This window comes from Ranitomeya imitator, chromosome 3 (assembly GCF_032444005.1).
Source record: "Ranitomeya imitator isolate aRanImi1 chromosome 3, aRanImi1.pri, whole genome shotgun sequence".
Classification (NCBI taxonomy): Eukaryota; Metazoa; Chordata; class Amphibia; order Anura; family Dendrobatidae; genus Ranitomeya; species Ranitomeya imitator.
In genome coordinates, this window is record NC_091284.1 from 223,484,792 (window position 1) to 223,556,880 (window position 72,089).

The 72,089-nt window shown below is 42.6% G+C and overlaps 1 protein-coding gene and 1 long non-coding RNA gene across 3 annotated transcripts; one reads left to right on the top strand and one right to left on the bottom strand.

The window, feature by feature from the left end:
* Window positions 1-4,768: 4,768 nt before the first annotated feature.
* Window positions 4,769-21,038, top strand: LOC138669589 (uncharacterized). 2 transcript variants are annotated; one of them, XR_011319198.1, is made up of 4 exons: window positions 4,769-4,894; window positions 10,297-10,472; window positions 11,231-11,283; window positions 20,803-21,038. It is a non-coding gene; the product is annotated as an uncharacterized lncRNA (long non-coding RNA). The 2 variants fall into 2 exon arrangements; XR_011319199.1 differs by lacking the exon at window positions 20,803-21,038 and adding an exon at window positions 15,019-15,619.
* Window positions 10,466-60,262, bottom strand: REN (renin). Its single transcript, XM_069756179.1, has 8 exons — window positions 60,152-60,262; window positions 55,730-55,853; window positions 43,998-44,116; window positions 41,021-41,217; window positions 32,843-32,965; window positions 29,736-29,880; window positions 18,053-18,151; window positions 10,466-14,667 (listed from the first exon to the last, which is right to left on the bottom strand). Exons 1-8 carry the CDS (start codon window positions 60,251-60,253, stop codon window positions 14,506-14,508), a joined length of 1,071 nt encoding a protein of 356 aa, XP_069612280.1. The 5' UTR covers window positions 60,254-60,262; the 3' UTR covers window positions 10,466-14,505.
* Between the last annotated feature and the right edge of the window lie 11,827 nt (window positions 60,263-72,089).

Here is a 72,089-nt window from a genome sequence, read left to right on the forward strand (position 1 = left end):
GTGAAGTAAGGTTGTCCCTGTATATAGACTCAGGAATGTTATGAATGTCCCTCTTTACTGATCGGACAAACAGATCAATTTCTGGATAGGTTGTGATCTGTGGGAATTTTGTGGACTTAGGAAGAAGGTGGCTGGGAAATTTACCTTTTGATGGATTCTCCGATTCCTCCGCAAGATCCTCCAGCATTCCAATAACCTGTGAGTCAGTGAACGTGGTCGATGTGGCATTGGGAGCAGTGATGTCCCAGGTGCAGAAAGGCAAAGAAAGAGTAATTGCCTATGCCAGCAGGAAGCTTTGTTCCACTGAAAGGAACCCTGAAAACTACAGTTCCTTCAAGCTGGAGTTCCTCGCCAGTCTGGGCAGTAACAGAGCGATTCAAGCACTACCTGGCTTCAGCAAAGTTCACTGTTTTCACAAACAATCCACTGACTCACCTGGAGACGGCAAAACTAGGTACATTGGAACAGCGATGGATGGCCCGGTTGTCCATCTACGAGCTTACCATCAAGTACCATGCAGGACACAAGAACGCAAATGCCGATGCGCTGTCCAGGATGTCCAATTTACCAGAACCACATGGTTACCCTGAAAAGGTACTCACCGACCAAAGCCCAGCCTTTGAAGCAGAAGTGTTCCGAGAGTTCTGCAATCTGTACGGATGCAAGAAAAGCAGAACAACGCTGTATCATCCACAGACAAATGGTATGTGTGAGAAGATAAAGCAGGTGGCAATCGACCTGTTGAAAACCTTGCCTTTGGAAGAGAGAAACTTAAGGCCAGAGAAGTTGCCAGACTTGATAGATCTGTATAATCATATCCCGGTGAATTCCACCAACTGCACTCCAGCCTACCTAATGAGAGGAAGACCTTGTCAAATTACCTGTTGACTTTGATATGGGAGTCCTAACACCAGAGACAACATCACCAGATGCAGCTTGGGATACTGAGCGACAGCAGAAATACCGTCAAGTACAAGAATGTGTGGAAAGAAGTCCTGTCCCAGGCAAGACAGAGGCAGGAGAGAAACTATAACCAGCATGCCCCTGTAATTCCCTTGTCACCAGGTGAACAAGTTCTAAAGCGGTAAAGAAGAATGCACAGACCTGATGATCAGTGGGAAGCAGAACCATACACCATCTTACAGTCAAACTTTGATAACACCAAGGTGTGTCTCATAAGCAAAGATGGAGGAGAAACGTCGACTGCGGTATCAAGAGATAATCTTAAGGTATGCCCTGACCAACTGAAAGGCAGAGAGAAAGACCCAGGTACTTCTGAACCCATGGAGGAAGAGGAAAAGAAAATCCATACCGTTCTTGGAGACTTTCCCCAGTCATGGACTTAAGTAAATCAAGGCATATTGGTGCCTGTTTTGACCTTTCCTGTTGTGAATTCCGCTCTTGGGCTCCCTCCGGTGGTTGTAAGTGGCACTTTTGTGAGTTCTGCTCTTGGGCTCCCTCTTGTGGTTTCTAGTGGTATGGCTGCTCCTTGGAGTTAGCTGTCATCAGCTGCCTCCACTTATCTTCTCTTCTGCTCGGCTATTTAGGTCTGGCTCTGTCTTCAGCCAGTGCCACTTGTAAATGGTTTCTGGTTGGATTCACATCTCTTTGGAGTTCCCTGTTATCCTGACCAGTTCAGCTAAGCTAAGTTTTTGCTTGCTCTTTTCTGTCCATAGATTGTGGACTTATCCATTCTGTGCTTTCTATGTTTGTCCAGCTTATCAGTGTGAATTTATTCTGTCTTGCTGGAAGCTCTGGGAGGCAGATTTGCCCTCCACACCTTTAGTCAGGTGTGGAGATTTTTTGTAAACTCTGCGTGGATTTTTGTAGTGTTTTATACTGACCGCACAGTATTCCATCCTGTCCTATCTATTTAGCTAGTCTGGCCTCCAGTGCTCATCCTGGTTTCATTCTGTGTATGTCTTTTCCCTCTCCACTCACAGTCATTATTTGTGGGGGGCTAATCTATCCTTTGGGGATTTTCTCTGAGGCAAGATAGTTTTCCTGCTTCTTTCTTTAGGGGTAGTTAGCTCTTAGGCTGTGACGAGATGCCTAGGGAGAGTTAGGAGCATTCCACGGCTACTTCTAGTGTTGTGTTGAGCTTAGGGACTGCGGTCAGTACAGTTACCACTTCCTTCAGAGCTCGTTCCATGTTGCTCCTAGACCACCGTATCATAACACTTTCCCCAGTTGGAAATACCTGAATGAGATGTGACTTGAAATCAATCTGAACCAGAAGACACTCTACACCAGCGGGCTCAAGCAGCAGACGTCACACCAGCAGTGGAACCGGAGAATCCACCCCCTGCTATCGGTGAATCTGTCATGCCCACAGTGAGCAGAAGTACTCTTAGGAGATCAGGTACACCTCTGCTACATAGAATCCTCAGTAGTGTAGCCATAAGAGAGCGCATAACACCAGTGATAGCAAGCCGAGTGAATCTGGTCAGATCACCCTGAGTGCCTGTGCTGCATAGATCTACCCTTAGTACCAGAGGTCAGATCCCAGCCCGTTACAGGGACTAAAAATGTAAAAATGTCAATAATTGTTGTTACCTGGTTAAAATTTTTTGGTAATGCTTACTAAAATTTTTAAATGAACAATAGGGTAATGGACGATGAATTACCCCAAAACTTCCCTGTAAATAGTTGGCACCACCTAAGGTGCATCTAATGGTTTTACTATGCCCCGGTAGTGTGAGTAGAACCCTGTTGTTACCTAAGACCGAAGAAAAAACGTTTGGCATGGCCGAAGAAGGTCTGGATGTTATGCCTTGCAGCCCGCCCAAAGCCTACGTTGGGGGTTTACAACGGATCCCCCACATCAGTACTTTTATTGATGAACAAGGATACCCTGGTGTAAGGCCAGTCGTACTTATACAAATTCTGTTTTTGCAACGTTAAAGCCAAAAGTGCCTCCCGTAAAGGGAAGAAAAAGTTTTGTACCTGTTTAACCTGTTGAAAAATGTTTAAAAAACCCTTGCACATTTTATAACCTGTATTCTTTATGTTTTTCTTTTCCCAGTCCGGGACTACTGGATTTAACGGTTGGAAATGTGGCACCCCAGGAGTTCACGTACTACAGTGGTATTGCCTTCCTCTCGGAGAGCGTGATACCATGCCTGAAAACGAGGAGGATCCCTTTGGCAGGTAATCTGTACATTAAACATGTTCTGACTCCAGGCCAGAAAGGGAGCTCTAAACCCGGTTTCAGGGGAGCTTCCCTAGATAGATATACATTCTGGTCTGGAGGAGGAGTTAAGTAGTCTGGAGCAGACAAGGAACAGTGACGGAGCACAGGAGAAGTCAGGAGCTAGAGGAGAGCTGCGATAGAGCTCCCTCTAAGCTGAAGTGCAGAAACTGGGCACCATGAGCCCGAGGCTGTGTGGAACTACATGTCCCACGGCAGAACCGGAGGGCAGGAAATTGAAAGTGACTGGCCCACATTGTACCCTGAGGTACAGCAATATCCAGAGCCCGAAGTCACCGCGGATAGAGACCCCAATGAAACAGCTCGCATCGCCTTCCATGCAGAGACTGTCCCAGGACAGAGAGTAAGAGATGACCTTGAAGGAAGCCATAGGCAGCAAGGGACTGTTATTCAGCGCATAATGGACAGCTCCCAATCTGACCTGGAAAAGGGAATTCTACTCGTTTTCAGGCTGCCTGGCCTCCACTATCACCTGTTGCTGGTACCCTGGACTGTGGCTGTCTACCATCAGTAAACCAAGTAAAGAGTGCAACTTCATGTCCTCTGATTATTTCTGGTACCACACCATCTTGCCAAATTACATCAGGAGTCCTGGGAACCCAGCTTCACCTGTGGAAAGCCATACCATCTTTGCTGCAGTACCATCACCCCCAGAGGACTCCTTTAAGCAGCATCGGTGACCCCTGACCGAGTACCACAGGTGGTGTCACGAACATTTCTTATTTTCCAAACTTTCAAACCCCTTTTAAAGACTATCCCTTTAACATGGGCACCCAGGGCCATGGACCAGGTCTCCACCGTGACACATCCCTTTAATCACCGGACCCGGTACCGAGTACCTCACGGCCCTGGCAGGCATTCCAGATTCCTTTTAAAGCTTGTTCACAAGTTGTATATTGTGGGCCCAATTCCCTGTAGAATACGCAATAACAATAAAACACCACTCCAGAATGCTTATCTAATTTTACCGCTAGAGTGACGTCACTAATATATGTACCCTGTCTCATACTACCCTGTCTCATACTTACCACCCACTGTCTTAATTTGATCCTTTTGCCATTTCATTCAGTCTTCAGCAGTTTGTGCTGTCAAGGACCTTACAATGCATTTCTGTTTTTTTTTTCAGTCAAGATGGGGTGCAGAATTTATATTAATGAGAAAAAAATGAACTTTTTTGAATTTACCAAATGGCTGCAAACAAAGAGTGAAAAATGTAAAGGGGTCTGAATACTTTCCGTACCCACTGTATATTAGTGGCACCACTCCAGAGCTGAAATGAAAGAAATCTCTGGAGTGATGCTTTAATTTCACAATCTACGCATGTAAACAGGATATTTTTGATATGTCATAATAACATGCTCCAAAAAAAAATGAAAGTTTAAGTAATAACATGTATTATAATCCAGAGCCTGTTCATTATTCATGCAAATTCTGTGCTGAAGTGTCATGGCTTAGTTCCATTAAACTTCAGTGAAGCTAATCTGCATGCAAATCTGAAAAAGAATTCCAAGTTTAAGGCAGGTTTAACACATCGTAGAAACATGGACAGTTGTCAGATTGGAATACCTCCAGGTCTCCTGACCTAACCTGTTTCATAGGTCTATATGGAGCAGTTAGCTCAGGTCGAGAAGGGTCTTCTGATGCAAGAACAATGTTTCAAGGATGTGTGAAGCTAGCATAATGGTATGTAAACAATGTCTTTAAGATATCGGTGGCCCCGTGAGGTTTTCCTAGTCAAAGCAGCTTCAGGAAAAAGCCGTCAGTTTTATTGTGTTTTTTATTCTTCCTTTTTGTACTTCCCGATGAACAGGTGTACTGTCGGGATGCATAGTTATGGATTATTTTAATGTTTACTTCTTTTTTGTTCCTGTCTGTGGTTTTAATTTTTTGCTTATTACGGTATGTATTAAACTGTTTTTTTCTACCTAAATTTAAGGTGTATCACTTTACCTTATGTTTATGTGTATATGTATCCTGCTCAGGAACATACTAAAGGTTCAAGCACACACCAAGTTGCATGGCAGCATTGTTACCTGCATTGCTGTGGTCCTGCATTCAGGAGTTGGTTCTCTCTGTTTGCCTTAGGTTCCTATAGATCCAATGCCTTTATTGCTCTCCTACAGACAGATTACATTTTTAGTACACATATTCGGTTCTGAAATTGTGCCAACATGGTTACGGGGCGGTCGGTCCTCACGCTGAACGTCAGACGCCTGCGTTACTGTTATTCTGTAGGCTAAATGTTTAATTAAATGGTGATATATTCAACAGATATGCATTCAGCCCAGCTATTTTTTTTATACTTTAATGCAAGGTGAATTGAATTATTTTTTCTGTATGTTCACACTGAGTTTTTTAACTTAAGTTTGAAGTTTAACGGCTACAAATTCCAGATCAAACAGTATTTGAAGGTTCTGTAGATGTAGACTTTGAACTAGATCCTCTTCTTTTTCCCCCAGTGTTTTTCAGCCTTTTGTCTTGAGCTTGTCAACTTTTGAGCCCATGCCCAGATTAATACAGCTCAGAAAAATGACTTTTCACTTTTTGTGTTTCTGTGACGAGGTATTCAAAATTGTGTTGGAATTGTAAAAATTGCATTGAAGGTAATACCTATTATGCACTAGGCACTCACTATGAGTTTAAATCCTACGTTTTGATATGGTTTGACCACTGTGCGTCTATTTTGCGTCGGCTGTTAAATTGTAATTCATGTACATTATTGGCCATTTACATAGTAACATAGTAACATAGTAACATAGTTAGTAAGGCCGAAAAAAGACATTTGTCCATCCAGTTCAGCCTATATTCCATCATAATAAATCCCCAGATCTACGTCCTTCTACAGAACCTAATAATTGTATGATACAATATTGTTCTGCTCCAGGAAGACATCCAGGCCTCTCTTGAACCCCTCGACTGAGTTCGCCATCACCACCTCCTCAGGCAAGAAATTCCAGATTCTCACTGCCCTAACAGTAAAGAATCCTCTTCTATGTTGGTGGAAAAACCTTCTCTCCTCCAGACGCAAAGAATGCCCCCTTGTGCCCGTCACCTTCCTTGGTATAAACAGATCCTCAGCGAGATATTTGTATTGTCCCCTTATATACTTATACATGGTTATTAGATCGCCCCTCAGTCGTCTTTTTTCTAGACTAAATAATCCTAATTTCGCTAATCTATCTGGGTATTGTAGTTCTCCCATCCCCTTTATTAATTTTGTTGCCCTCCTTTGTACTCTCTCTAGTTCCATTATATCCTTCCTGAGCACCGGTGCCCAAAACTGGACACAGTACTCCATGTGCGGTCTAACTAGGGATTTGTACAGAGGCAGTATAATGCTCTCATCATGTGTATCCAGACCTCTTTTAATGCACCCCATGATCCTGTTTGCCTTGGCAGCTGCTGCCTGGCACTGGCTGCTCCAGGTAAGTTTATCATTAACTAGGATCCCCAAGTCCTTCTCCCTGTCAGATTTACCCAGTGGTTTCCCATTCAGTGTGTAATGGTGATATTGATTCCCTCTTCCCATGTGTATAACCTTACATTTATCATTGTTAAACCTCATCTGCCACCTTTCAGCCCAAGTTTCCAACTTATCCAGATCCATCTGTAGCAGAATACTATCTTCTCTTGTATTAACTGCTTTACATAGTTTTGTATCATCTGCAAATATCGATATTTTACTGTGTAAACCTTCTACCAGATCATTAATGAATATGTTGAAGAGAACAGGTCCCAATACTGACCCCTGCGGTACCCCACTGGTCACAGCGACCCAGTTAGAGACTATACCATTTATAACCACCCTCTGCTTTCTATCACTAAGCCAGTTACTAACCCATTTACACACAATTTCCCCCAGACCAAGCATTTTCATTTTGTGTACCAACCTCTTGTGCGGCACGGTATCAAACGCTTTGGAAAAATCGAGATATACCACGTCCAATGACTCACCGTGGTCCAGCCTATAGCTTACCTCTTCATAAAAACTGATTAGATTGGTTTGACAGGAGCGATTTCTCATAAACCCATGCTGATATGGAGTTAAACAGTTATTCTCATTGAGATAATCCAGAATAACATCCCTCAGAAACCCTTCAAATATTTTACCAACAATAGAGGTTAGACTTACTGGCCTATAATTTCCAGGTTCACTTTTAGAGCCCTTTTTGAATATTGGCACCACATTTGCTATGCGCCAGTCCTGCGGAACAGACCCTGTCGCTATAGAGTCCCTAAAAATAAGAAATAATGGTTTATCTATTACATTACTTAGTTCTCTTAGTACTCGTGGGTGTATGCCATCCGGACCCGGAGATTTATCTATTTTAATCTTATTTAGCCGGTTTCGCACCTCTTCTTGGGTTAGATTGGTGACCCTTAATATAGGGTTTTCATTGTTTCTTGGGATTTCACCTAGCATTTCATTTTCCACCGTGAATACCGTGGAGAAGAAGGTGTTTAATATGTTAGCTTTTTCCTCGTCATCTACAACCATTCTTTCCTCACTATTTTTTAAGGGGCCTACATTTTCAGTTTTTATTCTTTTACTATTGATATAGTTGAAGAACAGTTTGGGATTAGTTTTACTCTCCTTAGCAATGTGCTTCTCTGTTTCCTTTTTGGCAGCTTTAATTAGTTTTTTAGATAAAGTATTTTTCTCCCTATAGTTTTTTAGAGCTTCAATGGTGCCATCCTGCTTTAGTAGTGCAAATGCTTTCTTTTTACTGTTAATTGCCTGTCTTACTTCTTTGTTTAGCCACATTGGGTTTTTCCTATTTCTAGTCCTTTTATTCCCACAAGGTATAAACCGCTTACACTGCCTATTTAGGATGTTCTTAAACATTTCCCATTTATTATCTGTATTCTCATTTCTGAGGATATTGTCCCAGTCTACCAGATTAAGGGCATCTCTAAGCTGGTCAAACTTTGCCTTCCTAAAGTTCAATGTTTTTGTGACTCCCTGACAAGTCCCCCTAGTGAAAGACAGGTGAAACTGCACAATATTGTGGTCGCTATTTCCTAAATGCCCAACCACCTGCAGATTTGTTATTCTGTCAGGTCTATTAGATAGTATTAGGTCTAAAAGTGCTGCTCCTCTGGTTGGATTCTGCACCAATTGTGAAAGATAATTTTTCTTGGTTATTAGCAGAAACCTGTTGCCTTTATGGGTTTCACAGGTTTCTGTTTCCCAGTTAATATCCGGGTAGTTAAAGTCCCCCATAACCAGGACCTCATTATGGGTTGCAGCTTCATCTATCTGCTTTAGAAGTAGACTTTCCATGGTTTCTGTTATATTTGGGGGTTTGTAACAGACCCCAATGAGAATTTTGTTACCATTTTTCCCTCCATGAATTTCGACCCATATGGACTCGACATCCTCATTCCCTTCGCTAATATCCTCCCTTAAAGTGGACTTTAGACAAGACTTTACATAGAGACAAACCCCTCCTCCTCTCCGATTTTTACGATCCTTTCTAAACAGACTGTAACCCTGTAAGTTAACTGCCCAGTCATAGCTTTCATCTAACCATGTCTCGGTTATTCCCACTATGTCAAAGTTACCTGTAGATATTTCTGCTTCTAGTTCTTCCATCTTGTTTGTCAGGCTTCTGGCGTTTGCGAGCATGCAGTTTAGAGGATTTTGTTTTGTTCCAATCTCCTCACTGTGGATTGTTTTAGAAATGTTCTTACCTCCCTTCTGAGTATGTTTTCCTGGGTCGTCTTTGTTCGAGTCTAATGTTTTTCTTCCCGTCCCCTCTTCTTCTAGTTTAACGCCCTCCTGATGAGTGTAGCGAGTCTTCTGGCGAATGCATTTATTACAGGATTCACTTACTATAACCTCACATGTACTGTATAAATACAGTCATTGCCGAAAGTGTTTGCACCCTTGAAATTGTTCTAGAAAATGAAGTATTTATCCCAGAAAATTATTGCAATTGCACAATTTTTTTATACACTTGTTTATTTCCTTGTGTGTATTGGAACAACACAAACAAAAGAGGAAAAAACGGCAAATTGAACATAATTTCACACAAAACTCCAAAAATGGACCAGACAAAATTGTTGGCACCTTTCCAAAATTGTGAGTAAACAACTTTGTTCCAAGCATGTGATACTTGTTCAAACTCACCTGTGGCAAGTAACAGGTGTGGGCAATATGAAAATCACACCTGAAATCAGATAAAAAGGTGAGAAGTTGACTCAATCTTTGCATTGTGTGTCTGTGTGTGCCTCACTAAACTTGGAGAACAGAAAGAGGAGAAGAGAACTGTCTGAGGACTTGAGAACCAACATTGTTGAAAAATATCGACAATCTCAAGGCTTCACTTTTAATGTCATGTTGAGACTTGGTCATCCATTAATTCTGGTTGCTATATGTGTTATTTCTTATCATTCATCCATGCTCTTCAGTTACTTACATTACTTTGGTCCCATTACATGCCTGTTATATCCCTATTTTACTGATTGTCATTCATTTTTGTTCTGCATTGTATCTATACACCTTACTTCTTCTTTGGCATGTTTCCATAATATTATCACCCATGATAACAAATCTTTTATCTTATATACTTTTATCTTGTGTTTCAATCTAATAAAGTTAATGTTTTTTATATATTTGCAGTCATTTTTATAGGTTCTGTGATTTCATGTTGTTTTTTCTACTGCAATTGTCTTGACCATTCTTCATATTGGCCCACTGGCTAGCTGCAAACATTTGTCGGTTATGTATAATAAATACATAAATGCAATAAAAAAGAAAACCACATTATATATAATACGTGTTGCTTTTATTTTACGCATTTAGTGCACAAAACACAAACATTTTAAGACGAGCGTCAGCATTAAGTATAAAACATTATTATTACTACTGTGATGTAAGCCCAGAATTTCTACCAAACTATAACCCGCACATACCACATCAAATAAATCCTGTATTTGTAAATTTATCCTTTTTTTTTCAGAAATCTAGCAGATAAAATAATCACTGTGCCTGAGATACATGTTAAAATATGCACAAAGAATACTTATAGTCGTGAATATGTAACTTAGGCTCTGTTTTATCTGTTTTGAATGCTCTTTAGGCAGAACAAAATAGCACAGTAATCAGCACTATTTTTTCTGGTAAAGTGAGGGATACCATGATGGAAGATGGCACTGGCAGATTTGTCACAGTTCAGTGGACAGAGGAATACAAGGTGCGAAAATGTCTAAAACTCATCATCCCAGTCCCATTCTGCAAGGCGATCATCATTAAAAGGTATAATAATGAGGATTTTCCTACATGCCAATCATATTCAGCGCAGCTTAGCAGGTTATGGTATTATGCCAAGCTAGTCAGCTGACAATGTTTAAAGGAAGTAATTAAATTATTTTACAAGCGTTGGACAAGAACCTGTAATATGTATTTACAAGTAGTCATTTTGATGAAATGACATCAATTAAAGTATACCTGCCACTAGGTCAAAAATGGCCAGTTTTTGCTCTTATTTTATTCCTGCTGCTCCCCTAAATATACCTGCTGCTCCAGAGATATGGACCTTTTTATTTAGTGTTCATTTTATGGTCTTTTCCAAGCAGGTATGGCTTACAGTATTCATTGGGGGTGTGACTAGGTTGCTTTGCATTATTACCCTGTGAGTAACGCCTCCTTGGTAAAGAACATAAAATTTTGCACCAAATTAAAAGGCCAATATCTCTCACCATATGGCAGATTTAAAAAAAAATGTTCACGGTAGCAGCGGGAATGAAATAAATGCAAAAATGACCCATTGTTGGCCAGGCGATACATTCTCTTTAAGTAGGTTTAATATAAACGTAAGGTATCAGATAAAACTATGGTAAACCTCACATAGTGTAAAATGTAATTATTATATCACCCTAACATGATTTGTGCCAAAACAAAGGAAAATAGCATTGTGATGACAGATGCTCTTTTGTTAGGATAACTTATGTATTGGGTCAAGTGACCCTTTAAGTCCAGAACTAAGGAGACATTGCTCTTGGCTTATATTTCAGAAGAAGAAAAGAACACACTGCCCTTTACTACAAAATCATTTTCTACACCTAAGGTAAAACTGTAATTTTGATGAATAAATCAGCCTCCTGGATAATTCTATATTTTAGTCTCTTTTCCACTGTCTAAAATTTAACGTCTATTGTTGGTTTAAAGAGGTTTTTGAACCTTTTAAACAGAAGATTAAGGCATCACTCCCATACTGCCTGTTCTGACAACTCTTACTGATCCCTGGTGGCATATTGTTCCGCTCCACATGACAATAGCATCCAGTTCATGGACAAGACTCGTTAATAATGGTGAGGGTAAATATAAATACATGATTAAGGACGCTGCTATCACTCCAGAAACACTTCAGGTTTCTATTCATTATTTTAAACTGTTTCAATAAAATTTTGTTATTTTACCTGGATGGTCATGTCGGAAAAAATCCGTTTGTTTTTTTCGAAATATAAATACATTATTGTTATTTATCAAACGTTTGCACCACAAATCTGGCAAAAACTGTTTGAAATATTGCAAAAATTATAGATATTTTTATGCCAGTTTTTGGATTTTTGGGGGGGTTGAGCTGAACTAAACAGGGACAGGCTATGGATAAGCGCTGCTCATAAATTCATCATAATTTATGCCAGAAAGGTGACTGGGATAGATTTCTTATACTGGTGCACAGCAGCTGTAAGACATGTCAAATTCATTGAGAGTCTTGCGCTTCGTAACGGATTTGGTGCATATTATTCCTGTGAACTCTTCATTTAGATCGGACCCTCAGTTTAAAAAAACCTGAATTCAAAACCCCCTTTTAACTAGATTATGAGCATGGAACGCAAGGTATGGTGACGAAGTAAGATCCCATCCCTTGAAGCAATATGAAAAGAAACTTGGCACTCAGAATGTTGCTTTTGTCTTATTTATTTTTCACTGCAATCCGCATAATTTCTATTACATTTCGGTCAAGGTTGATCTCCGTCAGATACACTGTGTAAGAACACACCATAATAAAGTAATAAAGGACAAAGTCTATGCAACCTTATAATTATGGAAAAATACAGAATTCTAGATGTATGTACAGTGTCGGACTAGGGTGCCCAGGGCCCACCAGTAACCAACTCCAGGGCCCTACTTTTCAGCTACATGCCAATGTAACATTACCCTCAATCATAAATTTATATAACAATGAGCTGGGTAGATTAGTAAATGAATAAGACGCCGCCTTCAATAATATTGTGCCAAGTACTGACCATATGAGAGGGTGGTGGCCTACTCTTGCACAGGGGCCCGCCGGAGGATTCTCCTGTTTTCCCGTGGGCCTGTCCAAGCTTGTGTATGTATAATTATCATAAAACAGATTTTAAAGGTAACTGACTAAAAAGTAATATGACCTACCTGGACTGCAGTGGGAAAAAAAAAACACAAGCAACATTTGAAGTGCCAAGTTTCTTTTCATAAAGCCCGTTTTAAAACAAAATCTGAGATCTTCTAATAAGATATTACAAAGTCATGTACTGTATCTGCCATGCTGGTGCACATAAAATAATATATTTGTCTTGTTACATCCACATTATGGATACACATTTTGTTTCTGACCTTTGACCCCATAAGTGTAAAGCTCTATTCCATTCCATCCGAAATATTTCTCTACTAATTCTTTTGATGAAAAATTCCTGCAAGTGTCTCTTTCCTACAATAAAAATAGGAGTAATGTGTGAAAATAAGCATTGGGCACTCTTGCTCCCAAATGGGGGCATGTGATAGTATGAGCTGTATTTTAATTTTTGTCCTAGGGTGCCATCCCTTTGTATGTTGGCCCCTGTTCTGACATCTGAATTGTACTGAATGCTTTAATACTTTAAACCAATTTCATATTACAAAAAAAAAATGTAGCGAGTAAATAGTTTTACCGTCTTGCGCAGTATGCTTTGCCCAACTGCGGGCAAAGCTGAAAAGAAGAAGTGCACATGCTCCAGCAAACGTATTTCCGGTACATGGAAGTAGTTCCAGTACATAAGCCGAAAATACATTTGCCGGTGCATGCGCACTTGTGGTTTTAGCCTTTCCCGCAGTTGGGCAAAGAATACTGCTCAAGCGTGAGACATGATTTGTCTGAACAGGCACAAAATTTCTCATGACGATGAGAATGATTAGGAGGCATCAACCACATCCAGGACGCCAAGCAGCAGCCGGGGGAAGGGGTGGAGTGGCCAGAAGCCAAGCCCATCGGACTGGACGGACCCGATTCGATTACAGTGTGGGAGAAAAAAATGTTTTTCAGGGCTAAACAGGGAGTTGAGGGGGGGATTACATAAGTATTTAGGGAATGCATTGCAGATGCTGAGTAAGATGATATTTTTAGCTGATATGGCACAATGGTGACAGGTTCCCTTTAAATATAATTCCCACTGATTTGACATCAATCAAAAATAATTATGAACTTAACCCTACAGAATAAAACTTAATAGATTTGGCTCGCTGCTCTACTCTGCATATACTGTAAGTACCCTGACAAATTAACTCCTTAATACCGGTCTCCAATGCCTGGGGCACATTCTCAGCCAGCATCCTTTCCACTTGCCCCTTGCTATAATGCCCCAATCCAATCTTTGACTCTAAATACTGGATGAAAACACTGAGCTACAATGAATATTTAAAGAATTTCTCATGTGATTCTTTATGCTGACCGAACGATGGGCAGCATAAATCAGAGACTGGCTCCAATATCAAAAGCATATACTGTATGTTGTACTCTGAAATGGTGCTGCGTTTCAGAGACATAGAAACAGATAAAAGCTTGGCAGGGGATAAGGTGACTAGTCCAAGGGGTAGGTCCCTGTCGTTTTCTCCCCGCGTGCTTAGCAGACTGGCAGATACACACATAGCGGGTGGGAAGAAGCTAGCTAGGCCATACCTTATAGGCCACATTCACACGTTCAGTATTTGGTCAGTATTTTACCTCAGTATTTGTAACTCAAAACCAGGAGTGGAACAATTATAGGAAAAGTATAATAGAAACATGTTACCACTTCTGTATTTATCACCCACTCCTGGTATTGGCTTACAAATACTGATGTTAAATACTGAGCAAATACTGAACGTGTGAACCTTAGAGTATCCACCTCATTGCTCACTATGTTGGTAGTGATTCATGCTGCCCGTGGTTCGGTCGGAATGAATCATGTGACAGCTTCCCCTTAAATGAATATAAAAAGTCATTTTAATATCGATTTACAATCCCCCCAAAAATATGCGCGGTTATATTAGTGTATCAAAATAAGAGCTTTCAGAGAGATTTAGCAAATCCAATCCGATTATTACGACGATCAAATACTGTGTAATACTGTCCAATGAACGTAGCCCCCAAAATCCAAAGGGGTCCTGTTGGAGGAGGGATATCAAGACCAGAGAATGCAACATGGCAGACCTCTTCTCCAAACTGTAATTGCTGAAATAGAAAATGCATTAAAATAGTGTATATTGTTGCATTTTTGCTTTATTTTTAATATTATTTTTTTTATTATTATTATTTTTTTTTTTTTAAGTTATTATTTAACAGCTTCTCTTGCCCTAGTGGAAACAAGAGCAGAATGCTGGCATGGTTAAGCAGCCTGGATTCTGTCAGTATAATGCTATAGTACTGAGGACCATCAGGGAATGAGCACAGTCGAGGTTTTTCCATATGTGTGGGTGTAACTTAAAGAAACACTCCCTACAAACATTTTATTCCTTAATCCGTTCTAAATATGGCAGTAATGTACTGTAATACTGTTTTCAGAGTCATTATTCCTGTTTCCAGCATCGCTTTAGTAATTCCGGGTCACGCAACTACAAATCAGACTCGCTGGATCACACAGGAGGTTTGTGAGGACCCGAAGTGGCTTTCACCATGTAAGTCTGTGCTGCCTCGTTCTGAGTCTCCAGAGCTTACACTGAAGGAAGCAGCACAGCCGCAGGCAACAGTTCATCTGGGAGCACGAAAAGAAGAGGAGCGGTGATGTGACCCAGAAGAGGACCTGAGCGACGCTGAAAACTGGGAAAGATGGCGATCGGTAAATGTTTTCATACAAATACACTGCATGACATACATATTTAGAAATGCTCTGGGGATAAAAAATGTTTCTGGAGTTCTTCTTTAAGCAGAGCTGTCCAACTACACTGACTCTGCAACATCAGCAAGCAACAGAGGAGGAAACTAACTCAGGAGAGTCATCAAATAATTTTTCAAGTACAAAAAAATTAGTAGTAAAGTGGATAAAAAAGCATCAGGCACTCTTGGTAAGTAATAAAAACTCCTTAAACCATTCTCCCTCTTTCATTCTGGCATTTGGCAAATATTAATAATTGTGGTAATCCTAATTGACCTAAAACGGGAAAGACTTATTCTGATTTGATGTCAAATATTGATAAAAACATGCATATGTGTCTTTTTATATAGTGTATGTAAACTTCTGGTTTCAACTGTACATATATAATATATATCTATAGTAAATAAAGCAATTACAGTTATAATGTTAACGTAATACAATCATTATGTAGTATAACCATATTTCCTTATACAGGCTGAGCTGTACTGTAAAGCTACGTTCACACCCTGTTTTATGGCCTCCATTTAATGTACAGTGGGGCAAAAAAGTATTTAGTCAGTCAGCAATAGTGCAAGTTCCACCACTTAAAAAGATGAGAGGCGTCTGTAATTTACATCATAGGTAGACCTCAACTATGGGAGACAAACTGAGAAAAAAAAATCCAGAAAATCACATTGTCTGTTTTTTTAACATTTTATTTGCATATTATGGTGGAAAATAAGTATTTGGTCAGAAACAAAATTTCATCTCAATACTTTGTAATATATCCTTTGTTGGCAATGACAGAGGTCAAACGTTTTCTGTAAGTCTTCACAAGGTTGCCACACACTGTTGTTGGTATGTTGGCCCATTCCTCCATGCAGATCTCCTCTAGAGCAGTGATGTTTTTGGCTTTTCGCTTGGCAACACGGACTTTCAACTCCCTCCAAAGGTTTTCTATAGGGTTGAGATCTGGAGACTGGCTAGGCCACTCCAGGACCTTGAAATGCTTCTTACGAAGCCACTCCTTCGTTGCCCTGGCGGTGTGCTTTGGATCATTGTCATGTTGAAAGACCCAGCCACATTTCATCTTCAATGCCCTTGCTGATGGCAGGAGGTTTGCACTCAAAATCTCACGATACATGGCCCCATTCATTCTTTCATGTACCCGGATCAGTCGTCCTGGCCCCTTTGCAGAGAAACAGCCCCAAAGCATGATGTTTCCACCACCATGCTTTACAGTAGGTATGGTGTTTGATGGATGCAACTCAGTATCCTTTTTCCTCCAAACACGACAAGTTGTGTTTCTACCAAACAGTTCCAGTTTGGTTTCATCAGACCATAGGACATTCTCCCAAAACTCCTCTGGGTCATCCAAATGCTCTCTAGCAAACTTCAGACGGGCCCGGACATGTACTGGCTTAAGCAGTGAGACACGTCTGGCACTGCAGGATCTGAGTCCATGGTGGCGTAGTGTGTTACTTATGGTAGGCCTTGTTACATTGGTCCCAGCTCTCTGCAGTTCATTCACTAGGTCCCCCCGCGTGGTTCTGGGATTTTTGCTCACCGTTCTTGTGATCATTCTGACCCCACGGGGTGGGATTTTGCGTGGAGCCCCAGATCGAGGGAGATTATCAGTGGTCTTGTATGTCTTCCATTTTCTAATTATTGCTCCCACTGTTGATTTCTTCACTCCAAGCTGGTTGGCTATTGCAGATTCAGTCTTCCCAGCCTGGTGCAGGGCTACAATTTTGTTTCTGGTGTCCTTTGACAGCTCTTTGGTCTTCACCATAGTGGAGTTTGGAGTCAGACTGTTTGAGGGTGTGCACAGGTGTCTTTTTATACTGATAACAAGTTTAAACAGGTGCCATTACTACAGGTAATGAGTGGAGGAAAGAGGAGACTCTTAAAGAAGAAGTTACAGGTCTGTGAGAGCCAGAAATCTTGATTGTTTGTTTCTGACCAAATACTTATTTTCCACCATAATATGCAAATAAAATGTTAAAAAAACAGACAATGTGATTTTCTGGATTTTTTTTTCTCAGTTTGTCTCCCATAGTTGAGGTCTACCTATGATGTAAATTACAGACGCCTCTCATCTTTTTAAGTGGTGGAACTTGCACTATTGCTGACTGACTAAATACTTTTTTGCCCCACTGTATATGCCAGGAAAAGCTCCCAGTATGTACAAGTATTTTGCATGGAGGCTATGTCTGGTGCCTAATTGAATTCCATGTTGATCTGCTTACCGGATTTGGGTGTTTTTAATGGATCCTGCTGGATGGGAAGGTGTAGTCTACGTCTACAATGCCATTTTATACCTTTTTTGCGATATACTGATATATACCGGGCGTCCGTCTGGCAGTACAGCCCCATTGATATATTTAATGTATACGTCGATAGCTTTCCTGGTGTACACACAAAAGCTAGGTCAAAAACGCAGTGTGAACATAGCCTAAGCAGCAGATTGTGAGGCATGTATTGAAAGCACAGCAAGCGACTGAGCAAGTGACACATTGCTGGAATCAGGCACTCTGCCTCTACATTATGCGACTCTCACATTAAATAGCAAAAACCTACTAACAGATTTCCTACAGACAGTAAATACATAACTGTAGTGCTTAGCCTATATTATGTCTTGATGCTATTCTGGATCCGAAGAATGATTTATAATGGAGTATGACATGGTTTTTACCGTTTAGAAACATGCTGCGTACTGTGCTCTGTTTACCATTAAATAAAAAAGAAATCATCTTATTGACCTACCCGTAGGACGTATGCTTGTCCTTTTAGAGTGTACTCATTTCCCCCCATATGAAAGGAGATGTCAGGAAGCTCAGAGATTTTATCACATTCCACGGTATACTATATAGAAAACAAATATTACAATTACATAAGACACTAAAATTTAAAATTAAAGTATTAAATCAAGAAAACAACCTGGTCTCCTATGATGACATCTTTCTCTAACGACTCCCCATACACATGAATGCTCAGTCCAGCTGTGTTTTATATGGGGAGAGTGAAGTATGCCGCTGCTGGACTCACCTGATTGTGACTTACCTGCCTTCAGAACAAAAAGAGCTAAATAATTAAAACCACTTGATCTACCGTATATCTCTACCGACATCATCTAATGGGGGAGAGATGGGAGACATATGATGGCCATCCGTCCTCTACCAAATTGGTGGGCTCAGATGACGTTTATCTAATGTGTATGGAACAAAACCCCTATTCTCTTTGTCTCAACTTAATATATACTTACCTTGTAAAATGTCTTCACATCCTGTTCAGTCCAGATGTGTCAGGATCCCAGAATTCCAAGCAGCGGAAGATGACCGATCTCCATATTGATACACCCAAGTGATGGGTGTCTCAATATGGAAACTGCTGGTGGTACCAACCTCTTGTGCGGTACCACCAGCGGAACACCGTCGCACCACACACAAACTGTATATGCTGTACGTACCACACACACACACACACACAAACAAACACTGTATACGTGGTATGCAGCCTCTTGCCCAATGCCACCAGCGGAACACCGTAGCAAACACGCTATGATTCACTGACCGCCACCATCTCTGTACAGGAGGAGCGCATGCGCATTTTTAATGTGACCGCCGCTATCTGTCTGCACAAAGATGGTGGCGGTCTGATTTAGTGTGCCTGCGTGAATTTCGCGCACGCACAATGAATCATTCAGCTGATCCCCGGCGGCAGATGCGCGAGGTGTCTACAGGCAGAGGAAGCCATTCACATGTTAGCGTTGATATTTGCTTTTTAAAGGAGTTTTCTCATAAATGAAAGTTCATTTAACAAATTGTCTGTGTCTGACCGTGTACGGAGCATACCACATCTCCTGGGCAGGGGAGGAAGCAAAAGACAATACTGACATTGCAGCAGGGAATCACAGAGGATTTCTTTTATCAGCTAAAATATTTCACTGACTGTTTTTAAACAATATTTTACCTCACAAAATGTATCCTCTGCGATCTCCTGCTGTAATATCAGTATTGTCATTTGCTTCCTCCCCTGCACAGGAGCTGTGGTATGTTCGGTGCACTGTCAGACACAGACAATTTTTAAAATGAACTTTCGTTCATGGGAAAACTCCTTTAAAAAGCAAATATCAACGCCAACATGGCTCCTCCTAAAAAGTACACCAATGACAATGAAAGGAAAGCAGCAAAGGCACAACGTCAAAGACAACAAAGGGCAAATGAGACTCTTAAAGAGCAATAGCATCGCTGGGACAAAAACAATGCATATACAGTTAGGGCCAGAAATATTTGGACAGTGACACAATTTTCGCGAGTTGGGCTCTGCATGCCACCACATTGGATTTTAAATGAAACCTCTACAACAGAATTCAAGTGCAGATTGTAACGTTTAATTTGAAGGGTTGAACAAAAATATCTGATAGAAAATGTAGGAATTGTACACATTTCTTTACAAACACTCCACATTTTAGGAGGTCAAAAGTAATTGGACAAAAACATAACCCAAACAAAATATTTTTATTTTCAATATTTTGTTGCAAATCTTTTGGAGGCAATCACTGCCTTAAGTCTGGAACCCATGGACATCACCAAACGCTGGGTTTCCTCCTTCTTAATGCTTTGCCAGGCCTTTACAGCCGCAGCCTTCAGGTCTTGCTTGTTTGTGGGTCTTTCCGTCTTAAGTCTGGATTTGAGCAAGTGAAATGCATGCTCAATTGGGTTTAGATCTGGAGATTGACTTGGCCATTGCAGAATGTTCCACTTTTTGGCACTCATGAACTCCTGGGTAGCTTTGGCTGTATGCTTGAGGTCATTGTCCATCTGTACTATGAAGCACCGTCCAATCAACTTTGCAGCATTTGGCTGAATCTGGGCTGAAAGTATATCCCGGTACACTTCAGAATTCATCCGGCTACTCTTGTCTGCTCTTATGTCATTAATAAACACAAGTGACCCAGTGCCATTGAAAGCCATGCATGCCCATGCCATCACGTTGCCTCCACCATGTTTTACAGAGGATGTGGTGTGCCTTGGATCATGTGCCGTTCCCTTTCTTCTCCAAACTTTTTTCTTCCCATCATTCTGGTACAGGTTGATCTTTGTCTCATCTGTCCATAGAATACTTTTCCAGAACTGAGCTGGCTTCTTGAGGTGTTTTTCTGCAAATTTAACTCTGGCCTGTCTATTTTTGGTATTGATGAATGGTTTGCATCTAGATGTGAACCCTTTGTATTTACTGTCATGGAGTCTTCTCTTTACTGTTGACTTAGAGACAGATACACCTACTTCACTGAGAGTGTTCTGGACTTCAGTTGATGTTGTGAACGGGTTCTTCTTCACCAAATTAAGTATGCGGCGATCATCCACCACTGTTGTCATCCGTGGACGCCCAGGCCTTTTTGAGTTCCCAAGCTCACCAGTCAATTCCTTTTTTCTCAGAATGTACCCAACTGTTGATTTTGCTACTCCAAGCATGTCTGCTATCTCTCTGATGGATTTTTTCTTTTTTTTCAGCCTCAGGATGTTCTGCTTCACCTCAATTGAGAGTTCCTTTGACCGCATGTTGTCTGCTCACAGCAACAGCTTCCAAATGCAAAACCACACACCTGGAATCCACCCCTGACCTTTTAACTACTTCATTGATTACAGGTTAACGAGGGAGACGCCTTCAGAGTTAATTGCAGCCCTTAGAGTCCATTGTCCAATTACTTTTGGTCCCTTGAAAAAGAGGACGCTATGCATTACAGAGCTATGATTCCTAAACCCTTTCTCCGATTTGGATGTGGAAACTATCATATTGCAGCTGGGAGTGTGCACTTTCAGCCCATATTATATATATAATTGTATTTCTGAACATGTTTTTGTAAACAGCTAAAATAACAAAACTTGTGTCACTGTCCAAATATTTCTGGCCCTAACTGTAAGCGTAGGCGTCAAGCACATGAGTCCCCTGATGCAAAAGTCATTAGATTATCACAGGATTCCATTAGGCAACAACAGCGCTGCAAACAGAAATCTGCAGTTTTAACAGCAATACCATGCTCACAAGATGACCCACTGGAACCAGCACACCACCCCGCCGAGTCTACAACTTCAAAGTGTATGAGGTTAACTAAGAAGGCATTTTCCCAAAGCAAGCTACTTCAGGAACAATGTCCATTGGCCACAGCAGGAAGACTGTCACACGATGCAGAAGCACACTGTCTACAGCGACAAGCTGAAACACAAAGCCAGAGAGAAGTGCGACTACAAAAGCTACGACAAATCAACATTCGCCGGCAAATAAATCAGATACAAAAAGAAAGACATGAACTTCAACTACATGCAAAAAATGTAACCCATGATGAAAATACAATGCACGAAAAACAGCTGCGGTCCCATGAACCATTTATGTCAAAGTTGTCAATCTTTGAATTTTGGAGCTGAGATGCCTTCCAATGGAAAGTTTACTCAGTGCTCAAATAACAGATTATAGAAACATAGATGACAAATCAATATAAAATACATATATAATACATATATACAGGGATAGAAGATAGATAGATAGATAGATAGATAGATAGATAGATAGATAGATATTATCCAGAAAAACAAAGGCAGCACTCCAGCTTGAGAAAGGTCCACATCCTGGACTGAAACGTCACACATGGGCCAATAAATTACACATATTTTTTCTATTGGTTGCTGCCTTTGTTTTTCTGGATAATAGCATGAGGTTTGGTACATACCTGGAAGGATTTTTTGCACCCTTTGTTTTCTTTTGGTGCTGCTTTTTGTTTTCGATAGATAGATATAAAAAAAGACCACAGCAGCACATGTACATGAATCGGTCACGTGAAAACACAGACAAATATACATTTCACAAAAATATTTTTTCATAAAAAATTTTTCAAAAATTTTTTTTCATAAAACTTACAGTTAAAATGGAGATTCTTAGCGCATAAATTGGCCAATTCATGTATGCCCATCAACCACAGCACGGTGATCTCCCCCTGATGGGTCCTACTCTACTGTACATGCCACTCTTGGGCTACCAGCCTACAACTTCGGACAAACATGTTACTCTGGGCTAGACCTACGTGGTTGATGGGCATACATGAATTGGCCAATTTATGCGCTAAGAATCTCCATTTTAACTGTAAGTTTTATGGAAAAAAATTTTTGAAAAAATTTTTATGAAAAAATATTTTTGTGAAATGTATATTTGTCTGTGTTTTCACATGGCCGATTCATGTACATGTGCTGCTGTGGTGTTTTTTATCTCTGTGTTGCAGTTTGCAGCTTGCACGTGTTCACATTGGAAGTGCTGATTTGTTTTTTTTTCCTCTATTTGTATGGATGTGGCAACATCCAGACTTATCTTGCACTCCCCCCATTGACCTTGCAGGTGGCGGTAATCAACTCTACCTGCCCATAAATTGTAGGTCTAGCCCAGAGTGATATGTTTGTCCGAAGTTGTAGGCTGGTGGCCCAAGAGTGGCATGTACAGTAGAGTAGGACCCATCAGGGGGAGATCACCTTGCTGTGGTTGATGGGCATACATGAATTGGCCAATTTATGCGCTAAGAATCTCCATTTTAACTGTAAGTTTTCTGAAAAAAAATTTTTTGAGAAAATTTTTATGAAAAAATATTTTGTTAAATGTATATTTGTCTGTGTTTTCACATGGCCGATTCATGTACATGTGCTGCTGTGGTCTTTTTTTATCTCTGTGTTGCAGTTTGCAGCTTGCACGTGTTCACATTGGAAGTGCTGATTTGTTTTTTTTTTCCCTCTATTTGTATGGATGTGGCAACATCCAGACTTATCTTGCACTCCCCCCATTGACTTTGCAGGTGGCGGTAATCAACTCTACCTGCCCATAAATTGTAGGTCTAGCCCAGAGTGACATGTTTGTCCGAAGTTGTAGGCTGGTGGCCCAAGAGTGGCATGTACATTAGAGTAGGACCCATCAGTGGGAGATCACCTTGCCATGGTTGATGGGCATACATGAATTGGCCAATTTATACGCTAAGAATCTCCATTTTAACTGTAAGTTTTATGAAAAAAATTTTTTATGAAAAAATATTTTTGTGAAATGTATATTTGTCTGTGTTTTCACATGGCCAATTCATGTACATGTGCTGCTGTGGTCTTTTTTTATCTCTGTGTTGCAGTTTGCAGCTTGCACGTGTTCACATTGGAAGTGCTGATTTGTGTTTTTTTTTCCTCTAGATAGATAGATAGATAGATACACAAGAAATAGAAAAATAGAGCAGCACATTCAGCATGGAAAGAATCTGGGTGCAAAAGAGCTTCCACAGGCATATACCAAACCTTGCATGTAGGAGTCCAAAAAAGAAAGCAGCACGCCACTGTCTGTGAATAAGAAGCTATTTTATTCAGCCCATGATGGCAACCTTTTGGTTCACTGTAGCGAACCTTTGTCAGTGCTCAAAAAAGGTTCGCTACACTGAACCGAAACGTCGCCATCATGGGCTAAATAAAATAGCTCCTTATTCACAGACAGTGGTGTGCTGCTTCTGCAGCGCCCCAGAGACCTGGTCGTTGCAGTATGGCACTCTGCCGCTAAGGGGAGTAGCGGTACATCTGATGGCACTAAGGAGTTCTCCTGACCAGGTATCACCAGAACACATTATACTTCACACTCCGGCCACTAGGGGGAGAAAAAGGCTTTATTTATTGGGCCACTCCTCACACTGGTAAAACTAGGGGCTGGGGAGGAAGTTAGTCAGAAGCTGACTGGGTTGTATTCAGGCAACATCCCGTGGCAGGGGGTGTTGCAGGGAGAAGGCACAGGGGGGCCCCTGTCAGGCGTGGGAACCTGGCAGGTGCCTAGCGAACAGAACGTAACCGAACCGCGCCTGCACACCCTGCGGCGGTATCCTAAGAAAGAGACACGAAGGGAAGAATATTGTGGAACAGTGTAAACGAGATCAAGCACAAAGGAGAGCCAGTAAGAGTCGTGCCGAGAGAGAGAGGCAACATCTTACTGAGGCGCGTAGTCAGTGGCCGGAACACCGTAGGAGTAACTGACTTCAGGCCTTACTTCAAACTCCGCTGGACAGTTAATTATAGGTTGGCTGTCTACCTTAAATTTCCTAAGAAGACATAGGGGGCAACATTGGGAGAGGGGCGTCTCTAGAGTCCCGGAAGACCTCCAAGCCTTCCCGTGATACGGGTGCGTCCTAGCCAAAATATACCTGGGGGACGAGAAACTAGTAACATCTGGAACTAAAGAGAACGAAAGAGAGCTGTAGCGAACGAAAGAACGAGAGCAGCAGTTGTGAGGACTATTCCGAATGCTCAGCAGGGTAGGACTACAACACACAGGCGCTAGTGGTAGGCAACGATTTCCATCTGCGAAGGAAACTCAGGATGTGCCCATCGGACCGGCCGGTCTCTGAGAGCCCTGTTAAACGTACTCTGGATTGAGGATCCTGAAGCCTTCAGTAAAGAGGTAAAGAGACTGCGACCTTGTGTCCTCATTATTGACTGCACCTCGCACCATCGCCACCTACACCACTGGGAAGCCCTGGGGACATACTTCACCTGTGGGAAGGTATACCATCCGTATTATACCAATAGGAACCCTTTATGTACTAAAGATAACACAGATAAAATATAGCTTTTAATTAATATACCAATTAAAACCATGCCACAAATACAACGAGATAAACACATAAAACACACAACCGTGCACTCTGGGATAACCTTATGATCGGTCAGGACCACAATACGGTGCTTGGCCCCCTCAAGCCAATGTCGCCACTCCTCAAATGCCCACTTCATAGCCAACAACTCCCGATTGCCGACATCATAATTGCGTTCCGCAGGCGAAAACTTCCGAGAAAAGAAGGCACACGGTTTCATCAAGGAACCATCAGAATTCCTCTGAGACAAAACGGCCCCTGCCCAAATCTCAGACGCGTCAACCTCAACCTGAAATGGAAGAGAAACATCCGGCTGACGCAACACAGGGGCAGAAGTAAATCGACGTTTAAGCTCCTGAAAGGCAGAAACAGCCGCGGAGGACCAATTCGTCACATCAGCACCTTTCTTCGTCAAATCGGTCAGAGGTTTAACCACACTGGAGAAGTTGGCAATGAAACGACGATAAAAATTAGCAAAGCCCAAGAATTTCTGAAGGCTCTTCACAGAAGTGGGCTGAATCCAATCATGAATGGCCTGAACCTTAACAGGATCCATTTCTATAGATGAGGGAGAAAAAATGAAGCCCAAAAAAGAAACCTTCTGCACTCCAAAGATGCACGTCGACCTCTTCACAAATAAAGCATTATTACGGAGGATCTGAAAAACCATCCTGACCTGTTTCACATGAGACTCCCAATCATCGGAAAAAATCAAAATATCATCCAAATATACAACCATGAATTTATCAAGATAACTCCGAAAGATATCATGCATGAAGGACTGGAACACAGATGGGGCATTACAGAGTCCGAATGGCATCACAAGGTATTCAAAATGGCCTTCGGGCGTATTAAATGCAGTTTTCCACTCGTCACCCTGCTTAATACGAATAAGATTATATGCCCCTCGAAGGTCAATCTTAGTAAACCAACTAGCCCCCTTAATCCTAGCAAACAAATCAGTAAGCAAAGGCAAAGGGTATTGAAATTTGACTGTGATCTTATTCAAGAGGCGATAATCAATACAGGGTCTCAAGTAGCCATCCTTCTTGGCAACAAAAAAAAACCTGCTCCCAATGGTGAAGAAGATGGCCGAATATGCCCCTTCTCCAAAGACTCCTTAATATAGCTCCGCATGGCGGCATGTTCTGGCACAGACAGGTTGAAAAGTCGGCCCTTAGGGAACTTACAACCTGGAATCAAGTCAATAACACAATCACAGTCCCTATGCGGTGGAAGGGAACTGGATTTGGGCTCATCGAATACATCCTGGAAATCTGACAAAAACTCAGGAATTTCAGAAGAGGGGGAAGAGGAAATTGACATCAAAGGAACGTGACCATGAACCCCCTGACAACCCCAACTAGTCACAGACATAGATTTCCAATCTAACACCGGATTATGTACCTGTAACCATGGAAAACCCAGCACAATATCATCATGCAAATTATGCAACACCAGAAAACGACAATCTTCCTGATGGGCTGGCGCCATGCGCATGGTCAGCTGTGTCCAAAACTGAGGTTTATCCTTGGCCAATGGTGTAGCATCAATCCCCCTAACAGGAATAGGGTTCTGCAAAGGCTGCAAGGGGAAACCACAACGTCTGTCAAATTCTAAGTCCATTAAGTTCAGAGCCACGCCTGAATCCACAAATGCCATGACAGAAAATGACGATAATGAGCAGATCATGGTCACAGATAACAGAAATTTAGGTTGTACAGTACTGATGGTAACAGAACTAGCGCTTCTCTTTGTACGCTTAGGGCAATCAGAAATAACATGAGCAGAATCGCCGCAGTAAAAACACAACCTATTCTGACGCCTGAATCTTTGTCGTTCAGCTCTAGACAAAATCCTGTCACACTGCATAGGCTCAGGACTCCGCTCGGAGGGCAACGCCACAGTGTGCACAACTCTGCGCTCGCGCAAGCGCTGATCAATCTGAATGGCCAGAGACATAGAATCACTCAGACCAGCAGGCGTGGGGAACCCCACCATAACATCTTTAACGGATTCAGAAAGACCCTTTCTGAAAATTGCCGCCAAGGCATCCTCATTCCATTTAGTCAACACAGACCATTTTCTAAATTTCTGGCAATACGATTCTGCCGCTTCTTGACCCTGACACATGGCCAACAAGGTCTTCTCTGCATGATCCACTGAATTAGGTTCATCATACAATAACCCTAGCGCCTGAAAAAAGGTGTCTACATTAAGCAAAGCAGGATTCCCAGATTCCAGGGAAAATGCCCAATCCTGAGGATCACCATGCAAGAGGGAAATAACAATTTTAACCTGCTGAATGGGATCACCAGAAGAACGGGGTTTCAGAGCAAAAAACAGTTTACAGTTATTTTTAAAGCTCAAAAATTTGGACCTGTCTCCAAAAAACAAATCAGGAGTTGGAATTCTAGGCTCTAAAACCGGAGTCTGAACGATATAATCGGAAATACCCTGTACTCTAGCAGCAAGTTGGTCCACACGAGAAACCAATTCCTGAACCTCCATGCCAGCACCAAACTCCTGAGCCACCCAGAGGAAAAGAGGGAAGGAAAGACAAAACAGACTACAGAAAAAAAATGGCTCAGCACTTTTCTTCCCTTCTTCTGAGATGCGTTTAACTCATTGTTGGCCAGTTGTACTGTTATAATCTGGTGGCCTAGGAGCAACATGAGACGTACTCTGGAGAAGGTGGTACCTGTACTGACCGCAGACCCTGAACTTAGCACCGCAACTAGAAGTAGCCGTGGGATGTGCCTAACACTCCCTAGACACCTCGACACAGCCTAAGAACTAACTTCCCCTAAAGATAGAAACGGGAAAACTATCTTGCCTCAGAGAAAATCCCCAAAGGATAGACAGCCCCCCACAAATATTGACTGTGAGAGGAGAGGGAAATGACATACGCAGACTGAAATCAGGATTTAGCAAAGGAGGCCATTCTAGCTAAAAAGAAAGAATAGGACAGAGTACTATGCGGTCAGTATTAAAACATTAGAAAATATCCACCACAGAAAATACAAATCTCCACATCTGACTAAAGACATGGAGGGTATATATGCATCTCCAGAGACACAGCTTGGCTGCAAAAAATCCTTCACAGACAAAGCTGGACAAGACAAAACATGAAAATGCACAGAACTATAAGGTCCACAGCATGTGGACAGCAAAAACAAAGCCAGAACTTATCTTTGTTGAAATGAACAGCAAAACAGGAGAGACCAGGTATGGATGTGAATCCTCCAAAAACAATGGACAACTGGCATTGACTAAAGGATCAAGCAAGACTAAATAGCCCAGTCCAAATTGCAATAAGTAGACACACCTGATAAATGCTGCGATCCAAAGACAGCAGCACTACCACTCATAACCACCGGAGGGAGCCCAAGAGCAGAATTCACAACAGTCTACCTTAAATTTCCTAAGAAGACATAGGGGGCAACATTGGGAGAGGGGCGTCTCTAGGGTCCCGGAAGACCTCCAAGCCTTCCCATCATACGGGTGCGTCCTAGCCAAAATATACCTGGGGGACGAGAAACTAGTAACATCTGGAACTAAAGAGAACGAAAGAGAGCTGTAGAGAACGAACGAACGAGAACAGCAGTTGTGAGGACTATTCCGAATGCTCAGCAGGGTAGAACTACAACACACAGGCGCTAGTGGTAGGCAACGATTTCCATCTGCGAAGGAAACTCTGGATGTGCCCATCGGACCGGCCGGTCTCTGAGAGCCCTGTTAAACGTACTCTGGATTGAGGATCCTGAAGCCTTCAGTAAAGAGGTAAAGAGACTGCAACCTTGTGTCCTCATTATTGACTGCACCTCGCACCATCGCCACCTACACCACTGGGAAGCCCTGGGTACATACTTCACCTGTGGGAAGGTATACCATCCGGCTGCCATTCCATCACCCCAGCGGACCCCATAGCAGCGTCGGTCACCCTGACCGAACACCACAGGTGGCGTCACGAACCCCTGACAGACTGTTTCACTATTTTCATTGGACGCCACTTAGCAGGGTCGCGGACCGGGTCTAGCCACCGTGACAGCCTCAGAACCGAACCAGAGAGGCCCGGTACCGAAACTCGTGGCCCTGTGTCTGGGGGCGCTCCACTTCCTTCTTTTTTTTTATGTAAATTAACGCACCTTTGTCATAAATTTTTCCATGTTAATAAAATGTTACCTTTAGCTACTTTGCTTTCATTTTAACACAGGGGTAGGGTTGAGTGCACATGGGAAAGAGGACACTCAGGTGGGAGACAGCTCAAATGAGAGAACACATGAGGGAAGAAGACAGCACAGTGGTGGAGAGAGAGCAGACAAGGGGGAGAGCACTTGGGGTACACAGGTCAAAGAAGAGATGACATGAGAGAAGACAGCAGATGGTGGAGAGAGAAAGCACACAGGGGTGAGAGAGACAGTGCACAAGAGGGAGACAGCTCAAATGGGACAGCACATGAGGGGAGAACACAGCACAGGAAGGAGAGATACATCAGACAAGGGGGATAGCACATGGGGTGGACAGGTCAAAGAAGAGAGCAAAGATGGGAGAAGTCAGCACATGGGGAGAGAGAGAGTTGATAGGTGGGTGAGCACATGGGGGGGAGATTCTCAACGCTGCAAAGCCTGCCCCCATCGTGACATTACCGCCTTCCCTATGCGATAGCATAGGGCCTTCATCTAGTGTTTTTATATCTGTGTGGGCAGATGAAATGGTTGTATGTTTTCTGGCCATTTTACCACTTTATATATATATAAAATAACAACAATATGTTTATTATATTTTTATTACCTCTCCTGCGAATTGCTGTATGGCTCCTATTGCTTTCATCAGGACAGATACTGAACCAGCAGGGCCGGTGATGTAAGCTGCTCCTGTATCTATTGCCACTGTGCAACCTTCTTTGCAGAAAAGCACCTCCGCACCAACTGATACCCTGTAGACCATTGCGTTACGTTAGTTCAGACAACTTTTGTGAAGTTCTTTAATGTCAGTTCTAGAAATCTTTATGTTTGTACTTTCTTACACGGACCTGTAAGAGGACATACTATTGCTGTATTCTTATTAAAGCTACATACGTAGCAACCAAAATGTTATGCAATGTACAGTATAATTGATCATAATTGTTATGCAACATTTTCATCTGTAGGGGTCTGCCCTACAGGACCACCTGTGATCTCTAAGATATCTCCTCATCAGTACTCCTGCACAGAAGCACACCTCGCCAACCACTTCATGTGGAAATCTGTCAGCAGGATTTAACGCCCCAAACTGTTTAAATGCAGATGTAGCTCTTTGAAATACAAGCCCAGTAATACCTTTACATGGCTAATCTCTTCTTCCATTACTGAGAAATCAGTGTTTGAACTGTTATGCAAATGAGGCTGAAGGGCTATGGTAGATCTGAAGCATCTATCACTCCAGCTCTATTCCGTGCTGCCTCCTTTACTTGACTGACAGCTTTTATGCCAGGGGTGTCAGACTCATTTTCACCAATGGCCACATCCACATTATGGTTGCTTTCAAAGGGGGCTTGTAATTGTAAAGGCTCAAGTAGACGTCCATGCAACATGGTAAGAGCATGGATTGCAATGCACAGGCTGGCCAAGGGATATAAGAGAGCTGTGTCTGGTTATTAGGGCTAAAAGAGCATTACACCTGGGTAGTAGGGCTATAATTGAGCTGTACCTGCATAGTAGGGCTAAGAGCACTGATCCTGGGGAGTGGGACTATGAAAGCTGTCCCTGGGTAGTAAGGATAAGAGCGCTGACCCTGGGTAGTAGGGATAAGAGCGCTGACCCTGGGTAGTAGAGCTAAGAGTGCTGACCCTGGGTAGTAGAGCTAAGAGCGCTAACCCTGGGTAGTAGGGATAAGAGCAGACATTTCCTGTCAGCCACCAAAGGAATGATTACCGTACTTGATTTCAGGTCTGGAGACCCAACAGACTATTGCAAGGAACCTGCCATCAGATCAATAGATTTTTGTTAATTGGCAATTACAGGAGAAATGCCAATTTCAGGTAATACATCTGAGTGGGACCTTCATTTAAGTATTACAGTAATTAAGGCTTGGTCTGGACTGGAGCAGTATAAAATAAACTATTATCGACTTTAATGTATACACTGCTAAAAGTTCACACAATCAGGGTAGACATCTGCCTGGGGCACCACCTCCTGTCTACCCTCGGTGGGCGCATTTAAAAAAAAAAACCTGACATTCCCGCAGGTATTTAGCACAGTTGTGGCTGGGGCCCTGGCACACAAGGGAGCAGTGTCAGTTGCTGACACCACTCACCCCTCTCTCTGCGCCTGGCCATTGCTCCTTCTGCTATATCTGGGTACTAGGGCTAAGAGCGCTGACTCAGGGTAGTAGAGTTAAGAACGCTGACCCTGGGTAGTAGGGCTAAGAGCATTGACTCTGGGTAGTAGGTCTAAGAGCACTGACTCTGGGTAGTAGGGCTAAGAACGCTGACTCTGGGAAGTAGGCTAAGAGCGCTGACTCCAGGTAGTATGGCTAAGAGCACTGACTCTGGGTAGTAGGGCTAAGAGTGCTGACCCTGGATAGTAGGGTTAAGAGCGCTGACCCTGGGTAGTAGGGCTAAGAGAGCTGACCCGGGGTAGTAGAGCTAAGAGCGCTGACTGGTTCGTAGAGCTAAGAGCGCTGACCCTGGGTAATGGTGCCTTAGAGCGCTGACACTGGGTAGTAGGGATAAGAGCATTGACGCTGGGTAGTAGGGCTAAGAAAGCTGACCCTGGGTAGTAGGGCTAAGAGAGCTGACCCTGGGTAATGGGGGCTATGAGAGCTATACCAGAATTCCGAGTTGGACTTCTCCCTATGCTAAGTATTGGCTGCGCCTGCTCTGATTCAAGGATGGAACATCACAACACAACACACAAACATTTTGGCTGACTGAGTACACTGCTTACCGTTTGTGCTGGCTGACTGCTTTTATATGGTTCACCTTTTGTGACTGCTGACTGCCTTCACTGTTTGTGCATCACTGCACAAATTGCTCACTCACAAAGATGGCACCCAATCTTTGTGCTGGCTCCTCCCCCTCTTTTTACCACTTGCTGCATCATGTCAGACTCCAAGATTGCATCAGCTCCCTGTGCCGGCTCCGTGCCCTCTGCTAAGTACTGTCAACGTAGAAGGCACCCAGTACTTAGTAGAGGGGGCAGATGCCATCTTAGATTTTAAGCTATGGCGCCGACTTCAACACAGCTCCGACCCACTCTCTGTACGGGGGAAAGTGGAGAATTGGTCCTTCTGTGTCTTGACCTCATAGGCCACAGAGAGTGACTTGAGTTTGACACCTCTGCTCTATGCTGAGTGACTTCAATGAAAGGAACTGTCAGTTAAGCAGGAGAAGACGGCATTGGTGTAAGATGCTAGCAGGTGTGTAGGATGCAGTGACAAATATATAGAAAAATAAGGCTAAAAGCCACAGCCAGCTCACCGACAGACCAAAGGAGCACGGAGATCTTGTCCCGACCAAGACGTGCGGCAATGGAAGATGAGGAAAAAGGTGTGTACTCCAGCTCCATAAAATGTTGAAATTCTTTATTAGTGCATATACATATAGCGTGATTAAAATCCTTGCTCAAAGGTGGATGCAGTCATGAGGATAGACAACGCGTTTCGATCTATGCGATCTTAATCATGTCTCATTACATGATTTGTCTGCCTCTGCATTCATTTGCAAATATACATTGATCCAAGCTTACGTATAATGTCCAAACTGATTTAATCCATAGTAGCATATTAGAATATTTCTTTCCCTGGCACACACAGCGGCAGAGTGCAACTTTTTGGAAAGTATGATATGTATGTATTTTTGAATTGCTGCACATTTGTAGTTTAATGCTATGCAATCTGATTATCCCTTTTTTCCTTACCCTTTCATGTTAACATGCCAGAATCCATGCTTTTTAAGGTTGAGATATTGAAAACTTCCCGTGTAGTAAGACTGATCAGAACCACCAAACATAATTTCACCTCCAGGGTTTAGATGGGAATCCCTGTAGCAAGATACAAGTAACACTGCATAAGTGGTTTTAAATACATTCTAAAATTAAAGACTAATTTAAAACCTCTACAATAGGGGCATACCAATCAAGGCATACCCTCTGTGACCGTGAACAAACCCATTTGAGAGGGGAGCCCGCTGACACCAGCATCTATTCCAGATGAATGAGCCTCCAAGGACGCTTATTCAGCTGGAATGTGTTGCGGTGCAGAGACCCGCCGGATCCCTGCACCATCAAACCCACTGCCGGTGAATCAGAGCCAGGCAGCTGACGTCAGCATGCAGGGATGTCATGCATCACACCAAAGCCAACCTCTGTGCAGGCTATAGAACAATAGCATCATGGGAGCAAGGGAAGGGTGAGAATAATCTTTATTTGTAATGCGTTAGAAACCAGCTGCATTATTACAGTAAGGGCCAATGAGATAGGGCAATAAAGCAAGAAGGGCCCAGGATGGGAGACATATATTACTAGAAGGGCACAAGATGGAGGACATTACATCAGCATATATTACTGGAAGGGGACCAGGATGGGGAACATACATTACTGTAAGGACCCTGGATGGGGAACCTATATTACTGGAAGAGGTCCAAGATGGGTATATTATACCAGCAAGGAGCCAGATTAAGGATATTTGTACAGGACGGGGCTCAGGATTGGGGACATTATAACAGGAAAGGGGCCAGGATGGAGAACATTATACCATGAAGGGGCTCAGGATGTTGGACATTGTTACTGGAAGGGACCCAGGATGAAGAACATTCTTACTGGAAGGGACCCAGGATGAAGAACATTATTACTGCAAGGGACCCAGGATGGGGGACATTATTACTTGATGGGGGACATTACACTACGGTGGTTAAGGTTAGTAGAAGATAAGGGATATTATTACATTACAGGGGGACATGTATGTCGTTATAGGATTTAGAATGCCACAAAGGCTAATACATCAGGCCAACGTGTAGTTGGGGGCCTAGGTCCAAATGTTTCACCGGGGCCTATTGCACTATAGTTATGGCACTGCCCTGCATCAATGACAAAAGGGATTGTAGAAGAATCTGAAGTTATATTAGAGAACAGATGCTATTAACAGTATTACCAAATGACAATGTACAGTGACCTGATACATTTTCTTTGTCATGCTAATGTGAACCTGTTTCTGATTGATTGATATTTTTTACTGCTCTGTTTTTGTGTAAGGGGGTTACCTTCTCTGCTCCGTGCCTGGAACCACTTAGCTGTGCAGCAGGTTTCCCTGGGGGCAGACTTAGAGGCCGGGACAGGAAGGAAGCCGGGCTGAGGGAGAGTAAGGGGTACGTTTTCCAGGGCTAGAGGAGCGTGTACTGGACACAGAGCAGCACGTGCAGCAGAGAGAGCAGCGGGCACAGCGTAGAGAGCAGCAGATACAGCGGCCAGAACAGTACGCAGCTGCGCTCCGGGGAAGAGAGAGAGCTCCCGGTCGGAGGACTGATACATGAAAGACTGCATCTTGTGAGTACGTGAAAGCGGACTCTGCTGTGACTGGAGAGGTGCATCCTGATGCCCGTGCAGAGTCAGTGGCCCATGCAGAGACAGTGGCCCCTAGTACCCACGATATTAGTGCAGAGCCCCTAATTTCTGTTGGGAGACCCAAAAATAGACTGAGCATCGTTCTCCCGGGATAGGCTGCACTGTTGAAGCAAAAGACTCAGAGCACAGGGGACCCCATTTGCTTGGCATCCCCTCTTCTTACCACAGTAACCCCTTAAACCCCAGGTTACGGGTTCCTAGAGACTACACAGCCCACGGATAACAGAGGGACGACAAGTGCCGCTGTTTCTCGGTGCCTACGTTGGAGAAGACAACCCTACAAGCAAGCCCTCAGACTGATAAGTGTTTTCCCCAGAAATTCCGTTTATTACTGTTATACTGTTTGACTGTCTGGGAACTTATACTGCTTCCCATATTTTTGCACAGTTATTTTATCAGTTTATATTTCACAGTTTTCTCCCTGCGAGGAGAATATTGCCCCTGTTAATAAACCACCCTCAATAGCTGGTCTGTCTGTTTTGTGGTGACATACTCTACCCTGCACTCTATCACACTCGAACGGAGACAAAGGACAGTGATTGGTGCAAATATATAGAGAGCGTTACAGAAACTTGATAAAACGGTTGTCCGATACTGTAAAGTGAACCTGTCACCAGGTTTTCTCAATATAAAGAAAGGGCACCACCTTTAAGGCCTCTTTTACACTATTCTAGTATGCTATATACAAGTCCCCTCTGTATAGCATAAAAAATACCGTTTATTACCCTCCCATACGGTGCGGTCCGATGGGAATTGCAGGTCTTGTTTAGACGCCTCCTCTCTCGTCACAAGTTCTGTCCTTCTACCCTGTTTCATGTGGATGACGCATCCTATGTCATGCACACACTGTCCCCCAATGGCTCTCCTGTGCATGCGCTCTTCTCTCCTCCCTGCTGAGGTCAGAACAAAGAAATGTAATGTGCGAGGAGAGGCCTGCGAATGCCGATGACCCGGAAGTGAAGCCCCCACATGCGCACAGTAGTACTTTGCTCTGACCTCAGCAGGGCAGAGAGAAGTGAAGTGAGAGAATTGCACAGTTGCACAATTGGGGGACACAGTGTGGATGACATAGGACGCGTCCATATGAAGCAAGCAAGATTGCAACAAATGAGGGTCCAAAGCAAGACTGCCCCTCTTTCGGACAGCACCATAAGGGGGTGAGGATAATGAAATGTATTTTTGTACTACACAGAGGGGATTGTACTTGTGTAAATGTTACTAGAATACTGTAAAAGAGACCTTAAAGGTGATGACCATGCTTTATATTAGGAAAACATGGTGACAGGTTACCTGTAATTAGTTGGCGGTGTGACATCCAGCAACCCTGCCGATCAGCTGCTCTTGGTACTGGCGGTTGCCAGATGTGATAAATTGTACAGAACAAAGGTTACATTCTGTAAGGCCTCTTTCACATTTCCGTCTTTTGCCATCCGTCGCAATCCGTCGTTTTGGGCAAAAAACGGATCCTGCAAATGTGCTCGCTCGCAGGATGCGTTTTTTGCCCATAGACTTGTATTAGCGACGGATGGCCACACGTCACGTCCATCGTGCGATGGATCCGTTGTGTTTTGTCGGACGCGACAGACAAAAAAAGTTTAATGTAACGTTTTTTTGTCCGTCGCGTCCGCCATTTTCGACTGCGCATGCGCGGCCGAAACTCCGCACCCTCCTCAACCGGACTTCAGAATGGGCAGCGGATACGTTGAAAAACTGCATCCGCTGCCCACGTCGTCCACAAATTTCACAACGTCCGTCGGTACGTCGGCCCGACGCATAGCGACGGACCCGTACCAACGGAAGTGTGAAAGAGGCCTAACTGAGTGCATCCAGTCACTGCCAGCAACTATACTGGCTAATCGGCGGAGTCCAGGTGTTGCACCCCCACTAATCTGATATTGATGACCTAAGGATAGGCCATCAATATAAAGTACTGGACAGCCCCTTTGATAGGAAGTGAAAATACATCTGGTGTAATGTCATAGTTTATTGCAGCGAAATCATTCATTTTATCAGCTTTTCCTAGAGAACAGCGTCATCTAGTGGTCAGCATTTAAATGCAATGTACCAGCTAGTGCACATACTTAAAGGGAAACTAATCAAATTCATGCTGCCCGACCCACAGACACTGGCTTCAGTCACGCAGACAGATATGTTTTACTCAGCAATGCTGCAGCTTTTCAGGGAAAATGTGATTTGGAAAGTCTGCTGGGGACTGTTTGTCCCTGTTGACCATACCTTCCAACTTTTCAAGAGCAGAAAGAGGGACAAATGAAGAGGCGCACGTAGCGCACCATAGCAAATATTGACCATCCCACTACCCACACCCATTTAGCATGAGTTTCTATCCTGGCAGGATAAGATGTCAGAGGGGTGGGGCGGTGAGAGACATTCAGTATAAGGCCGGAGTCACACATGCGAGAAAGGCTACGTTCACATTAGCGTTTTGCGCGGTTGTGTCGGGCGCAGCCGCGGCGACGCATGCGTCATGCGCCCCTATATTTAACATGGGGGGCGCATGGACATGTGTTGTGCTGCGTTTTGCGACGCATGCGTTTTTTTGGCCGCAAGCGTAGGGCGCAGAGGACGCAGCAAGTTGCATTTTTTTTTGTCCATTTTTCGGCAAAAAAGGACGCATGCGTCGCAAAACGCAGCGTTTTAGCGTGCGTTTTGTTGCGTTTTTGTTTGCGTTGTGCGGTGCGTCGCCGACGCAGCCCAGCAGAATGCAAATGTGAACGTAGCCAAACACGTCCGTGTCTCGCATGTGAAAACGAAGCTCTGGCGCCGGCACTTTGGAGCGGAGCGTGCGGCTCCATGTGTTGCTATGTGGCCGCACGCTCCGCTCCCAAGTGCCGGCGCCAGAGCTTGGTTTTCACATGCGAGACATGGACGTGTTTCTCGCATGTGTGATCCCGGCCTAAGCCCAAGACTGCAGGGCGTAGACCCAAATCCGGGGCTGACAATGTATCCAGGGCGTTTGTGGCTAGAGATGAGCAATTAGATTGGTCCAGCATCCAGGTTAGAGGCCCGCAGATCTCATATCTTCCAACGTCCCCGGCGCGGCTTTTTATTAGCCAGGGCTGGCGGGATGTCATCTGTGTGTTCTGCTCATCTCTGGTTGGGACCTGTGGATTTATTCATTCACAGTCGTAGCAGCCAGAACTTTGTCATCTTCACTATATAACATCTCTCTTTTTTGTGTCTGTAAGGTCGTGTTCACACATTGCAGAAATACTGTTTCTTTTGTTTTCTGTAGGTGTCCACTACAAACTGTGCAATAACAATCTTCTCCGATTATTGTATTTTTGCTGCATTTTTTATTTTTTTAATTTGATGATTATGAAGAAGTGAAGTGTGTTTTCAAAGTGTTTTTTAAAGTATTGAAACAAGCTCAGAATCCAAATGTTTCTATTTTTAAAATTTTTTAATGGTTTAAAAAATCAATAAAGTAATTTTTTTTAGGCCATTTACCGATCACTGTAAATAATCTAATTGCTCTATTGTGTGGGTTGTTACAATCACAGCAAAACCAAATATGTCCATGTTATTTGCTGATTTGTGATTCTTTTTTTTGTTTTTTTTTTTAAAGCACGTTAAATATGACATTCTTGTAATTATATATTAATATATTTGAGTAATTTAGTAATTTTTTAGGAAGAAAAAAATCTGACTTTTTTTCTCCCTCTAGAATACAAGGACATACAAATACACTGCTATGTACAATGTATCTCTACATACATACATACATTGCAGCTTCAACTACACAAAATGCTGCCAGTTGTCTGCAATGATACATATTGTGGGTTCGATTCCTGGGAACCTCACCAAAAAATTACATTTTTGCAATTGTTTTTCATAATTTTTTAGTGGTTTTATAGGAACGAAACAATGACTTTTTCTTCACCTTTAGAATACAGGTGCATGGAAATATACAGATGCAGATGTATCTCTGTGTACCAGTTTTCACATAAAGAGGGACCTGTCAATCAACTGAAGGAGGGTGAAGAGAAGCCATCCTGCTCCTGGTTCTGGCAGCATGAATCTGATGACATATTCCCTTTAAAGAATGGGCCACTGTGCAAGTTGTTTATCTTAATTTAAAAAATAGCTGAAAATTATTTATACATACTGTAAAATAGAAAGGTGGCAGTCTACAGTAAAATGAAGAGACGGCAGTCATTGGGAGATAGTCACTAAGCAAAACACATTCGAGATTTGGTATAAATTACGGCAGAAACTTCCATTTCAGTTACAGAGCCTTGAAAAAGTATTCATACTCCATGAACTTTTCCACATTTTTTCACAATACAGCCACAAACTTAACTGTATTTTATTGGGATTTATATGATATTCCAACGCAAAAATGTAAGGATCTGTGAAGTGTAAAGGAAATTATACAGGTTTTTCTAAATATTTTAAACACACAAATATGAAAAATGGCGCTGTGCATTTGTATTCAGTCCCCCTGACTTGTATGACCACCTTTGTCTGTAATTACTGCTGTCTTTTGGGGTATGCCAGGTTTGCACATCTAGAGACTGACATTTGTACCCATTCTTCTTTGCAAACTAACTCTAGCGCAGTGAGATTGGATGGAGAATGTCGGTTAACATCAATTTTCAAGTGTTGCCACAGATATTCAATGGGATGTAGAACTTAGCATAAATATTCTGTGATCGAAACCATTCCATTGCAGTATGTTTAGGGTCATTGTCCTACTTGACGGTGAACCTACACCTGAGTCTCAAGTCTTTTTCAGCCTTTAAAGGGGTTGTCCTCCCGTACTGTAGTGTCGGCATTCGCGGTCCTGGGGCTGCAGCTGCAGCCCTGGCTTCCCCTTCACGTTCAGTTTGTCCAAAGGCGGAGACAGTGACGACAGTGCTGATTGGGCGCCAGCATCACGTGTCATTTCACAGCATCACAGCCCCGGGACAGTGAGTGCGGACACTGCTGGAATGGAACCGGCATGGAAGGTGAGTATAGGTTTATTTATTTTATCGGGGCCGAACATATAGTTAAAGAAGGGGTTGTACTAGTAGTGAACAACCTCTTTAACAGGATTTCCTCTAGGATTGCCATGTATTTAGGTCCATCCATCTTCCCATCTGGCCCTGCTGAAAAAAAAGCATGCCCACAATATGATGCTGCCTCCACCATATTTGATGGTGGTAGTGGTGTTTTCAGAGCGATGTGCAGTGTTATTTTTCTGCCACACACAGCATTTTGCATTTAGCCCAAAAAGTTCTACTTTGGTCTGATCTGACCAGATCTCCTTCTTCCACATGCTGTGTCCACTACATGGCATGTGGAAAAATCATGTATCATTACCATAGAAAACCATGCATTATTTCTTTAACCCCTCAGTCTAAGGGATAATGTTTCTCCTCGTGAATAGTGACAAGCCATGCCTGGCATGTCAAAGTGAGGAGACTTATAAGCCATGCATGCTTCTCTGGAAAATTAAATATGCAAATTGTTTACACTTCACAAATACATGTTATGCAGTGATGGTATATCACATAAAATCCCCATACCTTTAAATTTGTGTGTGTAAGGTGAAAAATGTGCAAAAGTTCATGGGATAGGAATACTTTTTCAAGGCACTGTGTTTGAAATTGAAATGATAGACTCTCCTTTGCTGGAAGACCTTAGCACAAACCCGCTCATTAGGTCTACACTGCCATCTAATGGTCAATTTGTAGCGCAAATGCAGCAGCATACATGTGTAATTTCTTTTTAGAATTATTGCTTTGTTCATGCACAAGATTAAAGGCTATTTATTTCATTCTAACTCGTCTATGTAAAAAAACAATCTATAATTTGGAAAGGTTACTCTCTTCATTTCCTGATAGTTAGGGCATAAACTGTGCTCCTTATAAGAAAGATTGAGTAGAAGATGTGAAGCAAAAAGAGTCATTGAAAATGGGCACGGGGGACAGTTTGTTACCACTTGGGAAACTTAGTGTGAGTGACATCGATAGGAAAGGGATGGGAACTTATCTTCTCACTTGTATTGTCTGCAAAGAAAGGAGATTCTGGTTACCCAAGCAGCTGGGGTATTTTCTCAAGGTGTTGATAGTGAGAGTAGAAGGTGAGAATAAGTGGTTAAAAGCGGCAGAAAGGTAAACATTTTGACAACATAACTGTGCTAGGCAGTGACTCTGATCACATCTATATCGGACGCCATGACGAAAACCAGATGAACTACATTATAGTCAGTTCAATCAACCTGGTGAGACTGGTGTCCGTCATGCAGGTTCTGTGCTTAGAATGAACCATAAATCCAGGAATTTCCAACGCAGATGTGAACAGAGCCCTAGTTATTATAATTCATTATTATAGCACGTAGGCATAGAAATATAACTAGACTTCACAGATATATTTCAGGAGGTCGGTATAAATCTCACTAATACATTTCTAATTTATGATATGGATTCCAGAATAATATTTCTTAAAGCAATCTGCCCTAATCCTTCTCACCGGCTGTAATACACCGAGAAGACTTCTTCCTCCAGGACTTTCTGTGACAGAATTCGATCAAAGACAGGCGTAATGTCATCAATTGCTTGCGTCGGGAATCCCATTCCCAATACTCCATCAAAGCGGGCAAAGATGAAAGGAAATGCAGGTAGTTCTGTAGCTTCTGCAAAAACCTGAAAGACCGGAATGTCTGCAACCTGGAGCGAAAGAAAGAAAGAGTGAGAAACTGAGAAAGAAAGAGTGAGAAATAAAGAAAGAGTGAGAAAGAGAAAATGAAAGAAAGAGTGAGAAAGTGAGAAATAAAGAAAGAGTGAGAAAGACAGAGCGAGAAAGATACAAAGAGTGAGAAAGAAAGAAAGAAAGAAAGAAAGAAAGAAAGAAAGAAAGAAAGAAAGAAAGAAAGAAAGAAAGAAAAAAGGAAGTAAGAAAAAAGAAGAAAGAGTGAGAAAGAAAGAATGAAAGAGTGAGAAAGAAAGATTGAGAAATTAAGAAAGAGTGAAAAAGAAAGAAAGAACGAAAGCGGGAAAGTGAGAAAGAAAGTGAGAAATAAGGAAAGAGTGAGAAACAGAGCAAGAAAGATAGAAAGAATGAGAGAGAAAGTGAGAGTGAAAAAGAAAGAAAAAAGTGAAAATTAAAGAAAGAGTGAGAAAGTAAGAAAGAAAGAACGAAAAAAAGAGTGAGAAAGTGAGAAAGAAAGAGTGAGAAATAAAGAAAGAGTGAGAAAGAAAGAAAGAAAGAAAGAAAGAAAGAGTGAGAGTGTGAGAGAGAAAGAAAGAACGAAAGAGGAAGTGAGAAAGTGAGAAATAAAGAAAGTGAGAAAGAAAAAAGAGTGAGAAAGAAAGAGCGAGAAAGATGGAACGAAAGGAAGTGAGAAAGTGAGAAAGAAAGAAAAAAGTGAAAATTAAAGAAAAAGGAAGAGAAAGAGAATGAGAACGGAAGAAAAAGGAAGCGGAAAAGAGAAAGAAAGGATGAAAGAATGTAAGAAAGAAAGTGAAAACAAAAGAGAAAGATTGTGAGAACGAAAGAAGATGAGAGAGTAGGAGTGAGAAAGTTGAAAATAAGGTGCTGTGTAATCTTGTAATAAAATATGTGCATCTACAGTGTGTAAAGTATAGAATAAAAAAGACAACAGCAAAGCAACAGAACGGAGGGGGATGACATCCTTGTAAACCTGTTGAGTCAATGTCCCATATAATAAATAATATCATCTTTTTGGAATGTAAAGCATATATTTCCCTAGAACGTGCTGGTTTAATGCTATAGAACGGACACATTACTGGCAGCACAACACCCTCTCTACAGCATTGGAATACATTTAGGGGGTGAGGTTGCAGACACGCGTAGGCTCCGGAGGACATGGGTCCCAAATGTATGGAAGAGATGTATTAATTGCACAACTAATTAATATAGATAGTGCTAATTTTCTAGACATATTAACACTTTGTCCACTACCTTTCTGTAGATGACCTATCCCCAAGGTTATGTCACCAATATCACATTGGAGGGGAAAATTCCAACTCTAGGCCAACACACGATCAGCTGGTACCAGCTCCAATGTATAAGAACAGAACCGAGCTGCAGTTCTCAGCAATGCCCCCTGTGGACTATATACAGCACTGCAAGTGAACAGGTATGGTTTGTTGACTGGTTTTTTTTTTTTTGCATTCTGCAAATTGTATCATGATTTATACAGAACATTAAACTGAATATATAGCTAATCTACAATTCATTTTAATATTTGATATTTACATATCCCATTCAGCTTTTTAACCCAATGCAAAATATGTAACCCAGATGATTGGAACAGTGCGGGGTGGTGGGGTGCAACTGGAAAATAATATTTTTCAGCTTTTAATGTTGTTTACTGCTTAAAACATGGACTTCATTGTACAGTTAAATGGCTTTTACATTGATGGCCTATCCTTAGCATAGGTGATTAATATCTGTTCGACACCCCTGCTGATCAGATGTTCCCAGTTTCGGGAACTCCTGGAAGTGCTCAATTGCGAAGCTGCACAGCTCCATAAATTGTATAGTGGCCGCGGTTGGGTACTGCAACTCCACACCCCTACTGATAGGGGGTGGATATGGCGCACCCTGCCATGGTCACTATATATTTTACATAGCTGTGCTGTGCAATTCCGTCACCGAGCCCTTTCAGCAGGCCCTGGGGACAGCTAATCAGTGGGGCTGTTTAGCCTCTACTATCGGATATTGATGACTTATCCTAAGGAAATATCTTCAATATAAAAGTCCCGGACAACCCTTTCAATTTCAAGAACTGTACTGCCCTTCCCTTTGCTAAGAGAGATTTCTGTGCTGCCAGATTCCCTTTAAAGGGAATATGTCAGCAGGATATGCAATGTAATCTCAGATAAGCATGCTGTAGAGGCTGAGAACCTGATTCCAGCAATGTGTCACTTTGAAGGCTGTGTTGCTGTTTCAATAACATCAGTGTTTTATCAGCGGATTATCACTACTGGAAGTGGTGTTTTGTGTATCCCAGTCATCTGTTCTGTATAACCCCACTCCACCACCGATTAGCAGCAAGACAGTAGTTATACTGTCTGGGTTATACAGGGCTCAGCATTTCTGATAACTGCAAGAACTGCAGCATAGAAAACAGTGATTATATCAAAATGACAGCAAGCAAAACAGCAACAGACACATCACTGGAATCAGGGTCTCAGCCCCTACATCATGCTGCTCTCATCTCAGATTACATATGAAAAATCTGGGGTCAAATTTCCCTTACTATTTATATTATCAGCTAGTTTTACTGTTTTAAGGGGAACATGCTCATTAGGGTCTGTGTACTGGAATTTCAGGATTTCAGTACCCTGTATTCAATTTGGTCCCCCACTATTTTTTCTTTTGGAAAGTGCAGAATATTGATTTTTTTCTGTTTAACAGTTTTGATATTGCACAAATAATCACAAAGATATTCTGTAAAGCAAGTAATGATAGCAAAACTCACAGTAACAAGGTCTTTGCTTAGGAAACCTCTGACTCCTCCAGATTCATATAGTATGGAGAAACCTGTTCCATTCTTAGTGTAGGTTTGAGATTTAGATGAATCATATCGACTGTGAGATGCTGTGATGCAAAGATATTATGTTACCAGCGAAACCAATTAAATATGAAACTATATCTTTTTTGTTAGATATGTTTTAGTTACTGAATACATAAGTATATGAAATAGTTTTCAAAATTATACACTAAAGGGTGCACTATAGCTAAACGCAACATCAGCAACACCATTCTCCAAAATTCTGATACAATGCACTGACAGCAAGCAGATATCTTCAAATATGAGGAATTTAACCCCCTTACTGACATATTGATACATAATATGTTGGATTTCCTTCTTTGATGCGGGGTTAGGATCTGAGCCTGCATTATTCCTGGCAGATGATGACTGTCTTATTCATCCATCATCTTTATCTAACAGCCGTGGGTGGAGCAGAATAGATGCCAATCTCTGACATTGGCATTTACAGCACACAGCTCGAGCGACAGCTATTGCGATTCCCGATGGATTGCTGTGATTTTTTTTATATGCAAGGATATTATGACCTTGGTCATTTATTACACCTATGGATTTATTAACTTATTTGTACATATGTGACCCATGTAATTAATATCTATTATATAGCTATGTATTTTTAAATAAAATTTTGTTTATTTTTTGGTATTTTCTGACTCCATGTCCTCCTTATTGCGAATTGATTGATGAGTCACCATTTACATTGGCATTTAATTTACTGGTATCTTTTAAATCAAGATATTATGACCAATAGCTTTTTTAAGTAGCCTAAGGGGACTATAAAATATCTAAAAATGAAAGTAAATATAAAAATTTTAATCTACCCCTTTTCCCGCCATTAAAAATGAATAAATAAAAAATACAAATGTGGTATCGCTACATCCATAAAAGTCCGATCTATTAAAATATAAAATTAATTAAACCAATCCGTAAATATGAGAATGAGCAAAATAATTCAAATTTTTTCGGTCTTTTCAACACTAAAAAAAAAAATGAAATAAAAAGTGATCAAAACATTGCCTCTATCTCAAAATGGTATAAATAAAACCGTTACCTCAGGATGCAAAAAACAAGACCTCACACAGCTCCACCAACCACAAATTAGAAATGTTAGGGGAAAATGTCAATACAGGTAAAATATTTTAATATTTTATGAATTTCCATTTTTTCCCCCCAACTATACATGTATTACCGTAATTGTACTGACCTGAGAATATTATTGCCAGGTCATGTTTACCTTATAAACAAATATTGCCGTACTTGGAATTTTATTCCCACTTTCACATGATAAAATGGATAGTGTCATTCAAAAGTACAACTGGTCCCACAAAAAAACAAGCCATCATATGGCTATGGCTATGTCAATGAAAAAATAAAATAATGTATGGCTCTTGGAAGAAGGGGAGTTGTAATATAATGTGGGCTCATTGGGTGAGGTGGATATTCTAAGCCAGGGGTGCACAACATTTTTCGGTCCAAGGGCCATATTTCCATACTGAACCAATCCCTAGGGCTGTAATTTTTTTTAAAGGGGACTTACATAAATACATCACAAGAACGACCACATTAATACATCACCAAAACCAAATTTTGAGTATTTGAGAAGGATTTGAAGAGTTACTGCTCCAATAAAATCAGTGTGAATGCACGCTAACTTAAACTGACACTTTTTCAGATTTAACATAGCCATGAAACACGTTATGGATTGCTCCATGTATACCAGGTCAGAGACACTGTTAGCACATGAGAGCAGCACCAGAATCACCACCAGTATATGAATTCAGCATCAGAGCTAGCATCATTACATGAATGCAGTGCCAGAACCACTGTTAGTGCGTGAAAGCAACATCAGAACCACCGTTAATACATGAATGCAGTGCTAGAAAAAATGTATTTTCTTAAACGCAGCACCAGAATTACTGTCAGTATGTGAATACAACGTCAGGACCACCATCAATACATGAATGTAGCTAAAAAAACAGTCAGTACATGAATGCAGCATCAGAAACAGTGTCAGTACATGAATGCAATATGAGAAACACCATAAGAACATTTAGAAATACCATCAGTAAATGAGTGCAGCAAAAGAACCTCCATTAGTGCATGAATGCATCACAAAGCTAAGTACAGTGATCAATTGTAATGTCAGATCAGACCCATATACATTTGTATTGCATAAGCCTACATTTCCCATTAACTCTTTAAAAAAGACATCAACAAACTGGAGCAAGTTCAGAGAAGAGCAACCGGAATGGTGACCGGTCTCCAAACCATGTCCTATGAGGAACATTTACAGGATTTGGGAATGTTTAGCTTCCAAAAAAAGAAGACTGAGAGGAGACATAATAGCTGTCTACAAATATCTCAAGGGCTGTCACATTGTAGAAGGATCATCTTTATTCTCATTTGCACAAGGAAAGACTAGAAGCGATGGGATGTAACTGAATGGGAGGATACACAGATTAGATATTAGAAAAAACTTTTTGACAGTTAGGGTGATCAAAGATTGGAACAGGCTGCCGCGAGAGGTGGTGAGTTCTCCTTCAATGGAAGTCTTCAAACAGGCTGGACAGACATCTATCTGGGATGATTTAGTGAATCCTGCTTTGAGCAGGGGGTTGGACCAGATGACCCAGGAGGTCCCTTCCAACTCTACCATTCTATGATTCTATGATTCTAAGTCCTTAATTATGGTAAAGAGATGCTGTGAGTTATTGTTACCAGGTAGTATCAGACTGTGGACCATACAGAAACCACAGCACTCATGAGACACAGGCCGTATCACAAATAAGACAAAGACCTTCAGAAAGATTTAGCAGACTCTGAAGTTGTGGTACATTGTTCTACTGTTCAAATACACAAATATGGCCCTCATGGAAGAGTCATCAGAAGAAAACCTCTCCTGCATCCTCACCATAAAATTCAGTGTTAAAACTATGCAAAAGAACATCTAAAGAAGCCTGATGCATTTTGGAAACAAGTCATGTGGACCAATGAGATTAAAATAGAACTTTTTGGCCACAATGATCAAAGGTATGTGAGGAGAAAAAAGGGCACAGATTTTCAGGAAAAGAGCATCTCGTCAACCATTATGCATGGAGTCTGGATCAATGATGCTTTGTGGTTGCTTTTCAGCCAATGGTGCGGGGAACATTTCACAGATAGAGGGAAGAATGAATTCAATGAAATTTCATCAAATTCTTGATGCAAACATAACACCATCTGAAAAAAAGCTGAAGGTGAAAAGAGGATGGCTTCTATGAATGATAGTGATCCTAAAAAGAAGTCAAAATCCACAGTTGACTACCTCAAAAGGCTCAACTGAAGGTTTTACAATGGCCCTCACAGTCCCCTGATCTGAACCTCACTGAAAATCCGTGACTAGATCTCAAAATAGCAGTTCATTTAAGATGACCCAGGAATCTCACAGAACTATAAGAATTTTCAAAGGAAAAATGGGAGAAAATCCCTCAAACAAGAACTGAAAGACTCTTGCCTGGCTACAAAAAGCATTTACAAGCTGTGATACTTTCAAAAGAGGTGCTACTAGGTACTAGGTACTGAGTGCTAACCACGCCTGGTTCCCACACTTTTCTATTGGTCCCATTTCCTTTTTGTGATTTTTAAAATGTAAAAAATGACTCTCTCTCTCTCTCTCTCTCTCTATATATATATATATATATATATGTACTGTATGTAAAAAATATATATATTTTGCCTAAAATACAAAAGAAATATGTCATCTTTTCATTTTCATCTTGTCATCATTTCATCTTCAAATTGCTTAACTGTTCACAATAACAGTAATATTGACCTGGGGTACCCAAACTTTTACATTCCACTGTAGCAGACAATCCTCTGGAGTACCAAGAAAGTCTAAATACAATGGAAGCTGTAGTGGGCTAGGAAACGTCCTGGAAACCGCCAGACATGCAGCAGAGGTCCTAAAAGACCAGGAACAGGTAGCAGACAAAACGCTGTAGTAACTAGAAAGTCTGAAAACCTTGGACTGAGCAGGCAGATAGGAGATGTCCAGGAGAATCTAGCCAGTTTGCAGTGGTGCTGAACTCAGGAACTGGAAGCCACAGGCACCTTGTAAACTGTGTACTAGAACTGTGCACAGACAAACTAAAAGTCATACTAGAAAGTCTTAATAAAATAAAGTGGTTTCCTACAAAGAAAGTTAATTTTAATCAACATTTTAATGAATAGATGTTCCTCTGCCGAGAACTTGTATCCCGAGATATCGAGATGAGATCTCGTTGCCAAGATCTAAGTCTGAGCATGCGCCGCCCCCGGTGGCCATTTTCCCAGAGGCCACCGCATCACAGCAATGGATGTGCGGGGCCTCCAGGCTTTCACAAAATGTCGGCGCATCCCCCACACGACAGAGCACTGTCAAACCTGCCTCACCAGCCTGGGATGGGATTTTCTGGAGGCCACAGCATCACAGCAATGGATGTGCTGGGGCTCCGGGCTTTCAGAAAATGTCAGCGGAGTCTCCGCACCTTTAACACCACCAACACTGCCGCACCAGTCTGGGATGGGAGTCATATCGCCAGACCACCAAACACCCCTGTGGCCACGCTCAACCAGTGCTGATGATCACCAAAGTAAGCTGAATTCGGACTGTAAGACAGACCCCCATTTGACACATTAATTTTTTCCCTATTTTCCTTCTGAAAATTTGGGGTGCATCTTATGGTCCGGTGCATCTTATAGTCCAAAAATACAGTACATCATTGTTTTTTTCAACTGTTCAATCTCTCCCTGTATAAATAAAAATACTACAACTTGGTGGGAGGAGGTGCAACAGGGGGAACTAGAATGACTGACTAAAGCACCACTAGACCTTGTTCTGGCCCTGCAACTATAGGACATCTACCAGAGGTAATATAGTACATGTATTTTCTAAAGTAAATTTCAATATTTGCATGTGCAGTTTCTGTTCTTCCATGTAGTCATATTCTATGTTATAGACAGTAACATAAGGTCTCAGTCGCAGAGACTGTAACCAGTCCTGAAGGACAAATGGGCTGCCCAAATCCCAACATAGACACCACTTTAAGCAGAATCTGGATCCACAACATACGTTCACACTTGAAAACTGTGGCAGTACATATAGCGGTTGGCATCCTGCTCCACCACTTACGCTGGCAAGACACAGGTTACTATTCCCATGACCTGCCAGATATCCGAAGCACAGGAGGAAGTCAATGTGAAGGTGAAGGGATGTCATTGTGCTGCCCCCACAGTGCTGCAGACTATAGGAAGATGAGGCAGAACTCCCTCGATCGTAGTAAGAGCGAGGGGAGGTGAGTTTCAATTATATATATATACACACTGCTCAAAAAAATAAAGGGAACACTTAAACAACAGAATTTAACTCCAAGTAAATCAAACTTCTGTGAAATCAAACTGTCCACTTAGGTAGCAACACTGTTTGCTAATCAGTTTCACATGCTGTTGTGCAAATGGAATAGACAACAGATGGAAATTATTGGCAATTATCATGACACACTCAATAAAGGAGTGGTTTGCAGGTGGGGACCACAGACCACATCTCAGTACCAATGCTTTCTGGCTGATGTTTTGGTCACTTTTGAATGTTGGTTATGCTTTCACACTCGTGGTAGCATGAGACTGACTTTACAACCCACACAAGTGGCTCAGGTAGTGCAGCTCATCCAGGATGGCACATCAATGTGAGCTGTGACAAGAAGGTTTTCAGTGTCTGTCAGCGTAGTATCCAGAGGCTGGAGGCGCTACCAGGAGACAGGCCAGTACACCAGGAGACATGGAGGGGGCCGTAGGAGGGCAACAACCCAGCAGCAGGGCCGCTACCTCAGCCTTTGTGCAAGGAGGAACAGGAGGAGCACTGGTGCCCTGCAAAATTACCTCCAGCAGGCCACAAATGTGCATGTGTCTGCACAAACGGTTAGAAACCAACTCCATGAGGTTGGTCTGAGTGCCCGACGTCCACAGATGGGGGTTGTGCTCACAGCCCAACACCATGCAGGACGCTTGGCATTTGCCACAGAGCATCAGGATTGGCAAATTCGCCACTGGCGCCCTGTGCTTTTTACAGATGAAAGCAGGTTCACACTGAGCACATGTGACAGACGTGACAGAGTCTGGAGACGCCATAGAAAGAGATCTGCTGCCTGCAGCATCCTTCAGCATCACCGGTTTGGCAGTGGGTCAGTAATGGTGTGGGGTGGAATTTCTTTGGAGAGCCGCACCACCCTCCATGTGCTCGCCAGAGGTAGCCTGACTGCCATTAGGTACCGAGATGAGATCCTCAGACCCCTAGTGAGACCATATGCTGGTGTGGTTGGCCCTGGCTTCCTCCTAATGCAGGACAATGCCAGACCTCATGTGGCTGGAGTGTGTCAGCAGTTCCTGCAAGATGAAGGCATTGAAGCTATGGACTGGCCCGCCCGTTCCCCAGACCTGAATCCGATTGAACACATCTGGGAGATTATGTCTCGCACCATCCACCAAAGTCACGTTGCACCACAGACTGTCCAGGAGTTGGCTGATGCTTTAATCCAGATCTGGGAGGAGATCCCTCAGGAGACCATCCGCCGCCTCATCAGGAGCATGCCCAGGCACTGTAGGGAGGTCATACAGGCACGTAGAGGCCACACACACACTACTGACCATCATTTCCTTGTCTTGAGGCATTTCCACTGAAGTTGGATCAGCCTGTAACTTCATTTTCCACTTTGATTTTGAGCATTATTCCAACTCCAGACCTCTGTGGGATATTAGTTGTGATTTACATTGATCATTTTTAGGTTTTATTGTTCTCCACACATTCCACTATGTAATGAATAAAGATTTACAACTGGAATATTTCATTCAGTGATATGTAGGATGTGGGATTTTAGTGTTCCCTTTATTTTTTTGAGCAGTGTATATATATATATTGTGAGATTGTAGTAGCATCGTACGCAGTGAAGAGGCAGTGACCCACAAAGTTCCAACACAAAAGGCTCTTTTTTTCCCTTTCTGACCTCGGACGGGATAGTACGTCCGAGGTCAGATCCCCTGCTTTGATGCAGGGCTCCGCGGTGAGCCCGCATCAAAGCCGGGACATGTCAGCTGTTTTGAACAGCTGACATGTGCCCGTAATAGGCGCGGGCAGAATCGCGATCTGCCCGCACCTATTAACTAGTTAAATGCCGCTGTCAAATGCAGACAGCGGCATTTAACTACCGCTTCCGGCCGGAAATGACGTCATCGCCGACTCCCGTCACATGATCGGGGGTCGGCGATGCGTCAGGATGGTAACCATAGAGGTCCTAGAGACCTCTATGGTTACTGATCACCAGTGGCTGTGAGCGCCACCCTGTGGTCGGCGCTCACAGCACACCTCCATTTCTGCTACATAGCAGCGATCAGCAGATCGCTGCTATGTAGCAGAGGCGATCGAGATGTGCCTGCTTCTAGCCTCCCATGGAGGCTATTGAAGCATGGCAAAAGTAAAAAAGTTAAAAAAAATGTGAAAAAAATAAAAAAAATATAAAAGTCTAAATCACCCCCCTTTCGCCCCAATCAAAATAAATCAATAAAAAAAATCAAATCTACACATATTTGGTATCGCCGCGCTCAGAATCGCCTGATCTATCAATTAAAAAAAAGCATTAACCTGATCGCTAAACGGTGTAGCGAGAAAAAAATTCGAAATGCCAGAATTACGTTTTTTAGGTCGCCGCGACATTGCATTAAAATGCAATAATGGGCGATCAAAAGAACGTATCTGCACCAAAATGCTATAATTAAAAACGTCATCTCGGCACGCAAAAAATAAGCCCTCAACCGACCCCAGATCACGAAAAATGGAGACGCTACGAGTATCGGAAAATGGCGCAATTTTTTTTTTTTTTAGCAAAGTTTGGAATTTTTTTTCACCACTTAGATTAAAAATAACCTAGTCATGTTAGGTGTCTATGAACTCGTACTGACCTGGAGAATCATAATGGCAGGTCAGTTTTAGCATTTAGTGAACCTAGCAAAAAAGCCAAACAAAAAACAAGTGTCCCGCAAAAAATAAGCCCTCACATGACCATATTGACGGAAAAATAAAAAAGTTATAGCTCTGGGAAGGAGGGGAGTGAAAAACGAACACGGAAAAATGAAAAATCCCAAGGTCATGAAGGGGTTAATGTGTTTCCACATCATTGAAGTCCAATTCACACAATTGCATATAACTTCAGTGTATATTTTCAGTGTTCAGTTCACACAAGTTCATAGCAATACAGGTCCTTCTCAAACAATTAGCATATAGTGTTAAATTTCATTATTTACCATAATGTAATGATTACAATTAAACTTTCATATATTATAGATTCATTATCCACCAACTGAAATTTGTCAGGTCTTTTATTGTTTTAATACTGATGATTTTGGCATACAACTCCTGATAACCCAAAAAACCTGTCTCAATAAATTAGCATATTTCACCCATCCAATCAAATAAAAGTGTTTTTTAATAACAAACAAAAAAACCAAAAAATAATAATGTTCAGTTATGCACTCAATACTTGGTCGGGAATCCTTTGGCAGAAATGACTGCTTCAATGCGGCGTGGCATAGAGGCAATCAGCCTGTGACACTGCTGAGATGTTATGGAGGCCCAGGATGCTTCAATAGCGGCCTTAAGCTCATCCAGAGTGTTGGGTCTTGCGTCTCTCAACTTTCTCTTCACAATATCCCACAGATTCTCTATGGGGTTCAGGTCAGGAGAGTTGGCAGGCCAATTGAGCACAGTAATACCATGGTCAGTAAACCATTTACCAGTGGTTTTGGCACTGTGAGCAGGTGCCAGGTCGTGCTGAAAAAGGAAATCTTCATCTCCATAAAGCATTTCAGCCGATGGAAGCATGAAGTGCTCCAAAATCTCCTGATAGCTAGCTGCATTGACCCTGCCCTTGATGAAACACAGTGGACCAACACCAGCAGCTGACATGGCACCCCACACCATCACTGACTGTGGGTACTTGACACTGGACTTCAGGCATTTTGGCATTTCCTTCTCCCCAGTCTTCCTCCAGACTCTGGCACCTTGATTTCCGAATGACATGCAAAATTTGCTTTCATCAGAAAAAAGTACTTGGGACCACTTAGCAACAGTCCAGTGCTGCTTCTCTGTAGCCCAGGTCAGGCGCCTCTGCCGCTGTTTATGGTTCAAAAGTGGCTTTACCTGGGGAATGCGGCACCTGTAGCCCATTTCCTGCACACGCCTGTGCACGGTGGCTCTGGATGTTTCCACACCAGACTCAGTCCACTGCTTCCTCAGGTTCCCCAAGGTCTGGAATCGGTCCTTCTCCACAATCTTCCTCAGGGTCCGGTCTCCTCTTCTCGTTGTACAGCGTTTTCTGCCACATTGTTTCCTTCCAACAGACTTACCATTGAGGTGCCTTGATACAGCACTCTGGGAACAGCCTATTTGTTGAGAAATTTCTTTCTGGGTCTTACCCTCTTGCTTGAGGGTGTCAATGATGGCCTTCTTGACATCTGTCAGGTCGCTAGTCTTACCCATGATGGGGGTTTTGAGTAATGAACCAGGCAGGGAGTTTATAAAAGCCTCAGGTATCTTTTGCCATGTGTTTAGAGTTAATTAGTTGATTCAGAAGATTAGGGTAATAGGTCATTTAGAGAACCTTTTCTTGATATGCTAATTTATTGAGACAGGTTTTTTGGGTTATCAGGAGTTGTATGCCAAAATCATCAGTATTAAAACAATAAAAGACCTGACAAATTTCAGTTGGTGGATAATGAATCTATAATATATGAAAGTTTAATTGTAATCATTACATTATGGTAAATAATGAAATTTAACACTATATGCTAATTTTTTGAGAAGGACCTGTACATATCATATGGCTTTAGATTTGCAGTCCCTAAACAGGCCCAATTTCCCTAGGCGACTGCATGCCATATTACAGTCTTCATACACACAGCCTCATATGTTGCAGACACAACACACGCCAGCCTTTCTCTGACTAGTTCTCATGGGTGTCCTGCAGCGCTGTATCACAGTCTCTTTATTCACACAGCCGTACACAACCCAGGATATCCTCCGAATAGCAGCCGGGCACCATATCCACCTGTTTGCAACTGTTACACATTCGGGCACAGGACATCCACCTCCAGGCACAGGACTATCCACATCTGTCTCTTTCGGGCACAGGACATCCACCTCCGGGCACAGGACTGTCCACATCCGTCTCTTTTGGGCACAAACAGAGGAACACACATAGCTATGGGAATACAACATGTTCGATGTAAATATTGACTATAAGTATATATCCCATAGCAACTATACAAAACTAATGAAGACCCATTGAAATCAAATTGAGAACCACCAGCGGAGGGCGGGAGACTGCATGTGCCCCTGCTGTGTACCACTAGGTATGTGATTTTTGTGCTGATACTATGCATTTGGGCAGTTATATGTCTATACTCAATTATTACTCCAGGTAATAATACCATGTACCATGCTGTCTATTACCGCCTATGTATATGTGGCATTGCCTGTCACTTTTTAGCCATGTCCTCTGTCAGTTGACTTTTCGTATTAATTAATATATTTGTTGCAATCTATCTTAATATTTCTTTGGACCTTTGTTCACTGAATTCTCTGTGGTGGTTCTCTTTTAGGCACAGAACATCCACCTCCGGCCACAGGACTGTCCACATCCGACTCCTTCAGGCACAGGACATCCACCTCCGGGCACAGGACTGTCCACATCCGAGACCAATACCATGGACAACTTGCATCGCTGTATGCTGCGGGTGCCAGGCCATTCAGCTGCCCTGGGTGCTGGCTCCACTGGCCTGTGCCGCCATGCACTCAGCAAGCGCTCTGCAGGCCTCTGCTCTGCACACCAGCACACACCAGACTGAAACTGACATTGCACCTCACCTGACACACCCATACCTCTTACTGCAGGGCTTTTAACACACACAAACCTGTGTCCTTCAGCCACATGGAAAACTGGGACCGGAAATCCGTGACTCCCATGCACACCTATGGACTTCATCCGTCTTCATGCACAACCTGGGGAGAACACACAGCGCCCCTACCTGTGACATGAGTCACTGCCTCACAAGATATATATATATATATATATATATATATATATATATATATATATATATATTGATAAAAAGATCACAGCGGCACATGTACATGAATCGGCCATGTGAAAACACAGACAAATATACATTTCTCAAAAATATTTTTTCATAAAAAAAAAGTCAAAAATTTTTTTTTCATAAAACTTACAGTTAAAGATGGAGATTCTTAGTGCTAAGAATCTCTATCTTTAACTGTAAGTTTTCTGTGTAACTACATTTGCATCCCAGGTTATAGAATATAATATACATGATATACAAATATTACTTTGAGATGTTTGCATGCACTGAAATAGATGTAACATATGAATGAATACAGAGATGCTTTGTGGACGACAATATATATCCTTCTTATAAGCAGTGTTTCCCAGGAAACTTTATTTTTATTGATATTTTACTTCCAAGTTGATGGACTGTTGCAGCAATGAAAATTACTGATATGACGATGCTGCTCTCGAGTCCCGACCACCTTGACTGAGCTCTTCCCATTGATAACTTTCTAGCTCCTAATGGCTTACCACAGGCACTGTACAGCGGGGAACATTGACTGGATGGCACCCACAGGTTGGCAGATCCGGTGTCAAAAACAACCTTGAATGCTTGGGGAGGATAACCGATGCTGATCTCACCAAAATACTGCGTCTGGAAAGGTAAACCACAACAGAAAAATACTGTCATACAGGGACGGACTGTGACATAAAAGCGACACTGACATACAGACCCTAACAGCCCCCCTCCCAACCACAAAAAAATAAACTGCAACATGGGGCATGCCATCATTTCCATCAGGAGGTATCAATACATGATTATTGTGCGCGCACCGTTCATATACTATGTCATCCGCCCTGCTCAAGGTGTAGAAGTGACCGGTGCCAGACAGCCCTGTTAATAAACTGACAACTGGGTGTTATCATTTCCTTTGCCAAAAGTCTGTGTTCTTCCACACTGACCAATCAATGCTGACTCAGTGGGGTAGTAACAGACAGTTGTCAATTAGGTCTACAGGGACTTTAACTGAAGTCCCACTAAGTGGTTGATACAGGAAACCACAATACTCCACTACAATAATCCAATATAGAAACCAACCCAGCTACATATCAAATGCTAAGAGAATGGGCACCTATGGTGGCCCACCCTAAAACAGCTACACCAACACCCAAAAAAATGGCAAAAAGGAGAAAAAGGAGTACCAGCCGATAATTTTACTAAAAAACAGTATAAATCATTATATTATAGTCATGATGCAAAACAAGACCACGGAAAAAGGATGCCCCCATATTAATTAAATAAACACACATCACACAGGATAATACCTAAAAAGTGCAAGGGGACAAGCTTGTCCAGGACTGTGATATACAGGTCCTTCTCAAAAAATTAGCATATAGTGTTAAATTTCATTATTTACCATAATGTAATGATTACAATTAAACTTTCATATATTATAGATTCATTATCCACCAACTGAAATTTTTCAGGTCTTTTATTGTTTTAATACTGATGATTTTGGCATACAACTCCTGATAACCCAAAAAACCTGTCTCAATAAATTAGCATATTTCACCCATCCAATCAAATAAAAGTGTTTTTTAATAACAAACAAAAAAACCATCAAATAATAATGTTCAGTTATGCACTCAATACTTGGTCGGGAATCCTTTGGCAGAAATGACTGCTTCAATGCGGCGTGGCATGGAGGCAATCAGCCTGTGACACTGCTGAGATGTTATGGAGGCCCAGGATGCTTCAATAGCGGCCTTAAGCTCATCCAGAGTGTTGGGTCTTGCGTCTCTCAACTTTCTCTTCACAATATCCCACAGATTCTCTATGGGGTTCAGGTCAGGAGAGTTGGCAGGCCAATTGAGCACAGTAATACCATGGTCAGTAAACCATTTACCAGTGGTTTTGGCACTGTGAGCAGGTGCCAGGTCGTGCTGAAAAAAGGAAATCTTCATCACCATAAAGCATTGACCCTGCCCTTGATGAAACACAGTGGACCAACACCAGCAGCTGACATGGCACCCCACACCATCACTGACTGTGGGTACTTGACACTGGACTTCAGGCATTTTGGCATTTCCTTCTCCCCAGTCTTCCTCCAGACTCTGGCACCTTGATTTCCGAATGACATGCAAAATTTGCTTTCATCAGAAAAAAGTACTTGGGACCACTTAGCAACAGTCCAGTGCTGCTTCTCTGTAGCCCAGGTCAGGCGCTTCTGCCGCTGTTTATGGTTCAAAAGTGGCTTTACCTGGGGAATGCGGCACCTGTAGCCCATTTCCTGCACACGCCTGTGCACGGTGGCTCTGGATGTTTCCACACCAGACTCAGTCCACTGCTTCCTCAGGTTCCCCAAGGTCTGGAATCGGTCCTTCTCCACAATCTTCCTCAGGGTCCGGTCTCCTCTTCTCGTTGTACAGTGTTTTCTGCCACATTGTTTCCTTCCAACAGACTTACCATTGAGGTGCCTTGATACAGCACTCTGGGAACAGCCTATTTGTTGAGAAATTTCTTTCTGGGTCTTACCCTCTTGCTTGAGGGTGTCAATGATGGCCTTCTTGACATCTGTCAGGTCGCTAGTCTTACCCATGATGGGGGTTTTGAGTAATGAACCAGGCAGGGAGTTTATAAAAGCCTCAGGTATCTTTTGCATGTGTTTAGAGTTAATTAGTTGATTCAGAAGATTAGGGTAATAGGTCGTTTAGAGAATCTTTTCTTGATATGCTAATTTATTGAGACAGGTTTTTTGGGTTATCAGGAGTTGTATGCCAAAATCATCAGTATTAAAACAATAAAAGACCTGACAAATTTCAGTTGGTGGATAATGAATCTATAATATATGAAAGTTTAATTGTAATCATTACATTATGGTAAATAATGAACTTTAACACTATATGCTAATTTTTTGAGAAGGACCTGTAGAGAGGTGGTCACCCCAAGGACGGATGTCAGCCTTTTTCTGTGGTCTTGTTTTTGGATCATGACTATAATATAATGCCTGATACCTTGCACTGCTGAGGTGGTTACCTCTCTTCCTGTCTGTACCTCCGAGGAGTATGGGTTACTTTATTTAATGTGGTTTATTTATTTTTTTTAATATTTAATAAAGATTTATACTGTTTTTTAGTAAAATTATCGCTTGGTACTCCTTATTCTCCTATTTGCCAATAATCCAATATAGCTAACAGTGAATTATCCATAATTCCACATATAATGTGCAGTACATACAGCACTGGGCAAAAGTTTTAGTGTTAATAGTTTATTTTGATCAATGAATAAAATGCAAAGTCAATGAACAAAAGCGAAATCTACAACAATTTAATATTTAGTGTGAACTAATTATACCAAACAGGTGATAATGCTCATCAGTTTCATATGTAGGATAAAACACACTCATTAACTGAAACAACACAATGGCATTACTTAACCCCTTCATGACCTTGGGATTTTTCGTTTTTCCGTGTTCGTTTTTCACTCCCCTCCTTCCCAGAGCCATAACTTTTTTATTTTTCTGTCAATTTGGCCATGTGAGGGCTTATTTTTTGTGGGACGAGTTGTACTTTTGAACGACATCATTGGTTTTAGCATGTCGTGTACTAGAAAACGGGAAAAAAATTCCAAGTGCGGTGAAATTGCAAAAAAAGTGCAATCCCACACTTGTTTTTTGTTTGGCTTTTTTGCTAGGTTCACTAATTGCTAAAACTGACCTGACATTATGATTCTCCAGGTCAGTACGAGTTCATAGACACCTAACATGACTAGGTTATTTTTTACCTAAGTGGTGAAAAAAAATTCCAAACTTTGCTAAAAAAACACAAAACAAATTGCGCCATTTTCCGATACTCGTAGCGTCTCCATTTTTCATGATCTGAAGTCGGTTGAGGGCATATTTTTTGCGTGCCGAGATGACGTTTTTAATTATAGCATTTTGGTGCAGATACGTTCTTTTGATCGCCCGTTATTGCATTTTAATGCAATGTCGCGGCGACCAAAAAAACGTAATTCTGGCATTTCGAATTTTTTTCTCGCTACGCTGTTTAGCGATCAGGTTAATGCTTTTTTAATTGATAGATTGGGCGATTCTGAGCGCGGCGATACCAAATATGTGTAGATTTGATTTTTTTTAATTGATTTATTTTGATTGGGGCGAAAGGGGGGTGATTTAAACTTTTATTTTTTTTTTATTTTTTTCACATTTTTTTAAACTTTTTTTTTTTACTTTTGCCATGCTTCAATAGCCTCCATGGGAGGCTAGAAGCAGGCAGAGCACGATCGCCTCTGCCTACATCGTCATCTCGCGAGACCGCAATGCATGGTCCCGAGTGTCGCGAGGAGCGGGAAAGGCCTGGGCTGGATCCGGGGGGCCGACAGAAGGTGAGTATATAATGATTTTTTATTTTTTTTATTATTTTTAACATTAGATCTTTTTACTATTGATGCTGCATAGGCAGCATCAATAGTAGAAAATTGGTCACACAAGGTTAATAGCAGCGTTAACGGAGTGCGTTACCCACGACATAACGCGGTCTGTTAACGCTGCCATTAACCCTGTGTGAGCGCTGACTGGAGGGGAGTATGGAGCAGGCAATGATAGGCAGGGGAGTAAGGAGCGGCCATTTTGCCGCTGGACTGTGCCCGTCGCTGATTGGTCGTGGCCTTTTTGCCGCGACCAATCAGCAACTTGGGATTTCTGTGACAGACAGAAAGACAGACAGAAGGACAGACAGAAAGACGGAAGGGACCCTTAGACAATTATAAAGTAGATAACAGTATCAGCAGCAAATTCCCCCATAACAGTATATCATGACCACCTTTTTTGCTTCAATTTTTTTTCTATTTTCCTCCTCTAAAACCTAGGTGCATCTTATAGTCCAGTGCACTTTATAGTACGAAAAATACGGTATGTAGCTCCTGTATATGAGAGTATGCATTGTGTTGCTTACATCTAAGTAGTTGGTAAGAAATGTTGGAGCTGTTCCATTATTAGAATTTCCAGATCCTGTCGTCTTTAGTTGTGGGAATACATCAGCAACTTTTACCCCCATGGATCTGAGTGTCTGGCGAATTGATGGCATTTTTTTGAGTGGAATCCTGTGATAGAAATAACAGAAGGATTAATAAAGTATAAATATTGTTGTACAATAAATTGTTTACCTAAAACATGTATATCTTAGTTACTTACTACTATTCAAGCAACCTTAATTTATAACTAGTTCTTATTAATACTAATACATACTTAGTACAGGCTATTCAAACAACCTTAATTTATAACTAGTACTTAATACTAATACATAAGTCCATTTTTGTTCTTTACAAATCCATTCCTGGTTTGACAGAAAAAAAATGTACTAGACTTCTGTGTATATATTGGCCTAAAGAGGTGCTTCAGAGACACCTGGAAGTTAACCCCTTCATGACCCAGCCTATTTTGACCTTAAAGGGACACTGTCACCTGAATTTGGAGGGAACAATCTTCAGCCATGGAGGCGGGGTTTTTGGGTTTTTGATTCACCCTTTCCTTGCTCGCTGGCTGCAATATTGGATTGAAGTTCATTCTCTGTCCTCCGTAGTACATGCCTGCACAAGGCAATCTTCCCCTGCGCAGGCGTGTACTATGGAGGACAGAGAATGAACTTCAATCCAATATTGCAGCCAGCATGCAGCCAGCGGGTAAGGAAAGGGTGAATCAAACACCCAAAAACCCCGCCTCCATGGCTGAAGATTGTTCCCTCCAAATTCAGGTGACAGTGTCCCTTTAAAGACCTTGCCGTTTTTTGCAATTCTGACCAGTGTCCCTTTATGAGGTAATAACTCAGGAACGCTTCAATGGATCCTAGCGGTTCTGAGATTGTTTTTTCATGACATATTGGGCTTCATGTTAGTGGTAAATTTAGGTCAATAAATTCTGTGTTTATTTGTGATAAAAACGGAAATTTGGCGAAAATTTTGAAAATTTCGCAATTTTCACATTTTGAATTTTTATTCTGTTAAACCAGAGAGTTATGTGACAAAATAGTCAATAAATAACATTTCCCACACGTCTACTTTACATCAGCACAATTTTGGAAACAAAATTTTTTTTTGCTAGGAAGTTATAAGGGTTAAAATTTGACCAGCGATTTCTCATTTTTACAACGAAATTTACAAAACCATTTTTTTTAGGGACCACCTCACATTTGAAGTCAGTTTGAGGGGTCTATATGGCTGAAAATACCCAAAAGTGACACCATTCTAAAAACTGCACCCCTCAAGGTGCACAACACCACATTCAAGAAGTTTATTAACCCTTCAGGTGCTTCACAGCAGCAGAAGCAACATGGAAGGAAAAAATGAACATTTAACTTTTTAGTCACAAAAATGATATTTCAGCAACAATTTTTTTATTTTCCCAATGGTAAAAGGAGAAACTGAACCACGAAAGTTGTTGTCCAATTTGTCCTGAGTACGCTGATAACTCATATGTGGGGGTAAACCACTGTTTGGGCGCACGGCAGGGCTTGGAAGGGAAGGAGCGCCATTTGACTTTTTGAATGAAAAATTGGCTGCACTCTTTAGCGCACACCATGTCACGTTTGGAGAGACCCTGTGTGCCTAAACATTGGAGCTCCCCCACAAGTGACCCCATTTTGGAAACTGGACCCCCCAAGGAACTTATCTAGATGCCTAGTGAGCACTTTAAACCCTCAGGTGCTTCACAAATTGATCCGTAAAAATGAAAAAGTACTTTTTTTTCACAAAAAATTTCTTTTCGCCTCAATTTTTTCATTTTCACATGGGCAATAGGATAAAATGGATCCTAAAATTTGTTGAGCAATTTCTCCCGAGTACGCCGATACCTCATATGTGGGGGTAAACCACTGTTTGGGCACACGGCAGGGCTCGGAAGGGAAGGCGCGCCTTTTGACTTTTTGAATGGAAAATTAGCTCCAATTGTTAGCGGACACCATGTCGCGTTTGGAGAGCCCCTGTGTGCCTATGCATTGGAGCTCCCCCACAAGTGACCCCATTTTGGAAACTAGACCCCCCAAGGAACTTATCTAGATGCATACTGAGCACTTTAAACCCCCAGGTGCTTCACAAATTGATCCGTAAAAATGAAAAAGTACTTTTTTTTTCACAAAAAAATTCTTTTAGCCTCAATTTTTTCATTTTCACATGGACAACAGGATAAAATGGATCCTAAAATTGGTTGGGCAATTTCTCCTGAGTACACTGATACCTCACATGTGGGGGTAAACCACTGTTTGGGCACATGGTAAGGCTCGGAAGGGAAGGAGCGCCATTTGACTTTTTGAATGAAAAATTATCTCCATCGTTAGCGGACTGTTGTGAATTCTGTGGCAGAGCTCCCTCCTGTGGTCACAAGTGGTACTTCGGCTGATTCTCTCTGGGAGCTTCCGTTTGTGGAGGAAACTGGTACTGCTGCTTCTGAGTTTCCTCTCTCAGGTGATCTGGTGAGGTCATTAGGTGCTTCTCTACTTAACCCCACCTAATGCTTTGATTCATGCTTCCTGTCAATGTTCCAGTGTTGGACTTGTGTTTCTCTGGATCATTCCTGTGGCCTGCTGCTCTGCATAGCTAAGTGCTTCTTTGCTATTTGTTGCTATTTTTTCTGTCCAGCTTGTCTATTTGTTTTGCTGGAAGCTCTGGGACGCAAAGGGTGTACCTCCGTGCCGTTAGTTCGGTACGGAGGGTCTTTTTGCCCCCTTTGCGTGGTTTTCTTTAGGGTTTTGTGTAGACCGCAAAGTTATCTTTCCTATCCTCGTTCTGTCTAGAATATCGGGCCTCACTTTGCTGAATCTATTTCATCCCTACGTTTGTCTTTTCATCTTACTCACAGTCATTATATGTGGGGGGCTGCCTTTTCCTTTGGGGTATTTCTCTGAGGCAAGGTAGGCTTATTTTTTCTATCTTCAGGCTAGTTAGTTTCTCAGGCTGTGCCGAGTTGCATAGGGAGCGTTAGGCGCAATCCACGGCTGCCTCTAGTTGTGTTTGGAGAGGATCAGGGATTGCGGTCTGCAGAGTTCCCACGTCTCAGAGCTCGTTCTATTATTTTGGGTTATTGTCAGATCACTGTATGTGCTCTGACCTCCATGTCCATTGTGATACTGAATTGCCTATCCTAACAGTACAGGAAACCCAAAGTACTAATGATTCTCAATAGAGGGAAAAAAGAAGTTCTGAGACCATTTTTTTTTCTTGGCTTTGTGTTTTGTCCTTTTTTTCCCCTAGACATTTGGGTGGTTCAGTACACAGGTGTAGCGATGGACATTAGAAGTCTGTCTTCATTTGTGGATCAGCTCTCGGCAAGAGTACAAAAGATTCAAGACACTATTGATCAGAAATCTATGTTAGAACCAAGAATTCCATTCCTGATTTGTTTTTTGGAGATAGAACTAAGTTTCTGAGTTTCAAAAATAATTGTAAGTTATTTCTGGCCTTGAAACCTCGTTCCTCTGGTGATCCAGTTCAACAGGTTTTGATTATTATTTCTTTTTTGCGCGGCGACCCTCAAGACTGGGCATTTTCTCTTGCGCCAGGAGATCCTGCATTAAGTAATATCAATGCGTTTTTCCTGGCGCTCGGATTGCTGTACGATGAGCCTAATTCAGTGGATCAGGCAGAAAAGAATTTGCTGGCTCTTTGTCAGGGTCAGGATGAGATAGAGGTATATTGCCAGAAATTTATAAAATGGTCAGTGCTCACTCAATGGAATGAATCTGCGCTGGCAGCTATGTTCAGAAAGGGTCTCTCTGAAGCCCTTAAGGATGTCATGGTGGGATTTCCTATGCCTGCTGGTTTGAATGAGTCTATGTCTTTGGCTATTCAGATCGGTCGACGCTTGCGTGAGCGTAAATCTGTGCACCATTTGGCGGTATTACCTGAGCTTAAACCTGAGCCTATGCAGTGCGATAGGACTTTGACCAGAGTTGAACGGCAAGAACACAGACGTCTGAATGGGCTGTGTTTCTACTGTGGTGATTCCACTCATGCTATCTCTGATTGTCCTAAGCGCACTAAGCGGTTCGCTAGGTCTGCCACCATTGGTACGGTACAGTCAAAATTTCTTCTGTCCGTTACCTTGATCTGCTCTTTGTCATCTTATTCTGTCATGGCGTTTGTGGATTCAGGCGCTGCTCTGAATTTGATGGACTTGGAATATGCTAAGCGTTGTGGGTTTTTCTTGGAGCCCTTGCAGTGTCCTATTCCATTGAGAGGTATTGATGCTACGCCTTTGGCCAAGAATAAGCCTCAATACTGGACCCAGCTGACCATGTGCATGGCTCCTGCACATCAGGAGGATATTCGCTTTCTGGTGTTGCATAATCTGCATGATGTGGTCGTGTTGGGGTTGCCATGGCTACAAGCCCATAATCCAGTATTGGATTGGAAATCCATGTCGGTGTCCAGCTGGGGTTGTCAGGGGGTACATGGTGATGTTCCATTTTTGTCAATTTCGTCATCCACCCCTTCTGAGGTTCCAGAGTTCTTGTCTGATTACCGGGATGTATTTGATGAGCCCAAGTCCGATGCCCTACCTCCGCATAGGGATTGTGATTGTGCTATCAATTTGATTCCTGGTGGTAAATTCCCAAAAGGTCGACTGTTTAATTTATCCGTGCCTGAGCACACCGCTATGCGCAGTTATGTGAAGGAATCCCTGGAGAAGGGGCATATTCACCCGTCATCGTCGCCATTAGGAGCAGGGTTCTTTTTTGTAGCCAAGAAGGATGGTTCGCTGAGACCTTGTATAGATTATCGCCTTCTTAATAAGATCACTGTTAAATTTCAGTACCCCTTGCCTTTGTTATCTGATTTGTTTGCTCGGATTAAGGGGGCTAGTTGGTTCACCAAGATTGATCTTCGTGGTGCGTATAATCTGGTGCGAATCAGGCGAGGCGATGAATGGAAAACTGCATTTAATACGCCCGAGGGTCATTTTGAGTATCTAGTGATGCCATTCGGACTTGCCAATGCTCCATCAGTGTTTCAGTCCTTTATGCATGACATCTTCCGAGAGTACCTGGATAAATTCCTGATTGTGTACTTGGATGACATTTTGATCTTCTCGGATGATTGGGAGTCTCATGTGAAACAGGTCAGAACGGTTTTTCAGGTCCTGCGTGCTAATTCTTTGTTTGTGAAGGGATCAAAGTGTCTCTTTGGTGTGCAGAAGGTTTCATTTTTGGGGTTCATCTTTTCCCCTTCTACTATCGAGATGGATCCTGTTAAGGTCCAAGCCATCCATGATTGGACTAAGCCGACATCTCTGAAAAGTCTGCAAAAGTTCCTGGGCTTTGCTAATTTTTATCGTCGCTTCATCTGCAATTTTTCTAGTATTGCCAAACCATTGACCGATTTGACCAAGAAGGGTGCTGATTTGGTCAATTGGTCTTCTGCTGCTGTGGAAGCTTTTCAAGAGTTGAAGCGTCGTTTTTCTTCTGCCCCTGTGTTGTGTCAACCTGATGTTTCTCTTCCGTTTCAGGTCGAGGTTGATGCTTCCGAGATTGGAGCAGGGGCTGTTTTGTCGCAGAGAGGTTCTGATTGCTCAGTGATGAAACCATAAGCTTTTTTTTCCAGGAAGTTTTCGCCTGCTGAGCGGAATTATGATGTGGGCAACCGAGAGTTGCTGGCCATGAAGTGGGCATTCGAGGAGTGGCGTCATTGGCTTGAAGGAGCTAAGCATCGCGTGGTGGTATTGACTGATCATAAGAACCTGACTTATCTCGAGTCTGCTAAGCGTTTGAATCCTAGACAGGCTCGTTGGTCGCTGTTTTTCGCCCGTTTTGACTTTTTGATTTCGTACCTTCCGGGCTCTAAAAATGTGAAGGCGGATGCTCTGTCTAGAAGTTTTGTGCCCGACTCTCCGGGTTTATCTGAGCCGGCGGGTATCCTCAAGGAAGGAGTAATTGTGTCTGCCATCTCCCCTGATTTGCGGCGGGTGCTGCAAAAATTTCAGGCTAATAAACCTGATCGTTGTCCAGCGGAGAAACTGTTTGTCCCGGATAGGTGGACAAATAAAGTGATCTCTGAGGTTCATTGTTCGGTGTTGGCTGGTCATCCTGGAATCTTTGGTACCAGAGAGTTAGTGGCTAGATCCTTTTGGTGGCCATCTCTGTCGCGGGATGTGCGTTCTTTTGTGCAGTCCTGTGGGATTTGTGCTCGGGCTAAGCCCTGCTGTTCTCGTGCCAGTGGGTTGCTTTTGCCCTTGCCGGTCCCGAAGAGACCTTGGACACATATCTCTATGGATTTTGTTTCAGATCTTCCCGTCTCTCAAAAGATGTCAGTCATTTGGGTGGTCTGTGATCGCTTTTCTAAGATGGTCCATCTGGTACCCTTGTCCAAGTTGCCTTCCTCCTCTGATTTGGTGCCATTGTTCTTCCAGCATGTGGTTCGTTTGCATGGCATTCCTGAGAATATCGTTTCTGACAGAGGTTCCCAGTTTGTTTCGAGGTTTTGGCGAGCCTTTTGTGGTAGGTTGGGCATTGACTTGTCTTTTTCCTCGGCTTTTCATCCTCAGACTAATGGCCAGACCGAACGAACCAATCAGACCTTGGAAACTTATCTGAGATGCTTTGTTTCTGCCGATCAGGATGACTGGGTGTCCTTTTTGCCTTTGGCTGAGTTCGCCCTTAATAATCGGGCCAGCTCGGCTACCTTAATTTCGCCATTTTTCTGCAATTCTGGGTTCCATCCTCGTTTCTCTTCAGGACAGGTTGAGTCTTCGGACTGTCCTGGTGTGGATACTGTGGTGGACAGGTTGCAGCAGATTTGGACTCATGTAGTGGACAATTTGACCTTGTCCCAGGAGAAGGCTCAACGTTTCGCTAATCGCAGACGCCGTGTGGGTCCCCGACTTCGTGTTGGGGATCTGGTTTGGTTATCTTCTCGTCATATTCCTATGAAGGTTTCCTCTCCGAAGTTTAAACCTCGTTTCATTGGTCCTTATAGGATTTCTGAGGTTATTAATCCTGTGTCTTTTCGTCTGACCCTCCCAGATTCTTTTTTCATACATAACGTCTTCCATAGGTCATTGTTGCGGAGATACGTGGCACCTATGGTTCCATCTGTTGATCCTCCTGCCCCGGTTTTGGTGGAGGGGGAATTGGAGTATATTGTGGAGAAGATTTTGGATTCTCGTGTTTCAAGACGGAAACTCCAGTATCTGGTTAAATGGAAGGGTTATGCTCAGGAGGATAATTCCTGGGTTTTTGCCTCTGATGTCCATGCTCCCGATCTTGTTCGTGCCTTTCATGTGGCTCATCCTGGTCGGCCTGGGGGCTCTGGTGAGGGTTCGGTGACCCCTCCTCAAGGGGGGGGTACTGTTGTGAATTCTGTGGCAGAGCTCCCTCCTGTGGTCACAAGTGGTACTTCGGCTGATTCTCTCTGGGAGCTTCCGTTTGTGGAGGAAACTGGTACTGCTGCTTCTGAGTTTCCTCCCTCAGGTGATCTGGTGAGGTCGTTAGGTGCTTCTCTACTTAACCCCACCTAATGCTTTGATTCATGTTTCCTGTCAATGTTCCAGTGTTGGACTTGTGTTTCTCTGGATCATTCCTGTGGCCTGCTGCTCTGCATAGCTAAGTGCTTCTTTGCTATTTGTTGCTATTTTTTCTGTCCAGCTTGTCTATTTGTTTTGCTGGAAGCTCTGGGACGCAAAGGGTGTACCTCCGTGCCGTTAGTTCGGTACGGAGGGTCTTTTTGCCCCTTTGCGTGGTTTTCTTTAGGGTTTTGTGTAGACCGCAAAGTTAACTTTCCTATCCTCGTTCTGTCTAGAATATCGGGCCTCACTTTGCTGAATCTATTTCATCCCTACGTTTGTCTTTTCATCTTACTCACAGTCATTATATGTGGGGGGCTGCCTTTTCCTTTGGGGTATTTCTCTGAGGCAAGGTAGGCTTATTTTTTCTATCTTCAGGCTAGTTAGTTTCTCAGGCTGTGCCGAGTTGCATAGGGAGCGTTAGGCGCAATCCACGGCTGCCTCTAGTTGTGTTTGGAGAGGATCAGGGATTGCGGTCTGCAGAGTTCCCACGTCTCAGACCTCGTTCTATTATTTTGGGTTATTGTCAGATCACTGTATGTGCTCTGACCTCCATGTCCATTGTGATACTGAATTGCCTATCATAACAGCGGACACCATGTCACGTTTGGAGAGACCCTGTGTGCCTAAACATTGGAGCTCCCCCACAAGTGACCCCATTTTGGAAACTGGACCCCCCAAGGAACTTATCTAGATGCCTATTGAGCACTTTAAACCCTCAGGTGCTTGACAAATTGATCCGTAAAAATGAAAAAGTACTTTTTTTTCACCAAAAATTTCTTTTTGTCTCAATTTTTTCATTTTCACATGGGCAATAGGATAAAATGGATCCTAAAATTTGTTGAGCAATTTCTCCCGAGTACGCCGATACCTCATATGTGGGGGTAAACCACTGTTTGGGCACACGGCAGGGCTCGGAAGGGAAGGCGCGCCTTTTGACTTTTTGAATGGAAAATTAGCTCCAATTGTTAGCGGACACCATGTCGCGTTTGGAGAGCCCCTGTGTGCCTATGCATTGGAGCTCCCCCACAAGTGACCCCATTTTGGTAACTAGACCCCCCAAGGAACTTATCTAGATGCATACTGAGCACTTTAAACCCCCAGGTGCTTCACAGAAGTTTATAATGCAGAGCCATGAAAATAAAAAATAATTTTTCTTTTCTCAAAAATGATTTTTTAGCCTGGAATTTCCTATTTTGCCAATGGTAATAGGAGAAATTGGACCACAAATGTTGTTGTCCAGTTTGTCCTGAGTACGCAGATACCCCATATGTGGGGGTAAACCACTGTTTGGGCGCACGGCAGGGCTCAGAAGGGAAGGCACGCCATTTGGCTTTTTAAATGGAAAATTAGCTCCAATCATTAGCGGACACCATTTCGCGTTTGGAGAGCCCCTGTGTGCCTAAACATTGGAGATCCCCCACAAATGACCCCATTTTGGAAACTAGACCCCTAAAGGAACTAATCTAGATGTGTGGTGAGGACTTTGAACCCTCAAGTGCTTCACAGAAGTTTATAACGCAGAGCCATGAAAATTTAAAAAAAAATTTCTTTTCTCAAAAATGATTTTTTAGCCTGAATTTATGGGTAGGTAGGATCCTGCTGCAATTAAAACCGCCACAGGCTGGAGGGTGTAGTTTTTTATTATTATCGAGAGCACAGCAGCGTAGCTACCGGGTGGTAGGGGCAGAGGAGGTGATCACCACGGGCTCCACGCTCCGTGGGGGCCCACCGGGAGCTGCACTACTGAAACCATATCGGTGTGCACAGCTTCGCCCGTTATCTCAAGTTCAACTGTATCGACTGGATGCATCACGCTCCCTATCAATCATCATCCCCCTCTCAGCATCTGACGTCCCTGACGCACTGACAGCGGGCGCAATGATGTCATAACTTGGCCCCCCACAGAACCCCGACAACTGCTGAAGCTGCTGCACCACCTGACACCGCAGCTCCTTAATCTCATCAGTGAGGGTCTGGATCAGCCTGTGCTTGAGCCATAGGTTCATCGGAAAAAAAGTATCGGTCGGTGATAATGTCATGATAATGTTATGATACGTATTGCGACCCAATGGGGGCGTCGTCGGTGGACAGCACGACACACAATGAGATGGTAAAGGGATTAGGAAGGCCCTACCCCTGGGAAATGAGGAATGTCACCTCCTGCTCAAACTTGAGCCCAACCCTGCACTCCCCTAAGACCCTAAGTGGGTCCTTCCCCCTCCCACCGCCGTCATGAACCTTGTCCCTCACTGTGACCTCACACTGCCCTGGCTAGTGCACTGGCTGGCAAAGGGTGCTAGCCTCAACACTGCAGATAGTACAACACAGGGGACAGTGGAAAACACGAGACTGATGGGGTAATAACACAACTTAACGTCCTCTGCTGTAAAGCACCGCACAGCAGAATAAAGGCACCAGGACCATGAACTCACAAAACCAGCTGATACACTACAGCAGCCAGCAAGCTCCTCACTCCAGGCTTGGTCACTGTAGATTGCTCTATCACCGACTTTCAACTGATGCATCAAGTGACCATTTAAAGGATGGTGGGAGTGGTCACCATCCACATCAGCTGACCTAGCAACTCTGCAGATACAACAGATTGCCAGTGAGGGAAACTGATATTAACCCTCGCTGGTCCTGAAAGTAAAAAAAGCTTCATTGAACTTATAGTGAAACCAGAGCTGCCACAAATCCAAAAATGGATCGGACAGCATTATACTATATATAATCTGCCTATGTGAAGTGCATAATACTGTATAGAGTCTGCCGACGGGGGTGCATTATACAATATAGAGTCTGCTTATAGGGGGTGCATTAAACAATATAGAGTCTGCCTATAGGGAATGCATTAGAGGCCTATGAGGAGAGCATTACACTATAGAGGCCTGTGGGGGTGCATTATACTATATAGATTCTGCCTATGGGGAGTGCATTATACTATATAGAATATGCCCATGGGGAATGCAGTATACTGTACAGAGTATGCCTATGGGGAGTGCATTATACTATATGGAGGCCTATGGGGAGTGCATTAAACTGTATTGAGAACTACCTGGTGCATTATACTATATGGAGGCTATCTAGGGGGCTGTCATACAGTGTGGTGATTACAGTGAGGGGGCTATCATACAATGTGAGAGCCATCAAACAGTTTTGAGGATACTAAGGGGGTCAGTATACTGTGTTGGTGCTACTATACAGTGAGGGGTCATTATACTGAGCATCATACCTTGTATAGGGGAGCTGTACAGGGCGAGACTCGGGACATTATTAAATGTAAAGTGGGCACTTATTTTTATAGGGGAACTCAGATTGCTGTGACTGTCAAAGGACCACACACAATGCATTATTACTTTTAGGGGGCAAAAATGTGGGCACTATTTTTTAAGACCCTTGCACATGGCATTACTACTGTATATTCTAGAGGTTTGCTTTAGATTTTAGAGGGAACACAATACCACACAGTAGGTGCAGTAATAGGGACACATACGGCAGCATCGGCACAGCATTGGGGTAATAGCAGAATAAGGAGTTTGGGAATAGTCCCATTGGGGACAGCGCTGAAAATATGAGACGTGAAATGTTTCTTTGTTGTATTCTCTGCAGGAGAGTCCTGGCTGGAAGAAGTTGTCATGTCGGTCTGGGCCAGATGGAAAAGTAAATGATTTCATCAAAAAGAACGCCCTCTTTAAGTCAACATTTATAACTGTGCTGTAAGCACTTATATGTTCCGTACGACTGGTATTTACCACTGACCATATGGCGGTAATATCAATGTTGGTCTTTGTATAGAGATTATTTTCAGGAATAACACGGTCTTCTGCTGAGGTTCCCCTACATACACTTTTAGTGTGTGTCACCCAATTGTAATCATGGTTACCTGGTTAGGGGTCAACTCAGAAGTTTCGCCTCTCCCCCCCCCCCGAACCAAAACTCTAGCTACGCCTCTGCTAGAGCGGTAATGCTATTGATATTTCACATATTTACATGCTTTAGATCACCAGTTTTCTGATTTGGAATTGCCAGTCAGCCTTTTGTTATTTGTATATTAGCTCTCTTGCTGAGAACTCTGTTCTGCAGCCTGTGGCGGTTTTAATTGCAGCAGGATCCTACCTGTCCATAAATTTAGGCTTTAACCTTAGAGAGGTATTCACACTAGATAGGTTACCAGCAAATCTGAGACCACCTTGTCGTTGGCTGCTGGGCATGCATGAATTGGCCAAATTATGTTCCAAGTGTCTCCGTTTTATTATCTAGAGCAGTGATGCTATTCATATTTACATGCCTTAGCACTACAGAGTGCAAGTTTATTAGTTAGTTTGCAGGGCTATAGTCTG

Excerpts from the sequence above, each read along its gene's own strand:
- REN (XM_069756179.1), bottom strand. The coding sequence starts at position 60,253 with ATGGGGGTAAAAGTTGCTGATGTATTCCCACAACTAAAGACGACAGGA. Across the intron at positions 55,854-60,151 it reads TTCTTACCAACTACTTAGAT|ACGCAGTATTTTGGTGAGAT; the intron begins GTAAGCAACACA and ends TTACCTTTCCAG. Across the intron at positions 29,881-32,842 it reads TGGCATGTTAACATGAAAGG|GGTATCAGTTGGTGCGGAGG; the intron begins GTAAGGAAAAAA and ends AATGGTCTACAG.